We start from the raw sequence: 72,089 nt of genomic DNA on the forward strand, positions 1-72,089 counted from the left end.
AAGAAATTTTTATGGTATGTTGGTCTTAAGGGCCCACATCAACCTAGCCCATAATCACTCATTTGTGATTTACGCCCCTCCCATAAAAAATGAAAATGCAATATTATTCTACTTTAATCGCCCCTATCTTCAGTTGAGATGTTCAGAACTGCACCATATTTCATGTGTATGATTAACTTGACATCCTCTGGGGGTATGCTAAGTTTCGTAGAATTTCATCCATGGGGGGGTATAAAATAAATTCATTTATGTGCACATTTAGTGACTGTACACTCATCGGCCTGTAGATGGTGGTGTTGAGCGAAGGGTTGCTGGTTTAGGATGATACTGTCACACACACTGACATCCACACACACAGACACACACCCATACACACACATACAAATCCACATGCACAGACACACACACACAAACACACACGCGCACACACATGTACGCACGCACACATACACGCACAGACACACACACAGACACACACATACACAAACACACACACAGACATGCACATACTACTTTTTTTAGGTATATACATAAACACGCAATACAGCCAAATTGCTCCACGTCATTTATTTTTGTGGAAAGCCAGTGCAGGCCTGAGCGGCGGTCATATTTTGTACCGCCCTGCGGTACATCTAGTCTATATTATTATCTGAATTATTCTATCTATGTATGCTTTAAAATAAAATAAAAAATATGTTGTGAAACCCCCTATCCCACTGCCTTGAATAATGTTTGATTATTCAGTCATTACAGTGAAATTTGTATTTTTGACCATATGCTTCAAACAGAGATAAGTTTCTTTTACCTTTCTCAAATGGATCTATGAGTCTAAAATCTAACTTAAATAACTTTTCCCTCATGTGATCTGTCATTCCCTCATTGCCCTCACTTTCAAGTTTACCATCCAGATTCTGATAGTAGGCAGACAAATGAGCACAGAGCCAAAGTACTCTTTAATCAATTATTATTTAGTTTTATAATAATGTTCAAATAGATAGTTATGGTGTTGACAAGTAGTAGAAATAATTTCCTGTAGATTTGATATCACTAGCAAATTTACATGCGAGTAAACATGTATATGTGCCATATAGATCATGTTACAAATTAACTTTGCACTTTGGACTTTCTGTGGGTTGCTCACTACATATAATGCTTAAGTTGTTTGCTCATTTTCAGGAGTAATATGCCAAGATAAAGATATCGGCACCGAACAAAGAAGAAGCATATGCCAGTCAATTTAACTGTAAGTAATCTACAATTTATGGATTAAAACAACAGGCTTTTTTAGCAAAATTTTATTCATTCAAAATAAATGTGAAATTTCCATTATTTTAGGGATCATCTTTAGTTTTCTACAGTTTCAAGAATTCATTCAACATTTTTCAAATAGTTTCCCTTATGAAAAAATATACTTCTTTTTTTTTTCTTTTTTTTTTTATGAAGTACAGTATACATTTTATGAAGTATACTTAAAGGGATAGCTCGGCCAAAAATGATATTAAACCCATGATTTACTCACCCTCAAGCCGTTCGAGATGCATATGTCAATCATTTTTCAGACGAACACATTTTCAGTTACTTTAGAAAATGTCTTAGATCTTTCAGTGGTTATAATGTCAAGTTATGGGGTCCACTCCTTCAAGTCCCAAAAATGTGCATGCATCCTTCACAAAAGTAATCCATCCGGCTCCAGGGGGATAAACGAAGGCCTTCTGAGGGTACGTCCTACGTCATACGCTGGCATCCATCTGCCGTGAACGCGCGTCGACCGTTTCCGGAAGTCAGTTATTTTCATTTATAAAGTTTTAAATATGTATATTTTTACAACAAAACCGCATGGATTACCCTCAGAAGGCCTTCGTTTATCCCCCTGGAGCCGGATGGATTACTTTTGTCAAATACTACATCCGGATGGGATTTGGAACAATGATCAAAACATCCAGTCCATCAACACCCCCACAGCTTCACAGTCGTTACCCCTTCCTGGGTTGACATTTCATTCGGTAATGTTAGGGAGTTTTGATTTAAATGCTGTTGTTTTACATTTGCATAAGCAATCTTCCATCACTTGATTCTGTTTCTCATTCCCCTGTGTTTCGATCCGGAGATTCTGTACTCTTTCAGAAGATGCATAATAGCGCCCCCTATTGAAAACATGGATATCTGTAAAATTCAGCTTGTGGCGGAGAAATAGTAAAGTAGATTTGAAATAAATTTATAAATTTACACTGGCAGTGGACTAGCCTACACAACAATTCAGATACTCAGAATTAGGAAATATCTGTTGCGCTGTGTCAATGATGCTTTGGGAACGCCCCCGCGCGATTGCGTCTGAAGCACGTGTCAACTAGTCCAATGGCGAGAGTGAACGTCACAGGCGGGTGACGTCACGACCAGGAAAGGATAAAAGCACATCTGGAATGAACAGCGTTAGCTTCTGTGCCTCAGCAAGTGCTCTGTGTTCATACTGTCTGTGTTTTGGAGATTTCTGTAAGAACTGGATTTGTGCTGGAACAGGTGGATTTGTATCCGCACTGGTGTTTCGCAAGAACACATATGACTCAGTTGAACCAGAGTTTGAAGTTTACTGATGATTCAGTTTAAATGGTAACAGTGAGTGGTCTGAAATATCAAATAATAAAAATAAATATTAGATATACAAATAAATCAATAACATTCACATGTAACCGCACTGGGTAGTACATTAACATTAGCTCAAATGATCTATAGGGAATTTTAATAATTAATCATGAATATGAGTAATATATTGCATATTACAGTTACATTAAAATTATCGAAGTTGAAAATAGATCAATTGTATATGGATAATCAATCACAACGAATTATAATTCCTCATTCATATATCAATGGTCTTATTTCAGATCGATTATATGAGATAACCCTTAATGGAATTTAATGTAATTATCAAACAGTTGTTTGTCCAGCAAACGCCGTAAGATTAAGTTATCAACTTCTCAATAAAGTTATCACTTCTTATAATTTTTAGGAAAAATAGTTTCTGGCCATGAAACCATTCTCCTGTCCTTATAAAATTTAGGTTACTGAAAAGTAACAAATCAGCTTTGTAGCTTATGATCGAACATTTCATTGACTTTGTAACATGAGCAGACACACAGAATCAATTGAGGATATATTGGATCTTAATATTGGCAAAACTAAGGAATACATACTACGATTCACACAGAATATATGTATACACCTTAAACAAACAAAACGAAAAACATTACGAACACGATTAACAGAGGGTGAGATAATTAGAGAGATCAGATGATGAGAGAGGTGAGAGAGAATGAGGGAGAGGGAGAGAGGATGAGTGAGCGAAAGTGAAAGCAACGTGTGCAATCAGAGAGAGATCACAGTTAGGCAAAAATCACAGACAAGGTAACCTTTGAGAGAGACAACAAGGAATCAGATTACATTAAAAGTTCAATAAACTTATCTTGCAAAATGGTTATCTTTGTTGCTGAAGAACGCAGAGTCGTGCGTGTGTCCTTAGCAGCGTGCGTGTGTTTCCTTAAGGAAGCGGGGCTTGCGCTCTCGTCTCTTCCGGTGAGCGCAGCCGCGGGATGTTCAAGTCTCTTTAAAGTTGAAGTTGCCGGCTGTTCATTTCACTGAACGTAGGAGTTACCAAAGAAACAATTCAGAATTCATCTCCCTCGTGGAGGGAGAGGCGAATATGAAAATAAAACTTGGTAAAGAAAAGAAAAGTTGGGAGTGGAGGTGCGCGTCCGAAGACGCGGCCGAAGCCAGTCCGAAGTTGGTGTTTTCCCGAAGTTTGACCGAAGAGGAAGAGGAGCTGAGCGCGGTCGCGGGAATTTCAAAAGAGTCTTTTTCTTTGAGTTGGAGTTGCCGGCTACGTTCGCTTCACTGCACGTAGGTAGAGTCCGAAGACGAAAATAAAGAAAAGACTTCAAGAAAAGAAAAGAGAAATGGAGAACGCTCCCTAAAAGGGAGCCATGGATCTTCTCTCACTGAACGATGAGGGTTCGTAAAAAGTGCTCTCAGAGAAACTTCGGTGTCAGTCTCTTATGGAGAAGATGGGTTCACGCCTACTCTGCGTACGCAGACCAATCATCTTAGAGCATCTCGGGCGGGAAAATTTTTCCTTTGTCCTGTTAGACACGCCCACTTGAATGAGTCATGAAGAGATGGGATTTGAGCCGTTCGGCTCCAGAAATATGAAAAGTGTAAAACAATGTACATTACTGCATTCTGCTATCGGAATTCGACTCCGTTAGATTGCAAGAATTACAGAGATATGAAACATGTCATGTGAAGATTATAGGAATGCAAAGTTAAATAAGATATGCATGTTATAAGCATTTAAAGTTTTGATTAACACACGATAAAATTGCAGATACACAAATTTGATATGGGAAAATCAAATCCATGTTTATACATTTCTTAAGTGGTTATACATATAGAAAATGTAGGATTAACACTTTAATTCTGCTCCTCTCCTAGAATCTCAGTTGCTTGACATTCCATTAGGGCAATAAAAACAAAGTGGGGGGAAGGCAATTGCCAGAGAATGTTGGTGACATTCTTAAACTAAAACACTTTTGATTCAAGATTGCACATTAGAAAACTATACCTCTATTATAAAGCAAAAACTAATCACACATACATATCGGAGTGTACATACATTTAAAGGATATTTCTATCCTAAGTTACACACAAAGAATGTTTTGTGTGTGTGTGTGTGTGTGTGTGTGGCGGCGCGCGTGTGTGTGTAATGTCATCTCTTTGGTGCATCTCTTTGAGGCTCACCACAGGCACGTTAGTTTTAGGTCCTGGAGTATCTCTGAGAGGACTCAGCATCGTAAATGATGTCAAAAGGCAACCTAAACCCAGACCTGGTGGCTCCATGCCAGTAATTTAGATGCTCGAGAGTCAGGAGGTTAAAAGCTTTAGTAAGCTTAGCAAAGAATGTGTTTGGAAGAAATGTGCTTAGAAAACACAGAGAGTCCGAATTTGTTAATTCAGACCAAACGAACGAATGATTCAATAGCCCAGTCATTACACACACATGCAATAATCCAGGTTACATTATTAAAGTTGTTGCAGTACTTAGTTTGTCCACAAGATGGCATTGAGAGCTCAGACATGGCATTTGATATGAAAGATGCCATTTTAACGTGTCCTTATAGGCAGTAATGGCAGATAAAGAAACTACACATAATGTAATATACACAAATATAAGTGAATAACGACATAAATCACCATCCAGAGATATTACTCACACTATAATGATACTTAAGCATTAATTATACATATCGTAAATGGTGAACTTTGGTGGTTAGGTGCTAACGCGGATTGCTGCGATGGAAACCCAATGAGCTTGTGATATATCAATAAAGTACACACATATGCTTTCAAACATCGAAAAGGTCACAGCATAATAAGAAATAAACAACTTACATTCTGGTCATTAACTCGCTCAAATAAGTCTACTACTAAAAGAAAAAGGTGATATAAATTCTGCACAGGAGCATTCATAGTTCGTCTCTTGCTGACTTGAGGCACTGGCTGGCGTCATTCGGTAAATTGAAATGGGCGATTGGATGAATCCTCCTTAACAGTCTGTCTTGTTTATTGTTGTCTGTCCTGATATAGTACAGCTCAATATAAGAAAATAATGACGAACAAACAATCATTCAAGTTGTGTACTTCTCCCTGCCCTAGTTTCCTTACAGGTGGGGATACACACAAAGCTGCCGCTTTGCACGCTCCGTTCTCGCCTGTCACTCTTCAAGGAGGCTGCTGCCATGAGGCCCAGTAGCTTTTGAAACATTTTTAGGGGAAGTTGTCCCCGAATCTGAAAGACGCCGCTAGCCTTTGAATTTTCAGCGAGCACTCTGGCGAAATCCAGGCCTGCATGTGGGCTGAGTTGAAGACTGCCCCAAGGAACGAGATGCGTTGGCTGAGGGACAGTGAACTCTTGCTTAGATTGATCCTGAACCCCAGACTTACCAAATAGCTGAGGAGCAAGGATCTATGCGCGCATAGCACCTCCTTTGATTGGGCTAAGAGCAGAGAATTGTTGAGGTAATTCAGGATTTGCACTCCCATCTGTCTCAGGGGGGAGAGGGCTGCATCCACACATTTTGTAAAAGTGCATGGAGCTATGGACAGTCCAAACAGTAGGACTTTATATTGGGAAGCTGTTCCGGGGGTTGTCAAGCATGGGTCTGAGAAACAATTGAATTTCATGAGCATCAGCTCCCCACCACAGCATGGTGACCTGTCTTTAGTGTTGGCCTGTTTTAATTTTAGTTTTAGTTTAGTCTTTGTGTCAAGCTGTCATTTTAGTTTTTATTAGTTTTAGTTTACATTCATACTCTTTTTAGTCTAGTCAAGTTTCAGTCGACTAAAAGTCTGAGCATTTTAGTCTTATTTTAGTCAGAATTATCCATGACTATTTTCATCTAGTTTTAGTCGACTAAAACTGATGACATTTTAGTCTAGTTTTAGTTGATGAAAGCTGATGACATTTATTCAAAAAATTGTATTTTAGTCTCTTTTTAGTAATGCAATTATATTTAACCCAGTCAATATAGTGTAAGTACCTAGTAGTATAGACGAAACCAATATTTTCTTTTAGCCAAACCCATTCAAACTTAACTTATTCAGACTTAACTTTGTTTGTTGTCGTTTACGCTAACTCACCGCAGTCTAAATATCTAAATAATGCTGCAAATGGGGCTTGAGGAAGTGACGTTGCCTGCGTCTACGCACTGCGACCTGATGCAGCCCTGAAGTGAGACACAGGAAACAGAAATACTGCAAAATAATAATAATAACTTGACTAAATATTATAAATATTATAAAATAACGTTATAACATTTTGTCTCGTCTCGTTTTGGTCAATGAAAATGAAGAGACATTTTAGCATAGTTTTTATTTGTAAACCACATTTAGTCTCGTTTTTATTCGTCAACAAAATTGCATTATACATTTAATTATAGTCATCGTCATATGACCAGCATTTACGCTGCGTCACGTGATAAAGGTTTGTTGACGAGGATATTTAGTCATAATTTTCGTTGACGAAAGCAACACTACCTGTCTCTCACGATTCTCCAGCCTCTCGTCACCCAAGCCGTGGCATGGGCAGCCTTCGGGTGTGTCCAATTGGGTTTTGGAGACAATCAGATGAGGCTACTCTCCAGTTCACTTGCTCAGCGCTCACGTCCTCCGAGCCGAAGTACAAGCTCTGCTTACGAAGGGTTCTGTAAGTTCCCACATTCCACGGTGAGCCAGGCTTTTACAGCCGCAACTTCCTTGTTCCAAAGAAGGATAGCAGCCTCAAGCCCATCCTCGATTTGAGATTTTGTTAAGACAGCCGTTCAGAATGTTAACTTTGAAATAAATCCTCTTGCAGGTTTGACCCAGGGATTGTTTTTATCAGTGGATCTCAAGGACGCATACTTTCATTTCCAGATCACAGACCGTTCTTGAGATTCACGTTTGAGGGGGTGGCTTACCAAGCCTGGCTTCGTGTAGCAAGGGGCTGGCCGCCACACTGGGGGGAGGGACCAATGTTCATGGGAGGTGGTCTGGCCTTGGCGGTACTCTCGCTTAGTAGGCTAATCTGTTTATTTAATTTGTATCTTTTTTCTATTGTATTTGTCCTATTCTTTGTCATTTTAGACTGTTGCTTCTTTAACAGTGAAACTGCTCTGAAAGACCAGATTAAGGGGTTGGGTGTCCTTTTGGGGTTTTTATGAACGCATTGAAAGGGCCACCCTTACAAAGTGTTGCTTAGGGCCCCCAGAAGTCTAGGACCGGCACTTTGGGTGGAGCTTGAGCACCACCAAACTGGCCATCATACGGCTGATTGCCTGGGCCGAAGTCTTAGTAGGGCGCAGAGCAAGGTATTTTGCGCTGCGCAGCTCCTTGAAAGCAGCAAGGTATGGAATGGACTCATTCATAGTGCAGGGGAGTTTGGCTTGAAACACTTGAAGGACCGCCATTGTGTGGAGAGTGGATCCAGCTTGACTGGCCGCAGAGTAGGCTCTCGCCAGAAGGCAGATGTGGCCCTGCATGGCTTAGAGGGATGAACAGCCTTGGATTTTCATCCCAGAGCCGTGGGCGGGCAGAGTTGTGGTGACGGCCCCCTCCAGGGGGAAGCTTTTGCCGCCGCCACCAATGGTGTGGGTGATGCGCAGCACAACTGGTAAGTTCATCATGAACAAAAGGGGTAGGTCTCTGGCAGAGAGTTCATTGATGGTGTCCCGGCTGCAGGAACCATTCATCGAGATGACTGTGGGCAGGCACCCAGGGGATTCCCTCGCTGTAGGGAGAATGAGGCACGTAGGATATGGGCCAGCGTGAGCTCACTCAGTCCCATCCGCTCAGCCCTGCGACTCCGTTGTTTCTTCCTCTCAGGGAGAGAATGGTGGAGAACAGGGAAGCCCTGTATGTGACATACTCGTGGCACAGAGTTTTGAAACAAACGCTGGCAAAAATATGCTCTTTTAGAGTGAAATCTTCTCAATTAGTCTCACAGGATAGCCGCTGGGGAGAAGCACCATTCTCAGCTGTCGAGCTGTCAGCGCCATTAATCCGTTTTTTTTCCACGGCGAGCAGGAAGGCTTCTTTTTTATTTTCTTCTTCTGAGTCAGTGAGATGATCTTTGCGCTGAAGGAGAAAAATTCTGATGAAAATTGCTTTCAGTATGACTTAAGCAGTCGGCCCCAACCGTTTCGACAGGCTGAAAAGCCATTTGTCTGTGCATGTGAACCCATCATTCTTCAGTATTTGGAGAAAAGCAGAGTTTTCCCAATACGCGTCAATAGTAGTCACACTGCGAGTAAACTGTATCGGAAGGGAACTCTTTCTGCCTCAGCTGTTTTTGTTTATTAGACAAGATTGACACTACAACACAGAATGTGTTTTTGCTCTTTAAAAAAATAGATGCTTCACATTGTAGGTACTATAGTACAGCGGTTACTAGGCTATAATGCAAAAGTAACTGCAGAATCTAAGCACTGTTGAATGGAAAAGAAGGCAGGGTCTCGAGCGTGAGACACGGAGACAGTCATCATGTTGACATTAAAAAAAAAAAATTGAAGTCGGCATAAAACAGCAGTTGCAAAAGTATTTTCTTCCCTATTGTGATGTATATCCGATTGAAATGGCTTCTCAAACAAGAAAAAATGTAGGCCGGCAGGGCTTAATATTGACTCTTTTGCTCACCAGCCTCTGTGGCTAGTGGTTTTTAAAATTTACTAGGCACTCAGCATTTTCACTTTTGTTGTTGTTAAATTGCTTTATTAGGTGTGTGACAATACACTTAGCTCACAAGATGATACTTATGATACTTAAGATACTTAAGATGATAAGTTATTTTTTTAGAAATCTTCAATGACAAAATATATGACTGGAAAAATATTATGTATATGACTGAAAGTCAAAATGCAAAGCAATGCAGGTGCATTTTGAAATTTTTAACTAATCGAGGGCTGTTGCTAAAGATTATTTTGATAATAAGAATACAGCCAAATCCCAAACGAGAAACCAACTGTAATTTCTCAGTCTCTTCCTCTACAGGACAAGAGACTCAGAAAAAGTAATACCCCCAAGTAATACAACAAGCTGTTGTTAAAACAACTTACCGGTTTGAGCAGCTCACGGTACACAGGGAATTTAAACTCCAGGACATTAAAACAATCCAATACAACACACGTTGCAACAATACGCCACAGGATTCCTTAGTCCACACTAGAGAAAGATGAGCCAAATGAGTAGATAAAACCCCAGTCGATACAAACATTTAGTAGTACAGCCGTGACCCGCAGCTCCTTACCATACAAACACTCCCGCACCACGCTGTAAATAGATGACGTCACCCATGACTGTGAGACACACATTCCTAAGACACCTACAGCTGCCTTTATAGGTCAAATAAAACAAGTGAAATAAGGCACGCCCCTATCAATCTGTAAAGGGAATTACTACCATCGGCTACAATAATAATTGGTTCAAATAAAGTATCCAAAGCAAGTAATCATTTGGTTTTATTGAGCAACACTGTTAAACTACATAATATACCTTATATAAACATAATCATCTTATGTAAATTGTGTATTATAACAAGAGCCTGTAGAGGGTGCCTGTAGAGGGTGATTGTTGTTCTTACACTACAGCATGATCAAATACTTGTTTAGCTTTGACCAAACATTTAATTCAAATGTCCACTTAATCTTTACAATAGAAATGCTACAGCCAGTGTAATTTCTTGAACAAGAACATGTGGACATCAAAACATGCAAACTCTTATTTTAAAACTTTTATTTTCAGTAAACTTTTATTTTGAAATCATGAAGAACAACAATTTGCATATTTAAAAACATTGATGTATTCTCCTGTGGTGTTGGTTTATAAATTATTTACATTACAAATCTGGTGAAATGGCGCACATTGTGTTTCCAGGTGAAAGTTATAAGCAACCCACTCTCACAGGATATGCAGAGATGGAGTTTGTTAAATGAACTGCTGAGACATGCTCTACTCATTTAAATGATAACAGTGCAACACTTTGAAACACAAAGCGCGTTAGACTTTGTATGCGTTCCCAAATGTACGTTATTGGAAACCCAAACAAACAGCACATGCAGAAACTGAGTTTGTGTGGAGCAGCATTTGCTGTGAACTGAGCCGCTCTGTAACACTGGAAGAAACATGTAGGGCCCTATCTTGCACCCAGCGCAACTGACTTTGTTCACCGACGCATGTATCATTCCTATTCTGCACCCGATGCACAACGGACTTTTCCCTCCACAGACGCACGTCGGTAAATTAGGGAATGAACTTGCGCTCACGGGGGCGGTTCAGCGAAAAGAGCAGGCATGTTACGGCGCAAACGTTCCCTGGTGCTATTTTGCAGTTCCAGAAAACAATTCTGGCGTGTTATTCAGATACTATTTTAAGGGTGCATGCTTGGCCATAATGTAGAGTGTGCACAACCCTTAAAATTGTATTTTTTGTATTTTTTGACTGCCTACAACAAACACTGATCCCTAAGCCTACCCGTCACTGTAATCCTAACCAACGAAATTAGCTGCAGGGTGGGATTTCTGGTGAAGAGGTTTGGGAACAAAATCACGCTACTCAGACAGCAGTGCAACCCGAAAAACAGATTGAACCCTAAAGCATATAAACATAAAGATAAGTTTAAAAAAAAAAAAAAAACGAGAGAGAGCATTTACATGTGTTTGTATACAAAGTTCTGGCATGAAACTCTAGGTGGTGCAGGCTAATAGGTCCTTTTACTCACCTGTTCATAATCACATCGTTATCTGTAGGGTGCAGCTGATTGGTTCCTGCCGTATCAGTAGCCAATGAGCTCACTGCTCAACCTTCAAATACTTGGGTAGCATTTGTTCTAGCAGTGCAGCGTGCTTTCAGAAACCCTCCACCTTCCCCAGCTCCACCTGTATAGATGTGCTACAGGTTATTAATGTACCCTATATTATACAGCAGCAGCTTGTCTTACTTGCTCACAGCAGCGTGTCGTGTATGTATTGGCAGTAGCAAGTCTCGTACTTGCTCTGCCGCAGCAGCAGCAATAACCTACAGCAGCAGCAGCAGCAGCAGCAGCAGCAGCAACATAGTAGATCTATTCCGCCAAGACCAAACATACAACATTGTCATACCCATTACCATGCCAATCACTCCGAGAGTTGTCATGAAAGGATATATGGATGTAATTGACATGTTAAAGGGTTAGTTCCCCAAAAAATTATTACATTAATTACTCACCCTCATGTTGTTCAAAACCCGTAAGGCTTTCATTTATCTTCGGAATACAAATGAAGATCTTTTTTAAGAAAAGAGCTGAGGGCTTTCTAAGTGATCGAAAAACTAATCCATATAAATTGAGCGGCTTAGTCCAAGATTTTCTGCAGAGACTCAATTGCTTCATATGATGAACAGATTAGGCTTTTATTCACATATAAACATTCATCAACTCACACTTCAGTTGTGGTAAACGAAAGCTCAACCATGTTCGTTTGACGCGCAAGAACCAATGAGGTTCATTCTTGTGTCCTACGCATAACGTTTGAGCTGAAGAAAAACAAAAATCTAATGGGTTTGGAATGACATGAGTCATTGAGTCAGTGAATAATGACATAATTTTCATTTTTGGGTGAGCTATCCTTTTAACTGTTGATTTTTTGCTATAAGGTGAAATGCTTAGAATTTATGTAAACCAGTGCTTTAGTGGAGATGACAGATCACGTTGTCACAATGAAAAAGAGAGAACATTGAACAACACAATTATCCATTGATGAAGTTAAAAAATAAGTTTGGTTTTATTTATTTATTTAATTGTGAGTGTTAAATTGACGAACCAAGAGCCAGCTATACTGAGATATTTGGTTTCACTTGACAAGGCTTCATGAATATATTCATCTTTCAGCCCCATTATTTGTGAGATAACAAGCAAATGAATTAGTGGCAAGCAGGGCGGGGCCGAGAGCCATGAGAGAACGGCCGGCGGCGTGATTGATAATAAGCATCACCTGCGCCACACCGGCCTCGTATCTCTCACGGAGGAGCTACAGAAGCATAAAAGGAGGAGCGACGACAGTGAATCTGCTATGGGGAATCCACGGTGCCATCCAGCATTGCTGAGCAGAGTCTTCCGCCATAGACGCTTGAGGCTGTCAGCTAAAGTGAGTTGCCGGGGGGACGGGCGAACTTGTTGCCGGCTGTCTGGGTTGTGGAGGAGCAGGGAATGGGGGACTACTGCTGACTGCCTGAACCCAAAGGAGCCATCGGCGTCCACCAGACGGTGGAGGATTGTCAAGCCATCCACCGAGGGCTATCCAGCTCCACCGCCAGGCATCGTGGAGGAGTTCACCCAGCTGGTGGGAGACCGAATGGCTGTGTGTTTTGGGAACGGACCTATTTTTTGTCCCTCTCGTCTCTCTTCCTTCTCTCGTCTTTGTCACTCCTCTTGCTTCTGTCTCCTTCTCTGGCCATGACTGGCCCCTCGTGAGTACCCTCGGCCTGCGAGGGGCGATGGGGGTATGTGGCGAGCAGGGAAGGACCGAGAGCCATGAGAGAACGGCTTATCTCTCACTGAGGAGCTACGGAAGCATAAAAGGAGGAGCGACGACAGTGAAGGAAGAGAGAGGACCAGTCCTGAATTTACGTTGTGTTTTGTTTATGTGAGTGCAGCAGTCGTCTGTGAAGGGCTGCCGCATTAACGTTTGTTTTGTCATTTGTTTTATATGGAATTAATTAAAGTATGTGAAACATTTGCCGGTTACTGTCTCCTTCTTCCTTTATCAACATACTTCGTTACAGAATTTAACTATAAATGTAATTCACGCTTTTCAAAAACGTAATAAAGGCTTGGCGTTAACTACATCTGTTCATCACAGAATTCATGAATGAGTTTTTTTAAGAGTAACCACCTGAATTATTTTGCCTGGTTTGCCTGACAAGGCATTTCTATAACGAGGTGACACAAATAAACCTGGCTACTACTCTAAATCTGTTTCATTTATTTATTTTGTTATGTCAGTACTGCCAGCCCGTTCTCATCCTAGGGCGTCATATATTGACGCTCTTGACATTTCGTCTACATCAAACGCACATGGCACCCTTTAGCGTCAATATGAGACACAGATAGAAATGGGCCAGAAGGCGCCTCCTAGCGGTCTAACCCTAACCCTACACTAGACCTAAACCTACCCATAACCGAACAAAGCTCTGTGCGTCTCATATTGACGCTAAAGGGTGCCATGTGCGTTCGATGTAGACGAAATGTCAAAAGCGTCAGTATTATGACGCCCAAGGATGAGAATGCGTTGGTACTGCACAGTGTCGGCAACATTATTATTACAAGAAGTAACTACACAAATAATATTATCTAAAATTACGTTATCCAATTATTTTATCATTTACAGGTAAGATGACTCCATTTTCTAAGAACATGGATTCTGTCTCTCTCTGGATAACATTCGTAATTCTTTTTGGTTCTCTCTGTGATGGTGGCAAAATCTTGGTGGTACCTGTGGAGGGAAGTCACTGGGTGAACATGGATATCCTCATCAAGGCTTTACATGGTCAAGGGCACAGCATTGATGTAATACGCACCTATAATAGCTGGTTCGTAAAGGAGAATTCAACTTATTACAACTCTATAACCATACCAAACACCAAAGGAATGGATGAAGAATTTGTTGAAGACATGCTCTCCAAACTAATCGACCATGAAAAAGGAAAAAGGTACTGGCTGAGCGCTGTACGTCTGAGTTTGGATATGGTTAGTAACATGTATGAAATGCATAAAATGATATGTCAGCTTATAACAAACATGTTTGAAAGTGAGGAAATTATGAAGGTACTTCATGAAAAACAGTATGATCTGATGCTTACGGATCCGGCATGGGGTGCAGGCATTCTCCTGGCTCATGAACTCAAGTTACCCATGGTATATAATGTGAGATGGACCACTACTGGTGAGGGACACTTTAACATCGCTCCCTCACCAATGTCTTACATCCCTATCACAGGATCTGGAAACACTGACAAGATGAGCTTCTTTCAACGAGTAAAAAATGTTTTCCACTATTTCCTAATGGCCTTTCAGTACAGCTATTTTAATTTGCCACAGTACCAAGCACTTTGTGACAAATATTTCCATCCACCTGTGAATTTTTATGAACTTCTCCAGGGGGCTGATATATGGCTTATGAGGGTTGATTTTGTTTTTGAATTTCCACGTCCAACAATGCCAAATATTATCTACATTGGAGGCTTTCAGTGTAAACCAGCAAAGGCCCTTCCACATGATCTGGAAGACTTCATGCAAAGTTTTGGAGAGCATGGAGTCATCATCATGTCTTTAGGGGCATTTATCAGTGCCCTACCAGATGATTTAACAGCAGAAATAGCTACTGCTTTTGCTCGGCTCCCACAAAAGGTGATTTGGAGATACACTGGAAAGAGACCATCTACTTTGGGGAACAACACATTACTGGTTGACTGGATGCCACAGAACGATCTTCTAGGGCATCCAAAGACTAAAGTTTTTATTGCACATGGCGGAACCAATGGGGTTCAAGAATCTTTGTACCATGGTATTCCAGTGGTTGGAATTCCATTCTTTTTTGACCAGTACGACAATCTTGTTCGTTTGCAAGAAAGGGGAGGAGCCAAGATCGTTTCCATCGCAACTTTAGATAAAAACACACTGCATGCAGCCATACAGGAAGTAATCATTGAACCATCTTACAGACTGAGTATGCAGAGACTCTTTTATCTGCACAGAGACAAACCAGTTAAACCTTTGGACAGTGCCCTCTTCTGGATTGAGTTTGTAATGAGACACAAAGGTGCTGCTCACCTACGTACAGAGTCCTATAAACTGCCTTGGTACTCCTATTACTCAGTAGATGTTGCAGTTACATTGTTTGCAGTTGTTTTGATATTCACTCTCTTCCTATTTTTAACCAGTAGATTTGTGTGTGGCAAGTGTTGCAGCAGAAAAAGGAAAACTGAGTGACATATTTGCATATTAAAGGGTCATGAAGACATAAACCAAATTTCCTGTAATTTTAAGTGAGTTATGAGTGTTGAACATCATAGAAGTTAATTACTATCTGTTAGTTTTGCATGTAGGAGAAAAGATAAAGATGTGTTCTGGCGACTGGCGTGTTTATTGAACCAATCAGATAAGAGTAAATCGAGAGTCAGCGAGAAGCTCATTTGATTGGCTACATGAAGAAGGTGGACCCGCCCTCCTCTTCGCGCTTGCAAAACTCAGCGAGAGAATCGTGCCAAAACTGTAAACGCAGCTAAGATGCAACTGTACAAATTATTTCGGAAACTTTTTTGCCCCATGTACACAAAGTAATTTGCAACAGTTTATTTTTTTATGCGATCAATCTGTTTTGCAGTTCCAGACTCTGAGAGTTTCTGCATTGCATAAGTTCTCTATAAGATCCTGAGTCTTTGACACAAACACAATTCATCCACCTTGTGAGTGTAACCGGTATTTACGGCCCTTTAACCGATCAAAAAGCTTATAAAAACCCTGCAAAATAAGCATCAAAAGTTATCAAAGATGCAACAGCGTATTCATATATCTTCTATGCAGAGAACAAATGTGAATGGCTGTGCATTATTTGTGCATTAAATTACAGCTGTCACAGGATATGTATGTATTTGCGTAATTTACAGTGAGCATACAAAACCTTGTGTGTTTTGTGTTGCATGTAATGGTAATTTGCATTGTGCACTTGTGGGAAGATTTGATGCTTTTAATGAGATCGAAATAAAACTGTCTGAATCAGAAGCCGTTGCTGTGTTGTCTGTCTCTCCTCCACTTCACAGCTCAACCATTTCCACTCTGTCAAAACTATGATGAAAACTGACTGCTGCTGAAACCAAGTAGGAAGAGCTGCAGACCGGAGCTCTCCAAATCTCCCAAACTGGGCAGAACCTCCAAAAGGGGGCGGGCTCTCCACGTGCAAAGACTTTTGCCATTGGATCTGGCCTCAGCCAATTGACTTACGTTTCAAAATAGTTAAAAAAAGTTTGTAAATGAACCATTATTTCTAGTTTATCTAAACAAAAAGTTATAAAACATGGTATATAAATACTAATTCCTGTATAAATAGATATTCTAAAATGCTTTAGTTTTGCTTTTATAAATTGAATGTGCATATTACAGATAACTTAATTTTCCTAAGGTGATTTGTGATAGTCCCATCTGTAATATTATACAGCAGATTTTTTTGTGTGTGTGTGTTATATAGTATGGCAAGTTTACAGATGCAGAAAAGTTCCAGATACTCATTTTCACAATACTTGTCAAATAAATAAATGAACTCATTTTATTTCACTTGTAGTGATTGCAAATTGAAAAATGACTTCCAATAATCCTGAAAAAAGGTTAAAGGGATAGTTAACACAAAAATAAAAATTCTGTTCCCTTTTGTCAGTCATAACGTACATAGTAGTTAGAGAGCAGTTTCCTGAAAGAGCATACATGGTTTGACACTGCGTCTTTTTCAAGATGTCATTCAAATCGTGTGTATCTGGATGCGGTCGTTTCCTGTCTTCATTTGACGGCCATGATCACTGTTTCACATGCCTGGGCTTAAGCGTGTTAAGACTGCGTTCGTGGTTGGTTTATGTTCTCTCATGAGAGCATGACCATGTCGGAACGTTGTTCGTCTCCCCTTTCTCGTAAAGGCTTGAGCCGCTCAGCGTGCCGTCGAGCTGCCGGCTGACAGCATGGGTTGTCACGGCAACCCTGCGCGGGTCGTTTGGCACTCTAGATGCGCCATCGAGACTCAAGTGTCTCAAACGAGGTGGAGTCCCTTTGCCTATTCCCTGATCTAGTTCCTCTTCTGGTGACCACCAGAAAAGGGCTACTTTGGCTAATAGCACTGGTGATCTGAGGATTACTGTGAGCGTTCCCCGACGAGACCACCTCCTCGGGCCCCTCTCTCCTCTAGCGCATCGCATACATGTTGAGACTGCGTTCGTGGGTGGTTTATGCTCTCAAGAGAGCATGACCACGTCGACACATTGTTCATCTTGCCTTTCTCATGAGGGCTTGAGCGCTCAGCGTGCCATCGAGTTTGACGGCCACGTTCTCTGTCTCGCATGCCTGGCAGCTTCCGGATGGGATTACTGGTCCTTCTCATGAGGGACCAAGCATTTCATTCGGGGCTCCAGGGGAGGATCAGATGCCGATCGCTGCATCGGAGAGAGGGCTGTTACGCTCTGGAAATGAAGATGATGCTGAGTTCCCACTATAATGGTGTGTGTGCTCATGCTGAATCAGATTCAGACTTGACGGCCACACTTTCCTGGGCTACTCTGGGGGGCGCTGTGCAGTGTGTAATCGCCTTGCCCCGCCCCGTGCCTGCTCGGATGTGTGTGAAAAACTTTGGCAGTATGGAAGCATATTGGTGCCAATATGGCAAGCCAAACATGCCAAAATCTGCAGAAAAAGTTTTTCCTCTCACTACCCTTGGTGGTGGGGCGGCTGTGCTAATTGCAGACCGCCTCTTCCCTGCATGTGATGGCCACCCTACAAGTCTGTGGAAGGCCAAAACACTAAATGCACAAGGGTAGTTCTCAGTCGGGGTTGAGTTGCGCATAGTGACTGACTGTGGTTTAAGTCAGAGCGCTGGCCCTCGGTCAGATGAACTGTCTCCTGTCTCAGCAGCCCTGAGACTGTCGACCCAGAGTAAGCTGCTCTTTCCTGGTGGAGGGCCAGGTGGAGAATCTTTTTTTTAATCAAATTCTGTTCCACCGCAAACAACATCTCAGTCAAGTCAAGTCAAGTCATCTTTATTTATATAGCGCTTTTTACAATACAGATTGTATCAAAGCAGCTTCACAGTGATAACATGAAAATAAAGTTTGTTTCTAGAAGAAAATTGCATCATCATCCACCTTAAGTAAGGCAGATCAATAATATTGTTGAATATTAAATGTCCCCAACTAAGCAAGCCAAAAGCCAAGGCAACAGTGGCAAGGACCCAAAACTCCATCAGGTGACAGAATGGAGAAAAAACCTTGGGAGAACCCAGGCTCAGTTGGGGGCCAGTTCTCTGGCCAACGAGCGAACAGTGTATGATTATGATCCAGCCAGCATTACAGGTCAGAAGTCAGATTAGATCAGAACATTCAGTATGTTTATCCTGTTCCATTTGGTTGGAATTCGGAGTCATCACGCCGGTATGGAGACGAGTTTGTTGAGGATCAGTGCTGATGGCTGTCGTGTCGATGAGGCCTTCACAGGGCTGATGTGACTGGCACTTCAGGATGCGTCATAGATGTGTCCAGGCGCAGGTCCTTCATCAGATCTGGATACGGCCTGTATCCGGCGGACTGCGGTAAACCTCAGATAAACAGAGAGACTAATATTAGCATAGACACCATACTTATGATGTAACAAGTACATCAGGATTTATGGGGAGTGTTCCCGGTTCCAGCTGACCTAAACTATGCACCCTAACATTGAATTATACATAACATATACATATAAAATTGAGTCAGCAGTACCCAAATTCTCAGTAAGAGCAGCTTCTCTATCTCTGGGTCTCAAGAGGGCATAAATGGCAGTGAGGGATGCTTCCATGCCTTGCCACTCCCATCCCCCTCTATCGCCAGCAGGCAGCAATGTGTATTTCGGGGATGCCACCAGGCCTTCCCACGCACCCTCTGCCCAGCTGGTCGCACCCTCTGACCAGCTGGTCCCTCCAGACGATATGAAGACAGGGCTTGACAACCCCTACTTCATTGTACCCAAGAAGGACACTTGGTGGGTGAAGAAGGCAGAAGAGATACAGCGCATGGCAGACTGCAACAACTCGCAAGGCTTCTATGATGCCATCAAAACTCTCTACGGCCCCAGGAAGAGAGTGATTGCTCCAGTTCGTTCAGCTGATGGCTCGACTCTCCTCAAGGACCGCCATGAGATCCTTACCCACTGGGCAAACCATTTTGAGACTCTCCTCAACCTCAATAACCCTGTTGACATTTCTATCCTGGATAACATCCCCGACTTATCACTAGTCACACACCTCAACAATCCCCCTCAGTTCCTGGAGACACGCCAAGCCATTGCGAGTCTTAAAAACAATAAAAGTGCTGGACCTGATGGCATTCCGGCAGAGGTCTGGAGTACATACCTCCTTGCCGCCTGCACCTCCTCATCTGTCACATCTGGGAATGTGAGACCCTCCCACAAGACTGGAAGGATGCCGATATTGTGGTCATATATAAACAAAAAGGGGATAGAGCCGTGTGCGGCAACAGCCGTGGAATCTCCCTCCTCTCAATCGCAGGGAAAGTTCTGGCTAAAATCATGCTCAATAGGCTAGTTAAGTACATCTCAGAAGCTGCACTTCCGGAAACGCAATGTGGCTTCCGGAAGACTAGATCCACCACTGACATGATTTTTGTCTTAAGGCAGTTGCTAGAAAAAAGCAGAGAGCAGCGCACAGACCTCTACATAGCCTTCATTGACCTCAGTAATGCATTTGACACTATCAACCGTGAGATGCTCTGGAAACAACTTTCCAAACTTGGGGTACCACCCAAGTTCCTCACCATTCTACAGCAGCTGCACAATGGGATGCAAGCCAGAGTCACCACAGGAGAACTTCAGTCAGAGTTCTTTAATGTAAATGTTGGGGTGAAGCAGGGCTGTGTCTTGGCTCCAGTCCTTTTCAACCTCCTTCTCTCTGCCGTCACTCACCTTTTTCATTGTGCTTTAGGACACAAGGATGGTGTTCTTCTTGAATACCGCCTTGATGGAAGCCTCTTTAACATCCGGAGGTTGCAGGCCTACACAAAGACCAAATCCTGCTGCATAGCTGAATTACAATATGCTGATGACTGCGCGATTCTAGCATATAGTCCTGAATCCATGCAGCATGCCCTCAACACAATAACCAGTCTCTACCAATCCTTTGGTCTTCAGGTTAACATTAAAAAAACTGAGGTTATTTCCCAAATCTTCTCTCAAACCTCTTCACCCCCCAGCTTCCATATAAACGGCATTACACTTAAAAATGTAGATCAGTTCGCTTACCTTGGTTCAACTCTGTCCTCTTGCTGCGCCCTTGATATGGAAATACATATATGTATCAAAAAAGCCTCTTCATCATTCGGTCGCCTTCGTAGTAGGGTTTTTGAAAACCGAAATCTGAGGGTCAGCACCAAGGTTGCTGTCTATAATGCTGTGTGTGTCTCCACCCTGCTTTATGGGGCGGAAACATGTACTCCGTACAGCCGACACATCCCTCTCTTGCAATCCTTCCACATCCGCTGCCATCCGCTGCCTCTCCTGGATGGACCGAGTCCAACATGCGGAAATCCTACAGAGTACCAATTCTATCTGCATGGAAGCCGCTGTGGCTAAGAAACACCTACGATGGATAGGGCATACCATCCGTATGCCGGACCACCGCTTGCCTCGCCAAGTCCTCTATGGCCAACTACAAGGCGCCAAACGAGCAGCTGGTGGACAAAAGAAGCGCTATAAGGACTACACCAAGGGACTTTTAAAGCATTCCAACATCAACCCCATGCAGCTTGAAGCTCTGGCACAGGACAGATCAGCCTGGCAGGTTACCTGTGCCCGAGTAGTTTCACAAATCCACAACAAAGACCAACAGCGGAGAGCCGAGAGACGCAGACAAAGACACCAGAGGGCAGCTGGGGCTCCTCTGTCCTTTGGTTTCCCCTGCTCCACCTGCGGACGAGTGTGCGGCTCAAGGATCGGCCTCAACGCCCACGAGAAGTGGCACCAACGGCAATGTCGTTGATCCCCTCCCTAACCACGAAGCAAGCGTCATCATCGGAAACGATGGACAGCTATGAAGTCAGCCCAGTGGCCAGTAGCACGAAGGACCCGTTCTTATTGTCGGCTTGCAACGCAACTCCCGCCCTGTTGGGCCGGATAAGTGCGTCTATTTGCTCCAGTAGTGTTCCCGAGAAATGACTAACCCTGTGGAGTTCCTCCGTCACCCCTGCGGCAGTCAGACGTTGCGAAGCGTCTGACGCCAAGCCTACACTCGTATGCATTGTGGAACCTGTGCTAGGCTGGGTGTCCATATGTAGCGGTCCCTGCGTCGACCCCATATGTGTATTCATCTACGATCAGCGTACGTAATAGTGACTGACGAAGGGGAACGTCTCGAGTATGTATGGTAACCCTCGTTCCCCGAGGACGGAATGGAGATGGACGTCCCCTCGCCACAGTTGCTGAGCTTCCGCTGTACGGCTGAGTCACAAGTCCGGCTCCTCAGTATTACTAACAGTATTTATATCGTTTTTACCTCTTGTAACACAGCCACGTCCAAGTGATCTGAGAGCGCGAGCGCATCCTAGTGTGTGACGCGTGCGCAGACTGGTGCATAGATATATACACTAGATGTCGTCTTGGCTACGGCAGTTCATTGGAACGAATGTCTTTAATGCGACATCTAATGTATATATATCTATGCACCAGTCTGCACACACGTCACACAGCAGGATGCGCGCGCCCTCAGATCACTAAATACCGTTCGTTTTCTCACACAAACCGCTTGTTTCGTGTCTTAGGCCATCAATGTGTACTTACGATGGGGAATTGTTTAATTTGGAAGATGGGGAATTGTTTTAATTAGGACTCTGTGCATGCTCTTTGAGGGGGTGACCATAGACCTGCATGATATGACTGTCAGACAAGAACGGTTTGACCTAAAAATATCAAAATTGAAACTACTGCGGAAAAAAGACACCTACATCTTGGATGCCCTTGAGGTACGCTAAAACATACCCAGTGTTGGGGTAGTTACTCAAAAAATGTAATTAGTTATTAGTTACTAGTTACTTCTGAAAATTGTAATGAGATTACTTTACTAGTTACTGCATTTGAAAAGTAACTTCACTACTTATTACTTTACTTTCCCATTTCTTAATTTACCCTGTAGATACGGACAAAAATCATAGCCCTATCATCACTTAGCCTGTCCGCATAGTGTTTATAAATGTAGCCTATACAAAATGGCATGTAAAACCATATGAAAGAACAATATCCATGTCTGCAGAAAGAAATATGCCTCACTGTAAAATCCACAAACAACTCGATAAAGGACAAATGTCCGCGGTGGTAGACACATAATCAGGGCTGGACTGGGACAAAAAAAATCGGCCCTGGCATTTTGGCCATAATAATAATAGCACGCTAATAGACATATATTGTAAAACAAATGCACTGAAAAATAAAGGAAACTTTCACAATTAGTTTTGTACTAATTTCTATACTTGAAAGAGATATAAGCACATGATCTTTTATTTTTGCGGAAAACATGGTTTACAAACGCGTCTCATTACATTTATAGTAAATTACGGCAATCAACTATGCAGATGTGGGAATAATGCGTTACTGGGTTAACGGTTCCCACACTCATGACATAGCCTGAGTGTTTTGAAAGTAACTGTTAGTTCTGCTTACCGCAGGCTCTACACTTTTTAACTAATGCATTACACCAGCGCAGCCAATTAAGTGGGTGAAGGGATGGGCCGCCGATGTACGAGTTTTATGGTCCGTTAAGACAAAAAAAACAGAAAAAGAAAAAAAGTATGAGATGTCGGCCCAAAAGGCACGTGCTGGCTGCTAATTTCACTGGGAATCTCCCGGTAGTCCCGATGGCCAGTACTTGCTGCCTGGGCATAGAGTGCATTCCACGCGAATATTTTTGTCCTTTCGAGCAATAAACTGAAAGTAATGTGTCTCCATTTCCCGCTACCCTTCGCACCAGCAGCTACGTCACTCAAATCGATCTCTATGACAACGGTGCAAGCACACACAGAATGATGAATGAAGACCCTGAGTCAGATGTGCAGTCAGTAGCTGTGTTTACATGGACACTTATAATCAGAGTGACGGCTCAACCGGACAAAAAACCTTCATGTAAACACCTTAATCAATCCGATTGAGCTCGATCCGAATGAAATTTCGATCGGATTGAAAGGGGTGGTTTATATCTTTTGTAATCCGATCGAGAGAACATGTAAACACTTAATCGTATTGAAAACCGAAACTGAAAGGACTGCGCATGTGCAATGACGTTAAATAGCGTAATGACGTTCTTCCTGTTGAATAAAGTGTCATATTAATAAGTTTCCCGTCATTCTAAAATTCTCATTTCACTCGTCTGTGAAGTGAAGCAGGACAACGTCCCACCAGTGCTTGTTTTGGATTCTCATCCATAGACGTCTGGTTTTGGCCGCGGGGAGGGGCATTTTTACTGCGTGATAAATAAGCAGCACGGCAAAACGGTTAATATGCTCTAAATTATGACCAGAGACGAATTAATATTACGTCTGCTGTTTAAAACAAATAAAGAACCAATAGAGGAGAATATGTATGCGTGAAAAGCGGGAAACTCTGTATATTCCTGCAGTGTGCGCATGTCAAAACATCAGATCCGATTTGAAACTTGTGACATATAAACGCGCACATCAACCCGATTACTTTATTTATCATTCATGTAAACACCTTGTTCGGATTCATCAATTATATTGATTTCATTCCGATTGTGTCCATGTAAACGTAGCTATTTGAAGAAAATTTTACTGAAGATAGTTTGCAGTTTCATTATGCAGAAGTCAGTTTCAAGATTCACAAGGAGTTACACTATAGAGAACAATATCAATTATACTCTGACACATCACTTACTATACGTCATCACGTCAGGTTGAATGATTCTGATTGGCTAAGAAATAGATACACATAGTACATTTCCACACATGGACTGATAGGCAGAAGCATCTCTTCATCAATGATAAGGCTGACACCCAGACCCTGAGTTTGGTATGAGGTGACCCCCTGTGTCACAGAACTGTGTTATCTAGGCACCAGCTTGTTGGAACAACAAGTCATTCCACCTTGGAGCCTTCAATATGAACTATTTTTCCTGGTTTGCCTGACAAGGCATTCGGATAACGAGGTGACACAAATAAACTTAGCTACTACTCCAAATCTATTTCATTTATTTATTTTGTTTTGTCAGTACTGCACAGTGTCGGCAACATTATTAACTGAAGTAACTAAACAAATAATGTTATCTGATTTTATGTCATCTCATTATTTTATTATTTACAGGCAAAATGACACCATTTTCTAAGAACATGGTTTCTGTCTCTCTCTGGATAACAGTCGTAGTCCTTTTTGGTTCTCTCTGTGATGGGGGCAAAATCTTGGTGGTGCCTTTGGAAGGAAGTCACTGGGTGAACATGGACATCCTCATCAAGGCTTTACATGGTCAAGGGCACAGCATTGATGTAATACGGACCTATAATAGCTGGTTCGTAAAGGAGAATTCAACTTATTACAACTCTATAACCATACCAAACACCAAAGGAATGGATGAAGAATTTGTAGAAGACATGATCTCCAAAACAATAGACCATGAAAGAGGAAAGAGCCACTGGCTGAGCACTGTACAGCTGTTTTTGGATATGGTTAGTGACATGTATGAAATGCATAAAATGATATGTCAGCTTATAACAAACATGTTTGAAAGTGAGGAAATTATGAAGGCACTTCAAGAAAAACAGTACAATCTGATGCTTACTGATCCAGTATGGGGTGCAGGCATTTTCTTGGCTCATAAACTCAAGTTGCCCATGGTATATAATGTGAGATGGACCACTACTGGTGAGGGACACTTTAACATCGCTCCCTCACCAATGTCTTACATCCCTATCACAGGATCTGGAAACACTGACAAGATGAACTTCTTTCAACGAGTAAAAAATGTTTTCCACTATTTCCTAATGGCCTTTCAGTACAGCTATTTTAATTTGCCACAGTACCAAGCACTTTGTGACAAATATTTCAATCCACCTGTGAATTTTTATGAACTTCTCCAGGGGGCTGATATATGGCTTATGAGGGTTGATTTTGTTTTTGAATTTCCACGTCCAACAATGCCAAATATTATCTACATTGGAGGCTTTCAGTGTAAACCAGCAAAGGCCCTTCCACATGATCTGGAAGACTTCATGCAAAGTTCTGGAGAGCATGGAGTTATCATCATGTCTTTAGGGTCATTTATCAGTGCCCTACCAGATGATTTAACAGCAGAAATAGCTACTGCTTTTGCTCGGCTCCCACAAAAGGTGATTTGGAGATACACTGGAAAGAGACCATCTACTTTGGGGAACAACACATTACTGGTTGACTGGATGCCACAGAACGATCTTCTAGGGCATCCAAAGACTAAAGTTTTTATTGCACATGGCGGAACCAATGGGGTTCAAGAATCTTTGTACCATGGTATTCCAGTGGTTGGAATTCCATTCTTTTTTGACCAGTACGACAATCTTGTTCGTTTGCAAGAAAGGGGAGGAGCCAAGATCGTTTCCATCGCAACTTTAGATAAAAACACACTGCATGCAGCCATACAGGAAGTAATCATTGAACCATCTTACAGACTGAGTATGCAGAGACTCTCTTATCTGCACAGAGACAAACCAGTTAAACCTTTGGACAGTGCCCTCTTCTGGATTGAGTTTGTAATGAGACATAAAGGTGCTGCTCACCTCCGTACAGAGTCCTACAAACTGCCTTGGTACTCCTATTACTCAGTAGATGTTGCAGTTACATTGTTTGCAGTTGTTCTGATATTCACTCTATCTATATTTTTAACAGTTCGATATCTGTGTGTCAAGTGCTGCAGCAGAAAAAGGAAAACTGAGTAACACATTTGCATAATAGTATAGACAGGGTTTTTTTCTTAAATGTCTGTCCCATGACTTTGATTATTACTTATGTAATGAACTGCACCCTGAAATTTAGAGAAAAAGAGAATCAAACTACAGGAATTAATGATGACTTTATGTCTGGCTGGAAAACATAAGGATATTTCAAAAGGCAAGCCAAAAGTCTCTAGTAAGCAGGTCTGGTAACACTAATGCAAAATAAAATAAAAATGTAAAGGTTTTTCCAAAGTTTTTAATCTGAATCTCAGATGACAATTTGTATGACTCACTTTTAATTTCAATGGGTTGTACAGAATAATAAAATGTTACTTTCCCTGTCTATGTGTAGTTTTGATTTTTCTAAAATGCATTCATGTATCTGTATTTGCCGTAATCTTTTTCTTTTCTTTTTTTTTTACAGAAAAATATTTCTCAATATCAGATAACATGTACTATACTGTAAAAAAAAAATTGGTATGGGGCAGTTATATTTCCTAATTAATGCCATTACTCTGACCTATATGACTAATTCGGTTTCAAACATTTTACAGGGTTAGCTCAAACATATTTTAAATATATTGTGCAGTGAATAAACCCAATTTATTCCACATCTGTAAAATTATTATACATGTAGTTTCTTTCTGTTATAATTAGTATTAAGTATAATTTATATACTTGAGGCACTGTAATTAGCACTTTTTAATCTAAAATGTCAATATTGGGAAAAAAGTTCATGTCCATGTTGTTTGTAAACTATTTACCTGTACAAAACTTAGACCTGCTGATTTTTAAAATCTTAACCTGACCAGTAGTTTAGTAACTGATTTTAATTAATAATGCTGTGCTATGTGCTATTTCAACAAGGGTCTTGACAATCATTTACAAACTTTGTTAGAAATTGATGAGGTTTAAAAGAATAATTATCAGCTGGACTTGAATTGTACATTAAACATAAAGTGATGACCAAAATTTCTTATTGAAGTAAATAAAAACAAAACAAAAATCAAATTTACAGTTATTTTTTTTATTGTTTCTAAATATCCCCTATTGATTCTTTCAACAGACAGTAATTCAAAATGCATTGTTGTTGACACAAACTATAGCGCTGTATTAGCACACATGGTAATCTGTCAGTCACTGAGACAAACACGAGTCAATCATTTTTAATCTTTAGTACATTGATTTCATGTCTATGTTAAATAAAATAAAACAAAACATTCAGAAGTCATAAGAAACATCAAGACACCACAGAGGTTAGGTTTAGGGGTAGGTTCTGGGTTAGTTATTACCCAGTTATTGTAATTACTAAAATAAGTAGATAGTATGTATATGGGGAACAGGACTGTAAAATAAAGTGCTACCCATTATATTATAGATGTCACACATGTGTTTCATATTGCCGTTGTATGCTGCCTGCCCTGCTTCAGCTGCCAGTCTACTCAAATAGTCTTTCTTATCCTTCTTGATACTCCTCTTCACTGCTTTGTTTTCTTTTGTATAATGGCTTTTTCTGCTCTAATCCTACTGCTATTGACTGCTGCTTTCTTCTTCCTATTCCTATGTAATGAACTTCTGAGCATTACATGCAATAATTAGCTTTGTTATTTTTAGGTGTGAACTTATTAACTAACACCACATTAAACTTTTCCCTCAACACAGCCTCTATTTCACAGTCAGGAATTTCCTTCATGTCCACAAAGTCAGAGTCCTCCTCCGGGTTGTAGGTGATCTCACTGTAAGTCCAGCCAATCAGAGCTCTGAAGCCTGTGGGCGTCTGAAGGGAGCAAATGGACTTCAGCACAAACCGAGAATCTGGACTGGTCTGCAGGCAATCCAGCGTCTCCACGAAATGCTCTTTATTACGGGGTGTTAACGGGAAGCAATACATTGTTTTGGTCAGGCGATGGTCAAGGAGGCTGGAATTAGCATAGACCTTATCTTTGACCACTGGCTTTCTTGATGTCTTCTCAAGAACCCAACTCATCCCATTGTTTAGGAGGCGGAACACGCCGGGAGGTTGTGGCTGATCTTTACCTGAGACCATCTCTAAGGGATACCACAGTTGGCATGACACTCCATAGCTCACATCAGTAATGTAAGGCTTCCCATCAATCTCCACCAGATTGATGAGATGAGAGTCCACGGGGTGGAAATCATTTTTGAACTTGTTGAACACCTTGGAGCCTAGTGTGGTGTATTTGTAACCCATCTCCTTTAGGACCCATGAGAACAAGAGGTTGTTTTCACAACACCAGCCTCCCCGATTGCTCTTGACTAATTTATCATAGATGATGTGCAGGTCTGTCGTATTCTTCTCTCCGCAGTGGATGCTGAGGTTCTCAAATGGAATTTTCATAACATGCAGCTTGTGGATGGTGCGTAAAGTGTCCAGGTCAGGTTTGTCATATTGACCAGTAAACCCGATCCTGTTGAAGTACCCTCTCAGATCCATTAGAGTCCTTTAAGAAACAATGCAAAAACAGTTTTAAAGCTGAAATATGTTTTCCTCATCTTATTAAATACTATTCAATGTGTAGTGACAACTATAAGTACACCATTTGTGGGTTAATTTTCCTGAAAAGTATAAACGCTGTGTCTGGTGCTATCAAAATATTACTCTACTCTTACCCAACACAGCAAACAATTCGGTGAGCTTGGGGCAGGACTATCATATTGTCCAAACAATTGCAGATGGGGGAGTGTTTGGGTCCTTAGTCTCAATTGAGATGACTAAGTATTGCACAAAAGACTGCATCCAAAATCGCATACTTCCCTACTATATACTATTGGTGAAAAACAGTATATGAAAATAGAATTATGTCGGAATTCACAGTACTCATAAAATAGCAGGCAAAATGTACTCATGATGACTTACTGGCCCACCCATAAACCTAGTCTCCAGTGGGTTAAAGCAAATCAAGTAAAACGTTTGAAAATCATCATCATGTTTCGTAATGTTCTAGTATAAAGAAGACCCAGTTGATCGTGGGATCCGACTTGTTGTGACATTCATGCTGAGCAGCGTGTCTCGCAACTGAGATGTTTTGTTCGTATCTAATGTTGTTCTGTTAAATATTAACTCTAATACATTTCAAATGCATCCACTTATAACAAAATAAATAAATAAAAATGTGCGTGACATTTTAAAAATAATTTGCTTTTTGCTCACATATATTGCTTGTCTACTAAGAGAAGTGAAAATTCTCAGCTCTTGACAGAATTTATTTGGTTCATTCTCAGGCTCCTTTTCTCTGTTTATTCTCATTTACATTCAAGGCGAGGTGTTTGTCATGTCAAATGAGCTTATTGTGTTTGCAGCTCTGTTTTGTGAAGTGGGTTGCTCTGCTTTAATAGAATTTGCCCATTCTGCAGTGTTAGTTTAAGAAAAATGTAGGGACTTGAATTTTAATGTTATAGGGCACACAGCAGAAAACAATTAAACATTTTTTTTTTTTTTTTAGTATGTTTCAATATTTCTACTGGAAAAACAAATAGAATATATGTTTTTACAAGATAACTGCATAACAATTTGTATGACAATATTATGTTTTGTACCTAAACAACAACATTTCCTACATTCTTTAGTCACTAAAATTAAATCTGTTCTGATATGTGAACTGCAGGTGATATTTCATAAAAAGTTACTTAAATACAACATAAATTGCAACCAAAAATAGGAGGTGAGAATGGAGTTGTGAAAAACAGAAAGATTTAAGAAAATGTGGGAGCATGGAAGCTACAAAAAGAAGATACAATGAGATAAAACAGTAAGAAAAACAAAGTCTCATTTGTTAACATTAGTTAATGTATTAACTAACATGAACTAACAGCGAACAATATATCTTTACATTTAGTAATTTTTAATGTTTGTTCACAGATAATTAACTAATGTTAACAAATACAACTTTTGATTTTAAAAATGTATTCGGAAATGTTGAAATTAATATTAACTAAGATTAATAAATGCAGTAGAAGTCTCGTTCATTCTTAGTTAATGTTAAAAGTAATATACCGGTAGCTTACTTGTGTTAACAAATGAAACATTGTAAAGTGTTACTGAAAAAAAGTTTAGGAGTGCATGGTAACACATCAACAGAAACATGAACAAACAATAAAAGATCTGTCTAAATTCTTATTATTTTAGTAATAATTAAAATAAAAATCTTACCCTTTGATGAAGCCAGTGATTGAATGTCTCACAGTGTAGAGTCAGAGGTTTAAATAAATGTGTGGGTGGGTCCAAGAGGCGTGGGAACGGAGCGAGGCCAGAGATTGTCTTATTATTGGGAGATGAGAGGGTCTGTATCTCTTACCATTGGAGAAAGCGTAACAGCTAACTTGGATCACGTGAGGCACCTCATCCTATCGTGTAATGGCAGTGACGTCAGTGCCCGCAGTTCAAAGTTTTATGCCAGTCAGTTACAGTCAGTTACAGTTTTACATTAATCAGTTTCTTGTGGATTAGCGCATTGGTCTTGTGAATAAATGTTCTATATTTGGTATTATATCGCTAGTAAATGTACAGCAGGACTACAATGTTTGTGGAATGTGCTTTACTGCGGAAAAAAAAGAGTGTGAATATCTCTATTAGCTGCAAAGTACTAGTCACTGCAAACTTTTTTACCATCATTCATTATTATTCAGCATTATATCATCATCATTAGGCACACAGCAGTTATACACTATATTTAAATTATTTATTTTCTTTTTATTCATTAAAATGTAAAATATCAGCGTCATATGCATGCAGTTATAAGTCATTACAATTCAAGTCTTATCCATCCATCCATCCAATCCATCCATCTTCTTCCGCTTATCCGGGGCCGGGTCGCGGGGGCAGCAGTCTAAGCAGGGATGCCCACACTTCCCTCTCCCTTGACACTTCCTCCAGCTCTTCCGAGGCGTTCCCAGGCCAGCCGGGAGACATAGTCCCTCCAGCATGTCCTATGTCTTCCCCGGGGTCTCCTCCCGGTGGGACATGCCCGGAACACCTTCCTGGGAAGGCGTCCAGGAGGCATCCGGAAAAGATGCCCGAGCCACCTCAGCTGGCCCCTCTCGATGTGGAGGAGCAGCGGCTCTACTCTGAGCTCCTCCCGAGTGACCGAGCTTCTCACCCTATCTCTAAGGGATCGCCCAGCCACCCTGCGGAGAAAGCTCATTTCGGCCGCCTGTATCCGGGATCTTGTCCTTTCGGTCATGACCCACAGCTCATGACCATAGGTGAGAGTAGGAACGTAGATTAATCGGTAAATCGAGAGCTTCGCCTTGCGGCTCAGCTCCTTCTTCACCACGACAGACCGGTACATCGACCGCATTACTGCAGAAGCTGCACCGATCCGTCTGTCAATCTCCCGTTCCATCCTTCCCTCACTCGTGAACAAGACCCCAAGATACTTGAACTCCTCCACTTGAGGAGTCAAGTCTTATCATAACTGGTAAAACCTGAAAGCAAAAGAAAAAAACATCTGTGTTTTTTAATTTCTTTTGACAATATACAATTTCACTCAATATTGCTATTAAATACTATGGTAATGGCGTAAATTAGTCCTACCTGTCGCGACATTCCCTTCTCTGCCTTCTCTAATAAAATAACCTTTTTATCATAGTAAAATCTACATATCGTTCACAACAAAAGGATTGTTTAGCGTAAAACATGTTGAAGATTAGAAGACAGGCAGTCGATTCATTAAATGATAAGCTATTTCCTTACAAAAGCGGTTTATTTAGTGTAGCGCCTCTTCCTCGATTGAGATCCATTTAAAAACAAGTAATAAAAACTCAGTGAGTGTTTTTGCGCAATTTTCTGACGTCATGGGATCACAACACTAACGCCGCCTTCACACTGGCAGTTGAAATCATAGATATGATATCTATGGTTGAAATCAGCTCCGATACGGCAGCGAAACGACCGGAAGTCATTCATTTCCTATGGAGATTCGCAGACCGCATGCGAATGGGTCCGAACCAGGTGCGAACGAGTGCGGTGCGAAACAAATCGTGTCCGTTGGCCATCCGGATGCGTTCAAAAAATTGAACTCTTGCGAAAGGCTACGGACGGTTTCTATCCGAAAATCCCAACGGAAGTTAGCGTTGCTATGGTACTGATAAACAAACCTGGATTCTTAACTTTTAATAAAATAAATAATGATTTTATAACGATTAGTTGTCATGTCATTTTTTTATTTTCATGATGTTTTAACGTTATTAGGGCAGTTAATACAATTAAATAATTAAATATTTAAATATACTCGCTTCCGAGGCTTCCGACCACTGATCTATATAATGACACATATATATATATAATGTCATTCTATATAGATCAGTGCTTCCGACGCTTTTCACCGTTGTGTACGACGTCCGCTGGGGGCATATTGCGTATTACGGAGCTGATTTCAACTGCCAGTGTGAAGGCGGCGTAAGAGATAGTAAATCTTTTCCTGGATTTTTTTTGTGCGTTCCCGAGATTAGACCTTCCTTAACATAATGCCGAAAACCCGAAGTCTCTAGGTGGTCTGGTTGAGGAGTAGATAGAAGTACAAGTTTGGTGCGCACAGACAGAACAGAAATCATGAGTTAACAATCACAATTTTGTCCGGTGGAAAATTGCGCTAAAAATGGCCTCTGTTCTCCTGCGTACTGACACCGCCGCAGCGTTAGCATTAGCCGTTACGCTTTTTTGACTAAAGGATGCAGGCTTATCTTCTAGTGGCTTTGGAGAGAGGACCAGGTTTGGACTATTTACATTGTGCTTTTTTATGTTTGTATGGCAGTTGTCTGTGAGGGGCTGCCGCTTTACATTTGTTTTCTGTTTGTTTATTTTGATATTAAAGTATGTTGATTGTTCGGTGGTTCCCGCCTCCTTCTTCCCTGAATCACTAACCTTGCTACAAAATTAATTATTAAAGGCAGAAGCTGAGCAAAATTCATCTAAATAAGTCCATTCAGCATAGTTTCAAAATATACAATTATGTGAGTGTGTGTTAATAAAGAAGATATTTTTTTACTGTTGGCATGGATGATCTGGCAATAGGGAGGACCGGGAATTTTCTCAGTAAGCCATTTTTTGTTGCATACAGTGCAACCAGTATGCAACTGGATTCTCACTTCTCTTCATCTGCTTAAAACGTAACAAAATCAAAGCCATTAATCTAAACAAGTTGTGTTCCAAATTTGAGCTTGATATCTCAAAAAAATTAGCTTACATAATATTTGGTTTGGGCGCAGTACCAAACTTTCTCCATTTGATCCCAGCAAAGGTCCACTGATACACAGCGGTTGGTTTTATGATTTGCAGTACAGTATAATTTCTCTCTCTCATATATTTCATGCACACACACACTACACACAATTCTTTAGTACATACATACAAACCACACTCTGACATCCATATACCAACACACCCACACAATAATAGCTGCATAATTGGCTCTATAATTCACAGATGCAGAAAACAGGAAAAAAGCGAGTATTTGCTTTATAGGCCAAACCTGAGAAAATGGTGCCATCTTGTAAAATTTTTTTTTATAATAATTCTGAAGCCTTGCCAACAGAATGAAAGCCTATAAACAAAGTCAGCATAATTGTATAGTTAAATGGCCCTGGGATTAAAATATAAATTTAAATGGGTTTCAATGGGGACATTTTTGTCCTTAAAGGGTTAGTTCACCCAAAAATGAAAATTTTGTCCGTAATTACTCACCCTCAAGAGAGACTTTTCGTAAGACTTTCGTTCATCTTCAGAACACAAATTAATATATTTTTGATGAAATCTGAGAGCTGTCTCACTCCTTCATAGGCTTCTAGGCAATTTCTTTCTGCCAGTCCAGAAAAGTTAGTAAAAATATTGTTAAAATGGTGCAAGTGACTACAGTGGTTCAACCTTAAGTTTATCAAGCGACGAGAATACTTTTTGTGTGCAAAAAACAGAACAATAATAACGACTTTATTCAACTATTCATTTTCTTCTGTGTGGGCCTCTGATGTGAGTTCACGAGAGCGCCACGAAGCATGCACGAGAACTGAGAAGATGGCGCTCACGATCATTTGATGGGAACATGTGAAAGGTAAGCCATTCATTTTGCCCTTTAAGGCCCTAAGTGTAACTATTTTGCATCCAATAAAAAAAATTCAAATTAATTCCAATATTCCAAAAAAAAAAAAAAAACATTTGCCCAAATTTATGTAGTTGACAATAATAGGCAAAATGATATAAAATAAAATAAAAATAAAAAAACCTGAAAAAGACAAAAATTTCCTTTAAGGGTAAGGGCTAGGCTATTTAACAAGGGTACAATTGCCACAAGCTTTTAGCTAACATCACATCCCAGAAAAAAAAACGAAAACAAATTTACAAAAAATGTAGCAGATGATATTAGGGGGAGGGGCATTCTCATACCAGAGAGCATTTAATTGGACCAAAAAAAAAAAAAAAAAAGTACACGCCCTTGAGTTCAAGATGAGTAATCTATATTTTTTGTTCATTTTCTCAGAAGGAAACAATTATAAATTGTCACAATGCACAACTTTTTTTATTGTAAATTTTATTGTAATGAAATCAGCATAACAATAAATGTGATGCAGCATGTTACAGCATAAATGACAGCGCTCAAAGTTGCATAGATGTTTTGAAGACTACAATAATAAATATAACAATAATGCGAAAACTTTATCCAAGCAAAAGATTTTGTAATTTTATACATTCATGTGTTTTAGCTGGTGCTTCCAGCATAGCTGGGAACAATGATATTGGCCCATTTATAGATGACAGGGATAAAAAGGAGGGCAGAGCCAAGCAGTGATACTAAGAGAAATGCCCACAGGAAAACCCGGTCCAGGACCCGAGCCACAAACTTCCAGTCCTGAACAACCTAAAAAGAGGCATTACATTAGAATTCATTAGAACTCAAAACTCACAAAAAAAAAAAAAAAATCACATCATGCCTGGGAGTCTAAAGTGAGACTCTAACCTCTCTGACTTCATTCTCCTTCACCACATGAAGCGTGATGTAGTGTATAGATTCTAAGGCTGCCCGCAGACTGTGTTCTGCATTGAGCAGAGTGGTATCATGGCCTAAACTCTTCTCATACCCCAGCCCTCCTCTTCCAGTCCTGTCTGCTCTCTGCCTCGCTGCGGTGGTGGCGTAGCGGTCCACATGGCTGCGCATGCACAGCAGTTTAGGCAGGTGGTGCAGAAAGATACGGCGGACCCAGGGCGCCATGCTGTGATGAGTAGATGAGGAGCGATGATGGATGTTAATGGCAAAGACGGTGATGACAATGGAAAGGGTCACAAAGATCATAGTGAAAACCAAATATTCTCCAATGAGAGGAATCACCTGGGACAGAAAACAACATAGCAGAAAACGTAAGTCATTTGACAATTGCAGAGCTATTTAAAAATGAGAATGAAAGAATTTAAAGTAAACATAAAAATCATTGGAAATGATCTCAATATGTGTTTAAAAAACAAAATATATATTTTTTAATAATATAAAATTTTATGTATGGTAATTTAATACCATAAAGCAGTTTTTTTTTTTTTTTTTACTCCAGTCCTGGGGACCCACCTAACGTTTTAGATATTTTAATCCTTCCATCGTGTCACTTTGACCCGAAAAATTGTGGTTGAGTGTTTATTGGAGGGGTCCAAGACTTAAGGACTTTTGTCGCACTTGAACCACGAACACACACAAAAAATGACTGGATTCGGATTAGGAGTTTATGTTGTTGTAATAAAAAAAAAGTAGTAACAAATCCTTCCCTTCGAGGGTCAATTCAACCCCCCTAGGAATAAATGGAATGCGAAGAATGCTTCAGTAATAGCATACATAGAAAAACCTATAATGTCTACAGTACATGTGTATCTGAATGCAAACTTAAGAGATAAACTCAAGAACTGACTTTAGGACCCAGCAGAACAACTAATTTGCTCCATATATTGCTATGAGGTCATCTAATGGCAAGAGTCATGAAATATCATGTTATATAGAGTTCGTCAGAGACACCCAAATTGACCCTATGTAAGATTTTTGAGCTAATTTGAGCTGGTTTATGCATGTATTAAATAATTATTTTGAATTTAGTTTGAAATAATGTGAGGAATGTGCTTAAATATATTATTAATTGATAAAATCTAGTAATTTAAAGGTACATAAAAAAAAAATATATATCCAACAAAAATTGCATTAAAAAATAGAAAGACAAAAATGAAATAATAAAAGCTTTCTGTTAAAAAATAAATAGCTTTGAATTCTTACAAAGACTACCACCTTTGAGGAGGAAGGAATGATCTCTTCTATCACCAGAAGGAAGACAGTAAGGGAGACGAGGACAGACGTGCAGAGGGAGATTTTCTCTCCTCCATTAGATGGGAGATAAAACACCAGCACGGTCAGGAAAGACAATCCAATGCAGGGAATGATGAGGAAGAGTGTGTAGAAAAGTGGAAGACGTCGGATAATAAAGGAGTAGGTGATGGATGGATAGAAAAATCTCCCATCGCTTCTCAAACCCCGGCTACCTGTGGCCGTCACAATCTCCCATTCACCGTTGTCAAAATAGTCACGTTTGTCCACTTGTACATCCTCAAGGAGAATGTCCACCTTAAAAAACGAATGTTATGCAGTTGTTATATAAATATCCAAATGTTAAACACAGAAACTATCATATGGCGTCAGAAGACATGGAATATAGAACACGAGTCATATTAGCTTTTTTTAATAGTAACTATGAACTGACAATAGATAGGTAAATAAAAAAATAAAAGGTTTTTAAAAAGTAAATGATTTTCAGAATTCATTTTTGGGCTAACTATTCCCTTCAACAAGCAAACACTAGTTTTAATGCCTCTAATATAAAAACATACCTGGGAACCATCGTAGGTCCAGGAGCCAAACTTCATGGAGCAGTTTTGAAGGTCAAAGGGGAAAAATGTCACATCGATGGTGCAGGCAGATTTATAGTTGGCAGGAGGGGTCCAGGAGATTGTGCCATCATATCTCACCACTGCTTTTGTCACTGTGGCCTCGAAATTACCATCTGCACTGCAGGTGAGAATCATTCAGTAATGAGATACAGAATCCAAATTTAGTGATAATTAAGTCATTTGAGAGTTAAAAAAAAAAAAAAAAAACATTTCAGTTGGAAACATTAATATTGACCTATAGAACTTATGGGGTCGAAAGCATTTTCCATTCTCCATTTACACCGGGGTCCATAAACTCACAATGTAACAGTTCCGTTCGATTTTCAGAAATCAGAAGAACTTTACACATAAGATCAAGCTTTAAATTAAATATGATTTTAACAAATTCCACAGTCTTGTACCAAACCCCTTCCGTTTTCTTCAGATTAAAAAAAAATAAATAAATAAATAAATTAGACCCTACTCGCATACGTTATGTATTGTTACGTCCTGTGGATGTATTATGTTATATGTGCGTGATCTGGGGAGTGTAATACTTCATTATTGGACGTGTTGTGTGCTTGCTCTTTTCGCTCCCTCTCTCTCGCAGGCTGCTAATGGAGTTCTAGCTGAGAGTGTACAGGTGTAAAGTAAGTCCACTAAAGGTGAGCTTGTTGAGAACCCAAGTGCAGTTTATTCACAAAAACGTGATGAAACAGAAAACAAAAGCATGGAGTGGCGTGGCATGGCCTCAAACATGAACATGACGCTTACCAAACAGTGGATACAAGAAACAATACTTAAAGACACATGGCAAACATGAGGGCTTAAATACACAAGACTACTGACTAGACAAGGGACACCTGGCTTGGCAGGCATGATGTGAAGCTCAGGTTTGGCAGGCATGACCTGAAGAAGCTCAGGTTCGGCAAGCATGACGTGAAGCTCAGGTTTGGCAGGCATGACCTGAAGAAGCTCAGGTTCGGCAAGCATGACGTGAAGAGGCTCAGGCTCGGCAAGCATGACGTGAAGAGGCTCAGGCTTACTGGATATTGCGGGTTTGCAGGGTTCCTCATCCGCAAAACCCACAGTAAATGAAGAACCGCTCAACAGAAGGGCATAGTCAGTGAATTGGGCCAGGGAAAAATTAATTTTTGCCCCCTGGCAATTGAGACTGAACTGGTTCGTTTAGCCCCATTCGAAAGATGTCCTTAAGGGCAATGTCCTTAATCCACTTGGTAGGATATTTCCAGAAATTCAAAAATATAGTCCTCAATAGTCCTGTTACCTTGATGTAGGCATAGGAGGGCAACTGCTGGGTTCATTTTAGGTCAAGTATTCTGTAAAGTTAGTCCACTGAAGGCGAGCTTGTTTACGGACGGACGGACGGACGGACGGACGGACGGACGGACGGACGGACGGACGGACGGACGGACGGACGGACGGACGGACGGACGGACGGACGGACATATGCTTACCAAACAGGAAACAATACTTAACAAAGACACATGGCAAACATGAGGGCTTAAATACACAAGACTAATGACTAGACAAGGGACACCTGTGAACAATGAAACAACTAACCAATGACAACACAGAACACATTGCAGGATCACATGACTAGAACAGGGATAACATGACAGACATGAAACAAGAACATGAAACAAAACCAAAACGTGACAACAGGTATATGAATTAGTGAATTCTCTTTTGTGTAAACGTGTACGACCAGAGTGCGGTCCTCCCTTTTTCACTTTTGTTATTGATTTGTAACTGCCACAGTGAGCATGGGGAACGCTGAGTGTGCTCTTCCCTTATGTGAATATTGTTATTTTCTTCTACTCTTAGTTTTATGTGAATACTTTTTTTAATTATGAATTCGGAAGCTGTAGGAAGAGGGTGCCATTTTCTTTGAATATGAAATTTGCCAATGTTTATGTTAGACAGGGAGTGAGATAAGACTGTGTTGTTTATTTACTTGCTTTCTTTTTGTTACCTTTGAGTTTGATTTAAATAAAGTCAAGTGCTATTTGTTTAATTTTGGGTTATTACCCAGTCAGTCTCATTACCACAGTAAGTACATAGTATGTTTATGTGAAACAGGACGCTTCCATGTAAAATAAAGTGCTTCCAATTTTGTTGTTCTGCTTTTTTTCTGGATCAGGGGATTGAAGTAACTGTACATCTTTTTCATTATATTTATTTATTTTGATTATTTCCAATAATTGTTACATCCTCTCCTACCCCTAGACAAAATGGGGAGGATTATAACTGTATGAAATTCACTAAAGTCACAGTATAAACATTCAAAATATGTTTGTATTGAAATATAAAATATCACAAAAAATATTATTAGACTTTTTATGTTATTTATGGCTCTAACAGAAATGTTAAACATACTGTTCAGTCCCTCTCTGGTTTCCTTTCAGACTCATACACGTACTTGTCATAGAGCACGATGTCAGGTCTCCAGATGGAGTCTGAGGGAACTCTAATGGAAGTGATGCCCAGGTAATGATCCGGATTCCATCGGAGCTTCATGTCTGTCCACTCCTGAATGCAGAGAGACAATGATTTATCTGCAAAGCTGATCACCAAATAAAACCGTAAAGAAAGCAATTGGACACATTGGCCATATATTGAATCTATCAAAAAGTTAACTACTATCAAAATGCAGACAATATGAAGGCAAAATAAAGAAAATTAATCAGATAAACCTCATTGGGTTCTTAAGTCCTGCTTTACCTGTTTTATCCACACATTGGTCGTCATCAGCTGGTTCTTCTCATCCTAACCAACAAAAAATCTGATATTATATCTGTGTTATTCTATGTGCCTTCATGTTCTGCTGAGATTGATTTTTATGTTCTTTATGTCCCAGATACCCCAATGTTGTACATGACAGATTTTATGGATTATTTACTAACCCCAGTAAATCTAACTCTTTTTGCTACTGACTCCAAACAGAACATAAAGATTAACAATAAATAAATTCCTGAACTATTTTAATGATAGAGAATTGCCTAATGTATATATTTTAAAATTTAATCTTTACATTTTGCCAAAAGGAGGAGAATGCTATTTCAGAAGGACTAATTCTCACCACATCCACCAGCTGGGAGATTGCCAGGCCAAATTTCACCTGCACCGTTCCATTTAGATCCTCCACTGGTCTCACCCATTTCTGGTAGTTGCTGAAGAGATGTTTAAACAACTTGTCTTCTGTCTTGGCATAGGAAGACAGCACAGGAGGCCCTTAAAGAAAACAACAACTTCATGTTAATCTCTCTTCCGTTCAATCAGGAGGTACTGGGACACTAAACAACAGTAATTAGATGGCAACAGTCTCAGATTCAAAGACCACACAGGCTTTTAGAAGGTGTGACAATTTGGTTGACACTTTGTCAATGAACATATTGATCTCGCAATGAACATCTCACATAGGCTTTATAACAAGCTTGCACCTGCACCTTTTAGTGTCATAATACAAATTCAGTCCATTTTTTACTGGGATTATGGGATATCAGTGAATATCAGAGCTTGAGCCTTTCAAAGCTGCCTTAAAAATGACTTGCAGTGTATACTTGATGAACTCGAATGAAGCTCATTTGGCATTGTTATTGGATCTCCAGCAGCTGCTGCTATCATGCCTATATCCTGATCAGATTTGCCTCTCAAGGCCTCCAAAGTCTTAGTCACTAAGGGAAACATGGTTTGCTAAACATGTGTTCTTGTCTGTGAGGGCAGATAGAGTTATGAATGGAGATTTATGAATCTCTGAATGTGAAACTGGTTTAGATGATCTGGATTGTGTTACCATCACCTAGTGAGCTGTCTCCTGCTTTAGGAAGTTGTATCCAAAGGAAGCATCCTAACTAAAATGGAAGTTTACATGGGACTGATTTAAAATGTTTTAAATTTGCAGTAATTCTGTGCATCAGACAAATGCCCTTCATGTGCCTAATTGAAGTACATTTGATGCCAAACTAGTTTGCCATGCATGTTGATAAACTAATAACACCATATTCATATCTACGTTTAATCTGCTGGCTTTTTTCACATATAGTATAAAGTATAAGTATACTACACTCACCGGGCTGTTTTAAATCTAAACCATATATAATATTTGGTAGCCAGCTGGAATTCATTTTTTTGCACGTTTAAAGCTGGATGTAATATTAGACCGATAAATCATCTAGCCTCACTGAGACTCAAGGGAATGTTTTGACCCAGAAGCCATAAAACACTGCAAGTGTCTCATTTCTGTCTAAAATGAGGTTGTTGACCATGGTGCTGCATTTATCATGAAAAAAAAAAAAAAAAAATGTGGTAAGACCCAAATACCTTATATTGATTGATGCATATCTGTGCAGATTATTCAGCTCCATATTTAGATGTTGATTGGATTTTACAATTGTATCTCAGCCCCAAAGCTCAGTTTCTGTCCTTATAAATCTGTCATTTCACAGACAACCACATTCCAGTTTCAGCTTGTTTTGCCATTGATCAATATTTGTGGTTCTGGTCTCCCTTGATCAATATAAGACTAATTAAAAAATGCATTAATCCTCAGGTTACACTGTTACAGCTGACTCATAAAGTGATAATCAGTGTGGGTGAACATGTGGACCATGACTTATTAAAACACTCTGAATCACTGCAGGCAGAATCTGATCTCTGCTCTAAACTCTATGTACATCTTCAAAGAACATAGTTGTGTTTTTTACTATTTTATCTTAGAATAAAATATTTTTGCAACACATTCATGAACTGAATTGACCATTACTAATTAAAATGCAAAAAAAAAAAAAAAAAAAAAAAATGACAGTGACAAATGCAATTGCAATGCTCAATTAATCGTGTATGCACTACAAGCATAATAGGCAAAAAATTGAAGACCGGAAGTGCGTCTTTTAGTAGGGATACGGCTCTTCCGGTTAGCTTTTTACAATGGCGGAGTCCGATAGATACTGCTGGACCAAATCTCTCCACAACCTGCCTGAAGTCACATATGACGATGTGGTTCGGATGGTAAATGAAAACTCTCAAGTGGAAAAGCGTGAAAGCTGAGGCATGGCTGTCTACGTCCTAACGCAGAGCAACTCGGTGCACTACAACAACAGCGGCGGGCCGTTCGCCAGTAAGGTAAACGTTTCTATGGTAACAGCGAGTTGGACCAATCAGCAGACGTTGCTGCTACGCTTAGGATTGTGGGTAGTGTAGTTTTTTTTTCATAAGATCGCGGATAAAACATGTTTTTCTTAAAACAAGGTTGATTTCATACGAACTTGTAGACATTATGGCTGATAATCTAAATCCTTATTGAGAAATGCTGTTGACCGGAAGTTCTGAATCCCTACTCCGCGTTCCGGAAGCAGGAAGTGTGACATAGGCCTATTAAGCAAGGCTTTAGGTCGTGCCTGCCCAATACGTCGATCGCGATCGACTGGTCGATCGCAGAGCCAATGACGGTAGCTCACAGAACTCAGCAAAAAAAAAAAAAATGCGCCTTTTCAGAAAAGCAATCCACCCTATCATGTCATTATATTACCATGTGCCCGCTGATTGACGTGTAGACAGGCCAGTCTGCTGGTTGCTAAAAAGTTTTTTTACACTACGTTACCATAACAACCATAAACTCTAGCGAGCTGATCTCGACAGTCGACATGTCACAAGTTAAGCTTGGTGACAGGACATGAATTATATGGACTTGATACACATGCACACATCACTATCTGATTGTGCCAGCATTTACCATCTTTTAAGATCAGAATGATGTTGTAATGTGTTTCCCCCATTTGGAATGAATCTGATATACATTTTGTTTTCTGTTTAACTCAATGATTAATTTTCTTTAATAACTTCACAACCAGGTATAATTGCAATCAGAATTACCTTTTATTTCTTGAAAGAATTACCCCCAAAACTTTGTTTTGGCTGTTGGCCTACTGGTCTCATCCCATGCTGCACCATCAAACAGTCTGTTTGATTCAAACATGTTTTTGTAGCATTAGCATTGCCTAATTGGACTGAACCATTGGTAATTTTGTATGGGGGTGGGGGAATATCTGGTAAACAATTTTTCCCTTTTCATTTCCTTTTTTTTTTTTTTTGGTTTAGTGTGTTGGTGGTTAAGTACCCATGGGTTTACACAGTGTTATTTGTGAATATGTTTAGTGTTTTATTATTTTTATTTTTTTGGTGTATAATGTGTTGTATGTGTATTCCCTGCTTGTTCATTTGGAATAGGCTGAGGGTGGAGTTAGCCCTTATAAATAGGGAACTATAGAGACTATCAGGCAGTCTTGGTCTGTTTAACCCTCAGAGGTCGGAGATCACGCCGGCGTGATCTGCTCGCTTTTTTCCTTATGAGTTGAATTGAGACCCGAAATACTCTTTTGACTTTGATTTTACAAAACAAGTTTCATACATCAATCGATTCTGTTAAATGTGTATTATTTTTGTGTATACTCACAATAAAAACAAAGTGCTGTGCTTTTTGCCAAATAAAGAAAAATAAACACGAATCGAGTTCTGCCTTCTCTCTGCCAGTGTAGTCCATTCTGAAACGCGTCCGAAAATGAACAATAACTCAGCGAATACTCAGTCAAACAGGCATACAGTCACACAGGCATGAAGCTTGAATTCTCTTCTTTTTAATGAAGTAATTTCTATAAAAAACAAATATTCTCATCTTGTGAAATCTGTATTAAAAGAGAGCGATTCCAGTCGAGCTAATTACATCTGATTCAGATGTAATGTGACCCCGCCCACGGAGAGCGCGCGCTATTCAAACGCAAATGGCTGAGGCAATCCACGCAATCCTGTGAACGCCCCCATATCAGCTCGAGAAAAAAACACAAGTTTATTCAGATCATTACTTGTTTACACCATCTTGCAGCTGTGAGGAATAATAATGGAAAATGTCCCCCAGAAGTGCGGGTATATCGAGGAGCGAGCTGAGGAATACTAGTAAGTTTTTTCCTTCTCACGTGAATTTCTTCACGTGGGTTTCTGTTTATGAATGAATGAACGGCAGAGATGCGCGCTGTTTACCACAGCTGGCAAAGACAGTTTAAATTTAAATCGCGTGTGTGAATTAATGATGATGTTTCAGCAAACTGTATTGCTATACTGAGATGAGTAAAAATCGACTGAAATATTTTGAAATAAAATGTAGGCTATTTGTAGAAGCAACGTATTAAACTGCAAATTAACAATATGCCCTAATATTTCATGAAAACAACGTTACAGTCAGGCGAAATATGAAAGTAATGAATACATAGATAAAATGTAGGCCTATAATCATTTTTTTTTACAAAGAAAGAGTACACTTGAAATATTGTTGAAATTGTAATATTGTTGTAATTGTAACCTTTTTAATAAAATGGCAAAACATATTTACAAGATAGATGTACACAAAATCTTAAATGGTCAATATAAGTCTTCTTCTAAATTGTGGCTCAGTCAGTGTCACACCTGAATGAATGGCTAATTATGCAGAGTCATTATGCAGAGTGGGTGGGACATTGTTGTAAACAACTCCTCGTTCACGCCTCCTCGCATATTGGCTTTCCAAGCAAAACCTGTTTTACATCAATTTAAATCAATGTATGGTTTTATGTGAACGATAAAGCAAGACAATTTTCACATAATTTTGAAGAAAAAACACTAGGCGAGGACATCCATTATTCAAAAGTCTTATTGAAACATATTTACTATGTGTTTTGTGGCCTTATTTCAGAAATTTTAGTTTTTAGTTTTTTCAATAACCATGCATAAACATTATTCTCTCAAAAATGAAAACATGTACATACACGTGGCTCACATATTATGGTAGCCCTGTTTGTGCTTTATAGAGTGAATTTACACCTTTGCCATTAATATGTTTATAAGCAACTGAAAAAAGCACAAATGTCAGGGCATGTCAGAACATCTCAAGGGCCCCAAAAACAGCTCAGACCCCAGAGGGTTAAGGCTGGAGGTGTGATGCTGTTGCGAATTGGACCGAATTATTTGGTGTAGCCTTTTTGCACATTGTTGCAGTTTTTGTTTTGTCTTGTTTGTACCTTTCAATGTAAATTTTTTTTTTTCTCTCATTATAATAAACCACCGTTTGGAGATCCACTGAACCTCTGCCTGCTTGTTCAAATTATTCTCCCTGACCACTTGGCTATCTCTTACAGTTGGTGTCAGAAGTGGGATAACCCTGGTCATAAACAAGCTGGATTATTTTTGCTCATTGAGATGCCACCAAAGCTGAGGGGTCAGCCTGAGGAGGGCAATGAGCAAGATCTGGGACAAGGTGCAAGTGGAGGTTCGTCTGCTGCTGAAGTTACTTCATCTGGAGGAGAAGCAGCCATCACCAGTCTTTCTAAGATGTTCCAGAGCTTTATGGAATATCAGCGAGATCGTGATGACAGGCAAGAGAGAGAAACGGCCCGTCGGGAACAACAATACAAGGTCCTCCAGCATCAGGTCAGCCAGATACAGCTTGACTTTGAACACACCAGGGCTGGTGTGTCTACTTCGGGTAAATCAGCTCGAGTAATGGACCAAGAGCTACGTATGACAAGGCTGGAAGACAACGACGACATTGAGCAGTACCTCACAACCTTTGAACGACTCGCAGAAGTCGTAAAATGGCCAAAGGAGGACTGGGCTATACGCCTTATCCCGCTGTTGACTGGTAAAGCACGGGGTGCTTTTGTCTCTATGGATCCAATATTGACGCAGGATTATAATGCGGTCCAACAGGCAATCTTGTCAAAATATGAAATCAACTCTGAAACCTATAGACTGAGATTCCGAGGGCGTGAGACTCCAGTAGAGGAAACTCCTAGAGAACTTTATGTACGCCTCAAGGATCTGTTCTGCAAATGGGTAGAGTTTGACAGCTGTGACAAGGAGGACATTATGGAGACTTTGGTGTTAGAGCAATACTTGCGAGTGCTCTACCCGGAAATAAGGACTTGGGTCAAAGAAAGGAATCCCTTCACTGCTAAAGAAGCTGCTACACATGTGGAGGCCTACATTGCAGCACGAAAAGGCCCTGGCAACTATCGATATGCAGGCATGATACATCCTGGCAGGGGTAAGTCTGAAGGAACTGGGGCTGGTTTAAACTCTTATACCACTAGTCCAGCCAAGATCCCGAAGCCCATCCACAATAAGACTTATACTGCTAAGGCCCCACAAGGAGGACAACATTCTGACAGGATCGATGTTGTGTGTTTTAATTGTGGAGAACGTGGTCATACTAGCCCTTTTTGCCCCTTGAAAAAGCCCAAAACCACCAGTCTTTGTTGGGTGCCCCGTCCTAATCATTCCCCCACCCATGCCCACAACCCAGAGCCCACTATAACCGTCTTGCTTAATGGTAAACCACTCACTGCCCTAATAGACACAGGTTGCTCCCGTACGCTGGTACAGTCTCAGTACATCCCTAGAGATATGTGGAATGAGGAGGAAACCGTCTCCATTGTCTGTGTACATGGAGATAAAACAGAGTTACCCACAGCAGATGTATATATTGAAATACACAACCAGCCTTATCTGATGGGTATGGGGGTAGCCACCAATCTCCCCTTCCCCATTTTGTTGGGTACTGATGTCCCTATTTTGTCAGATCTAGTGCAGAGCAGCACTTGGTGTGGGGTAGTTACAAGGGCCCAAACCCAGCATAAAAGGCAGGAGACAGAGATTAATGTTTTGAATGAGATGCCTTTTTCAACTGCTGACATAGAGGCAGAGCTTAAGCCCACTGATGAAGAGAGGTTAGCGAGGCGTAGGGAGGAGGTGAAGGGACTTATTGACAACGCTGACCATGTTGATCTAGATTTAGGGGAACCTGAACTAACCGAGTCTGATGTAATTATACCCAACAACTTAGCTGAGTTACAAAAGGAAGACCCCTCTCTGGTGGAGTTCTTTAAGCAAACTGAAAAGGGTTGTCTCTTGCATGGCCTGGGAGAAACATATGTTCTCAAGGCGGGCCTTCTCTATAGGAAGAGTAGGGAGGAAGGAACTCAGTTGGTTGTACCTAAAGCATACAGGAAGGAGGTGCTTGAGCTCGGACATACGATTCCCTGGTCTGGTCATTTAGGTTTCATGAAGACCCTTATGAGAGTTTCTAAGAGGTTTTACTGGCCTAAGATGTATACTGAAGTGAAAGAGTAATGTAAGTCTTGCCCCGAGTGTCAGCTCACAACTAGTTATAAACCTCCCTATGCACCGCTGCACCCATTACCTGTCATTGATATGCCTTTTGAGCGTATTGGAGTAGATGTGATAGGTCCACTAGAAAGGAGCCAGTCAGGGAACAGGTTCATTCTTGTTATCTGTGACTATGCCACTAGGTATCCCGAGGCTTATCCTCTCAGAGAAGTCACTGCTAAGCAGGTAGCAACTGCACTTCTCAGATTCTTCACTCAAGTAGGCATACCTAAGGAGGTCCTAACAGATCAAGGACCAAATTTCATGAGTCGCACCCTACACCAGGTTTATCAACTCTTAGGAATTAAGAGAGTAAGAACTACCCCTTATCATCCTCAGACAGATGGCTTGGTTGAAAGGTTCAACAAAACTCTAAAAAATATGCTGAAAAAGTTTGTTTCAGAGACTGGAAAAGATTGGGACAAGTGGTTGCCATACCTGTTGTTTGCGTATCGGGAGGTACCCCAAGCATCAACAGGATTCTCTCCCTTTGAACTCCTCTATGCTCACCCAGTCAGAGGTCCTCTTGATGTTTTAAGAGAGTCCTGGGAAGCATCAGCAAAGCCAGGTCAAATAAACATTATTTCTTATGTCCTAAAGATGAGAGAACAGTTGGAGAAAACTACAGTTATGGCTCGAAAAAACCTTCTTCAGAACCAAGCACGTCAAAAGGAATGGTATGATCAAACAGCCAGAACCCGCAGCTTTGAAGAAGGAGATGAAGTGTTGTTACTTCTGCCTACTTCAGAAAACAAGCTACTGGCCAAGTGGCAGGGCCCTTACCGGGTCCAACGGAAGGTAGGCCCAGTCACTTATGAAGTTTACATTCCATCGAGAAGTAAGCCATTGCAGACATTTCATGTTAATCTACTGAAAAGATGGCATGTGCGACCTCCATCCTCTGTTTCTCCAACTAGCACCAGTAAATCAAGCCCAGAGAAAACCTTGTTCATTCGAGCAGTGGAGGACGAAGAGGAGGTAGAGGAACAATACTTCCCTCTTCCTCGCCAATCTGCTCAACTAGATTTGGGCCAACTGTCCGAACATGGGAAAAAGCAATTACTGGACCTGATACCACCGGGTCTATTCAAAGAGACACCTGGTCTGACCAAAATGGTATCACACCACATTACCCTGCACAATGCTAAACCCATTCGCCAACCTGTTTACAGAATACCAGAACGACTCTTGCCTGTCTTTAAAGAGGAGTTAGAATCCATGCAGAATCTGGGGGTCATAGAGCCATCTGCCAGTGAGTGGAGTAGTCCAGTCATCTTGGTGCCCAAGAAGGATAGCAGCCTTTGTTTCTGCTTGGACTTTCGGAAGGTAAACAGTGTCAGTAAATTTGACTCCTATCCCATGCCCAGGGTAGATGATCTTGTGGAACGACTGGGACGAGCTAAGTACATCAGCACCCTAGACCTGTGTAAAGGCTATTGGCAGGTTCCGTTGACCCCAGAGAGTCAGGAAGTGACAGCCTTCCGAACACCATTTGGGCACTTCCATTTCCGGGTATTGCCTTTTGGCATCCATGGGGCACCATCCACCTTTCAACGAATGATGGATCAGCTCCTACGAGGTACAGAAGGATATGGAGCGGCTTATCTAGATGACATTGTCGTCTATAGCAAGTCATGGGAAGAACATCTGCTTCATCTGAAAGATGTTCTAGGGAGGATTAAAAGTGCAGGACTCACCCTTCGCCCTGACAAGTGTTTTTTGGCCAAGCAAGAAACACAATATCTGGGATTCGTTCTGGGTCATGGAATGATTCGGCCTCAAGTCAGCAAAATTGAGGCTATTAAGTCTGCTGGAAGACCACAGACGAAGAAACAAGTGCGGTCCTTCCTTGGACTCAGTGGATGGTATAGACGGTTTATACCAAACTTTTCTGCACAAGCTGCTGCACTGACCAGTCTCACCAAAAAGGACAAACCAAACAAGGTGGTGTGGACTGATGAATGTGAACTTGCCTTTCAGGGCTTAAAAGACACTCTATGCAAGGAGCCAATACTGCAGAGTCCTGATTTTGAACAGGAGTTTACTGTGCAAACCGATGCTTCTGAGCACGGCATTGGAGCCGTTTTGTTACAGGGGCAGTCAGGGCAATTAAGACCGGTGGCTTATATTAGTAGGAAGCTCCTTCCCCGTGAGTCTAGGTACTCTACGGTAGAGAAGGAGTGTTTGGCTATTAAATGGGCCCTGGACTCCCTACGTTATTATTTGCTGGGCCGAAAATTTAGACTGGAAACTGATCATCGGGCCCTGTCCTGGTTGGGGCAAATGAGAGACACTAATTCCAGGATTACAAGGTGGTTTTTAGCTATTCAACCATTTGATTTTGAAGTCCTTTATAGATCAGGCACCCAAAACTGTATTGCGGACTATCTTTCACGGACACCTCACGAGGTGTCTGGAGAAGGGGGGGAAAATGTCACAAGTTAAGCTTGGTGACAGGACATGAATTACATGGACTTGATACACATGCACACATCACTATCTGATTGTGCCGGCATTTACCATCTTTTAAGATCAGAATGATGTTGTAATGTGTTTCCCCCATTTGGAATGAATCTGATATACATTTTGTTTTCTGTTTAACTCAATGATTAGTTTTCTTTAATAACTTCACAACCAGGTATAATTGCAATCAGAATTACCTTTTATTTCTTGAAAGAATTACCCCCAAAACTTTGTTTTGGCTGTTGGCCTACTGGTCTCATCCCATGCTGCACCATCAAACAGTCCGTTTGATTCAACATGTTTTTGTAGCATTAGCATTGCCTAATTGGACTGAACCATTGGTAATTTTGTATGGGGGTGGGGGAATATCTGGTAAACAATTTTTCCCTTTTCATTTCCTTTTTTTTTTTTTGGTTTAGTGTGTTGGTGGTTAAGTACCCATGGGTTTACACAGTGTTATTTGTGAATATGTTTAGTGTTTTATTATTTTTATTTTTTTGGTGTATAATGTGTTGTATGTGTATTCCCTCCTTGTTCATTTGGAATAGGCTGAGGGTGGAGTTAGCCCTTATAAATAGGGAACTATAGAGACTATCAGGCAGTCTTTGTCTGTTTAAGGCTGGAGGTGTGATGCTGTTGCGAATTGGACCGAATTATTTGGTGTAGCCTTTTTGCACATTGTTTCAGTTTTTGTTTTGTCTTGTTTGTACCTTTCAATGTAAATATTTTTTTTTTCTCTCATTATAATAAACCACCGTTTGGAGATCCACTGAACCTCTGCCTGCTTGTTCAAATTATTCTCCCTGACCACTGGGCTATCTCTTACAGACACTACAGAAAAGCACCATTGCTTTCATTTTACCGTTGCTTTTCGTTTTCGCTATTGCTCGATTATCTGTATAGACAAACAAAAATTATACCACAATGAATAAGGGAGTGAAAGAAATCAAAAAAGCAAAGACTTACCATTTTCACCAGGAATGGGAAGATGACTTCTTATTCACGATGTCATACTCAAAGTGTGTCTGTCTGATCTGTCAATCCAGCATTGCACTTCCAAAGAAGGGGAATGTAGAGAGACAATTTAGAATGATTCATCGAACCTTTGATACAGACTTTCCTCCAAGCAGTGAATTGAGAAAGAGAAAGGTGAGGGAGTTGAAGTCTCAGCTTCTTGGACAGCAGTCTCTTTTCACTCGGCCAACAGCGAAAGCGAAGGCCGCAACAGAGTCATCGTTCCGGGTGAGTCGGACGATCGTTAGGCACAAAAAGTCTTTCCAGGATGGAGTTATGGTGAAGGAAGCCTTCACTGAGGCAGCGGATTCTTTGTTTAAAGACTTTACGAACAAAACAGAAATAATGTCTGCAGTCAAAGCTGTTCAGTTGACAAGAAATACAGTGACCAGGCGATGCGAAATGATGGGCGACAACTTATTGCAGCAGCTTGCTAAGGACATTGACTGTTGCGAGTGCTTCTCGCTACAGATGGACGAGTCTACGGACATCACAGACAAAGCCCAATTGTGCACTTTTATTCGAATGGTCTTCCAAGACATGACTGCAAAAGAGGAACTTTTAGCAGTTCTGCATATGAACGCACACACACGAGGGGATGACATCTTTGAGATATTCAAAAACTTTATCGACAAGAATAAGATTCCAGTGTGCAAACTGGTGTCAATCACCACCGACGGTGCGCCTTCCATGATCGGCCGCTCTAATGGATTTGTTGCCAAATGCCGAGAGGATGAAGCGTTTCCTGACTTTTTAAGTTACCATTGTATCATACACCAACAAGCGTTGTGTGCAAAAATGTTGAACATGAAAGAGATCATGGACGTAGCAAACAAAGTAGCCTGCTCTATCCGTGCTAGATCTCTTCAAAGACGACTGTTCCGTTTGCATCTTGAGGAGGCTGGCAGCGACCACTTGGACCTACTGCTTCACACGGAGGTAAGGTGGTTGAGTAGGGGGAAATTCCTGCAACGATTCCGCGATCTACTTCCCGAGGTAAAGCAGTTCCTACGTGACAAAAAACATGCGGAATACACGCAACTTAATGATGATCGTTGGCTGCTTGATTTGGCGTTTTTAACTGATCTGGCGAACTTGCTCAATGAGCTGAACGTGGAATTACAGGGCAAAGAGAAAACCGTGATCAATATGATAAGCTCAGTGAACGCCTTCAAGGGAAAACTTAAACTGCTTTCTTCAAAGATCCAACGCCATGATCTGGGGAACTTTAAAAACCTTGCATCTGAGCTGAATAATCAAGGGAAGGACTTAACGGAGATTGACAGTGCATGTTATGCAGAACAGATTGACACCGTCCTGTCAGACTTTGACAGGAGATTTCAAGACTTCGCTCTACTCGAGCCAGTTGCCACGTTTATGTGCTTCCCTTTTCGGGAGAATGCTGAGGTCGATGTCCTCGCTTCCGAAATCGCAACAATGTTTCAGCTCAGTTCTGCTGAAGTTGAGGATGAGATCTTGACACTGCAAGCAGATATTAACTTGAAGTCTAGGGCCCATGAACAATTCTGGAGTTTACTCACAGAAGAAAAGTATCCCAACATGAGAAAATGTGCAACATCACTGACTGCAATGTTTGGGTCTACTTACTTGTGCGAATCGACCTTTTCACATATGAAATTTATCAAATCCAAATACCGCTCCACCCTGACCGACGATCATTTGGAGGCCTGTCTTAGACTGGCTATCAGTAGTTATTGCCCGGACTATGCATCCCTAGTGGACTCCATCCAATGCAAGTCATCATCTGAATAAGGTACTGACCACTGATGTGAACATGTCATGTGTATGCAAGAAAATTACTACATGCAACTTATGTACATAAAGTTAATTCACTGCCTGAAAGTTTCAATGTTTGAACAGTGAATTGTAGTGTGATATAGTGTGTAATGTAGGCCAAATGCCACTGTATATGTAGGCTATGTATGTTAAAAGAAAATCCTAGTGTTAAAAAAAGTTACATTTCAATGTGAGTGTGTGTGTGTGCGTGCGTGCGTGTGTGTGTGTGTGTGTGTGTGCTACCTGAATGGGTAAAGTTACATTTCAATGTGTAGATTTTGATGTAAATGCACTGGATTGTATGAGAAATGTAATGTAAGTGCCACTGTGTATGAAATCACATGCATGTTGATTAGTAGCTTCTATTGTGGACTGTTACTGTTATTACTGTATTTTTAGTATTGGTAAAGAAATACAACTCAATCATACATTACTAATGATTTAAGTGTGAAACATTAAAGCAAAATAGCAGGCAATATGACATTGTGTGTTCGTTTTGGTACATTAAAAAAAGACACGTAATGTGAGTAGTAGATCATTCTGACCCAGCCACTTAAAAGGTAGATCACCATTCAGAAAAGCATGGGCACCCCTGCTTTAGGTGGTCAGTTCTACAATCTAAGTGGTAACTGAATTATATTATTAAATATGACTAAATAAACATGACTACATTAGGTTACACAAACAAACGTAATTTAAGGGTCAGATACCTTCCTATATTTTCACTTTCTACAGTGGTTTTACTAAAGCTATATGAGCCCTGCAGCCTAATATAACATCTCTGACGTGCACTGTGTGTGCATTAAAATCATCAGTTTGTCCTTCAGTTCACAAATAACTTTTTTCTCAGCTGCTGTCAGTTAATTTGCATACCATAACATTTTGAAATCAACTAAATCCAAAAGTTGGATTATCTGTGGCCTTTGTGACTTCTTATTTAACATGCCACATTCTTTACAGTTTTATGGCACCTGATATTTTATACTATAAACATAACAGTCTTCATCTCTGTCTGGTCCTGATTGTCAAGCCCCTCACTGACTAACACAGAGCAGGAGACAATCCATTTTGGAGTGTAATCTTATCAGTGACACTGAGAACCTCTATCACAGAGAGGGTCACAGAGCGAGAGAGCTGTCGTAAATAATAATTGGATGAAGAGATGTGATGTGATGGACAAGCGACTGAATAACAGGTCACATTTTATCCCAAAATAATATTATATTATATTATATTATATTATATTATATTATATTATATTATATTATATTATATTATATTATATTATATTATATTATATTATATTATATTATTAAAGTTGCTCTGGAATTATCAATTCTGGCCAATCAAGCCATCCAGAGATCACGGTCATCCATGGCATCACTTTATATCGGCAAATGAAATTAGATCAACTTTCGGTCCATCGAGGTCGTACTGTTATGATGAGGCAAGGACGAAGCAGAGAGAGAATCCACATGCAGCAGTCATTTATTTAAACAAACAGGTAATCCAGAGCAAATAACAGAACAACGGAACTAAGAACTAATCATTATGTAATGATTCATGTCTGTGTTCTTCTGTCTTGTCCCGTGTTTAGCAGTTCCCCGTTATGTTGATTAGTCTCCCCAAGTGTTTTTTATTTACCACGCCCCCTTGTTATCTTGTTTAGCTTGTTTGCATTTGTATTTAAACCTCTGTGCTTCAGTTGTTGTTTGTCGGTCATTGTAGCTGTTTCCTGTTCCTTGTTCCTGTCCTTAGTTCCGTTGTTCTGTTATTTGCCCTGGATGACCTGTTTGTTTAAATAAATGACTGCTGATGAGTCCAGGCAGAGAATGATGGGAGATGTAGTCTGTGAGTGAACATGAAAGTCTGGTGCGGAGTGCCCTCTGGTGGCTCTCAAGGGCACTCCAGCTGGTGACCGTTACACAGACGTCCACGATTAAAAACATGACCAACTGATAGCTACTTTATAGTAGAATTTAAAGTTGTAAAAGAAAGAGACACTGACTCTGTTTTTCATGTTTAATTCTGTAAAGCGTACTTTAAAGTGGGTTATTCGAAGTATACGGATTTCTCAAAACACTTAACATAAATTTCTCTAAATTTCTGTTTTTTAAATTTTTTATGTCTTTACATCAGTTTCAGGAAACTACGAGGGTGAGTAAATGATGACCATTTTATTTGTTTAGTGAACTATCCCTTTAATTAAAGCTAAGGTATAGGCAATGTTTTTCATAAAAAAATGTTAAACTGGTTGAAAGTCTCTTCACATTCTGATAGCACTCAATAATAAAAGTGGTCTAAATATTTTAAAATGTACATATATCTTCTGTGGAAGTCTCAGGACCAAAAAATGTATATGCAATAATAGGATGACCTACCTGCTGTAAATGTAAATGCATACCTCCGAGCACTCTGCTCGCAACACTATTAACATCGAAATGATTTCTAATTCTGTTCATTATTATTGTAATGTTATGTGCTTTGAGATACGAGGTAATTTAACGCCATCTCTCGTGATGCTTTGCAGACTCTGCTGTGTGAGTTCATGGGTTTTAAAGGAGGCGTGGCTTTAGAGATGCTCTGAAGGGAGGGTGGGATCTCATGCTTTTAAAGCTAGCTTGCTATTGCTAGCCTCTGCGAAATTGCCTACACTAGATTTACTGAACAGTAGTGTTCCGAGATATCAACACACTTTAAACACTTTTTTTATTATAAATAAAAAGTAAGGCCTATGTTTTCTTCTCTTAATGGTCCTAAGATAATATTATATAAAAAAATATTTTAGAAAAGATTGTCTATATTTTATAAATAAATTATAGTTTCTTTCTTTAAATTTTGGGTTGAATAATGGGCATGACAGACTTTGTGAGATTTCATCCAGGCACAGATGGCATGAAGGTGGGGCATTGAGCCAAGGTCAGAGACACTTACCTAAAGAGGAGCAGAGGACCGCACAGCAGACTAGCAGGAGGAGAGCTCTAATAATGCTGTGAGCTGTTACCATGATACCATCAGGAGGAGCAGCAAAGCCACAGAGAAGACCTGCAAGCAGACATAAGCATGCATGCACTTTTTTACACACAAATACAGTCTGATCTGTTACTGAAGACTCACAAGCCTGTTAGCAATTAAACATATATGTGATATGCAGTGGAGACATTGCACATGCACCTGAATGCTGCATATTTTGCATCTTTCATGTGTGTGCAATTGATCACATAAAATGTTCTGCATCATGCACATGTGAACAGACCTTTACACAAGCACACAAAGCATGTACCTATCCACCTGTCTGTTGAGATTACACTCGCATTCACCAGTCTGCAAACACCCAGTGTCTCTTTCTCTCTGTTTCTCTCCCTTTCTCTTTCTTTGTCAATTTATTTTCCTTACCTGAATATGGACTGGAAGAGAGCGGAATCCTTTAGAATTTTTCTTTTCCATTTGGTTGTCGTGTGTCCATGCCAACCAGCATGTGTGTGGCTGCTTACTCACATACAAGCAGTCATGGTCTCCTCCAACTCCTCCTCCTCCTCTTCCTCTTCCTCCTTCTCTTCCTCCTCCTCCTCCTCCTCCTCCTCCTCCTCCTCCTACTCCAGAAAGGCAGCCCCACCCCCTCACCCCCTTGCAATTTCCCGCACAGGAAAAAACAGCCAATCACAGCCATGGATCCCTCATTATCTTGTAAAGTCTGCCCCCTCCTGTTCAAAAATATGCACACATGTTTATGAGAGTACAACAGAGGTCCTTCCATTCTTTTTAGGCTAATGAGCTTTTTGTGTATAGAGAGACAGCAAAGAACTTCTATTACATAATGTGTAAAATTGACAGGCTTGTTGCTTGCACTATAAATAACACACATGCATAGTACCATATTAAAGTAATGAAAATGAACCCCTATTTACTTTCATACTGGACATTCCCGGTCATAATGTGAACGATTCATGTTATTCCAAAAATGTTTTAGTAATCTTTAATCAAAAAAAATATAATAACTTGCTCGTAATTTTCTGCTAATCTCACCTAGACCTTAAATTGGGTTGTGAACTATTAATTTAAGTTGATTTAATATATTCACATATGATACTCAGTGGTGTATCGACATTTATAAATGACGCAGAGAAAACTGCATTTAAAACACAATAAAAAAAAAAATAATAATTAAAAAAAATAGCATTATCATATGGCATCCCCTTCAGTCAATAAAATTAAAATCTGTGCCATGTTTTTATTTTTATTTTTATTTATCCTTTATTTTACCAGGTGATGTCCCATTGAGATAGTCAAATCTCTTTTACAAAGGAACCCTGGCTTGACAATGTCAAGCCCATGTGCTTGACATTTTTTGCAACAAGGAAGTGAAGGAGACACTGGCCCATATTAGGTCACATGCTGTCAAGGCTCCATTGAGAGTTAACAATATAATTGTATATCAAAATGTGTGTGTTTTTTTTGTTTTTTTTTTTGTCATTTTTATTGCACATTTTGTTAAATCAATAACTCAAAGACCAAAATCTGTGTGTTATGCATAAATGACAAATTCCTTTTAGGATATGTATATTTTTCGTGTAGCTGGCACTATTGTTCAGTAATGGCAGGCAGTATAAAAGCCTTTTTGCCTGTGTTTTTGTGGTGTGCACTGAAAAAGAAAAGTCTTGTTGATTTTCACTTGTGCTACAATAGTTGATTTGGAATTCCAAGAAAGAAACAATGTTAAAGGTTTTTTTTTTATTTTATTTTTTATGTTATTTGAAACACTCACACCAGGGGCATTTCAGAAGCGGAGCGACTGGATGCGCGAGACCACGTGATTTTGCCTGTCAGACGTGTTTTTCTAACCCTAACCCTAACCCTAACCCTAACTCAAACCCTAACCCTAACCCTAACCCTAACCCTAACCCTAACCAAGGATATTGGTGTGTAATACGTTTGGGAGTTTGCACAGGGTGTTTATTTTGAATTTGACAATGTTTTTTTTTTACTTTTATTTTGTATTCCCGGTGCGACTTGGACACTTCGCGTCCGTCAAAAATAGACTACCGGTAGGCGCCTATATTTAGCAAAGCGGCCCGGAGAGCCGCTTCTGGGAAGCTTCTGAAACGCGCCGCGTTGTGGCCGGTGTAAACACAAGCATTGACTAGAATGGGCGTGATCAGCTCCGGTAACTGTGTCGCAGCCGTAATGCGCCGCAGACGTGTGCGGTGTAAATGGGTCAGGGTTTCAGTACTTCCAAGGCAGCAAAGTTGCATCTGAATTAGTTTCAAGTTTTTTACATTTTCACATGTGATTTCCAAAATAAATATAGTAGCACAAGATGAAATGGAATGTTAATAAAGCTTTTTAAGTTTTTTTTTTTTTTTTTAACCAAGTCCTTTTCACTACTTTTCAGATAGTGACAATGCATTTGAATGTGTGTGAAGTTTCAGACAATTTGCCAAAAAAAAAATTACCCTAATAGGACAAAGTCAGTTATAAATGACAGCACCCTAAAAAAGGTCAAAGGTCAGATGTAGAAAACAAATTTTGGAATATGATTTTAGCCATAGATATATGTATAATATAGTCATAATAATGTCATTTATTTATTTTTTCTAGCTGTGATTTCATAATTATTTAATTATTCATTTAATATTCATTATTCCATCTTAATGTACTGTACATTCATATAAAATCTAATGAAAGATTTATTAAAGCATTACAATCACACTATTTGTTCACATTATAATTCGAAATTAGGCCATAGCTAAATTGTGTGGCCATAACAAACTTGCATTTTATCTTCTTGCGGCAGTTTGCACAAGATTTAGACTTGATATAAAGTAATTACATGGTTGAACAGAGTTCATGGATAATAACTGCTGTCACTGGGCAAACACATTTGTGCTGTTTTCTTTTTGTTGTTTGATGTTCAGTGGATCAAAGTTACAGAAGGTCCTTTTGTAAATTTCCACTGCTTGTTATAGAGAGCTGTGGTTAGAATTATTATACAGATAAACAATGGTAAGCGTGTGATACAGAGCTTTGCTCTATTTCTAGTTTTGCCTCTCGTGAAGCGGAATTTGCTGAGGCGTATGATGTGAAGGTGGTTATGTCAGTTGAGGTGTGTGTGTGTGTGTGTGTGTGTGTGTGTGTGTGTGTGTGTGTGTGTGTGTGTGTGTGTGTGTGTGTGTGTGTGTGTGTGTGTGTGTGTGTGTGTGTGTGTGTGTGTGTGTGTGTGTGTGTGTGTGTATTTGAGTGTGGTTATACATATGCTGCACATACATGCTCTTGAAACTTAGTTAAAAACCTGTAATACACACAAAATCTGTTTGCTTTGACTCAAAGGGTCAATGTCTGTTGATTGAATTTATCTCAGTTTAAATGGCCAGTTTTGAGTGTGTCATAACGGTCTTTCTCAGAGACATTTAACTAATTCAACTAATTTTCCATCAGGTATAATTTTAAACACACCGCTGAAGTGGCAGAGAACAACGTTTACACTTTATTTTAGGGTGACATACTTACATTGCACTTACTCAGATAAGTACTGAGTAATATTAATTACTTTTATATTAATGTAATATAAAAGTAATTACATTAATATAAAAGTAATTAATATTACTCAGTACTTATATTAATGTAATATTAATGTACTTACTCTATTTATTTAAACATATATATTTTTTTACTTTAAACTGAGTTACATGTTAGGGTTTGGTTTAGGGTTAGTTCTAATTATGCATAATTTAGTAAGTACATTTAGTGTCTAACTACGTCACCTTAAAATATAGTCTTACCAAACTTTTCTCTTTGACATTTCTTTGGTATGGCATTGTACTTTGTACTCGTATAAGAAATAGAAAAGACATTCATCTCCCTGTGATAATCTATGTATGTAAGTACTCAGTAAACAAATCCTTGTGTGTGTGTGTGTGTGTGTGTGTGTGTGTGTGTGTGTGTGTGTGTGTGTGTGTGTGTGTGTGTGTGTGTGTGTGTGTGTGTGTGTGTATGTGTGTGTGTGTGTGTGTGTGTGTGTGTGTGTGTGTGTGTGTGTGTGTGAACACACAAATAAAATTATTTCTGATTTCTAATATTAATAATTTCAGATTAGGGATGACGTGTTTAGGCCAGTTTAATCTATTTTAAACATTTGCATTGAAGTCCAATTAATCTGATAAGAAAATGAAAGCTTTTGCATAAGTTCTGCTGGGAAGACTCAATTGTTACGTCACTTTACCTTCTCATCTATCCAATCACATTCTAATACTCGTGGTATAAAAGATTGGTAATTACATACGTTTGAGTTCGCAGATGCTGACGCTTCCATTCACCTCCATCCTCCCCACCACCTCCAAGATGGATCCTTCCCTCCATCCTCCCCACCACCACCAGGATGGTCCCTTCCCATATCTCACAGGGGGTCGGCTGCGCCCCTGCCTTTGTCTTCAGGCAGGATATGCAGAGTCCGGACCCTCAGATTGCGAGCTACGGACAGGAACTACGCCTACGCCACAGAACTTTATTGCTTGCTGGGCTGTTAATAAATGTATAATTATCACAGTATTTATTATCCCGAGTCTTTCTGGTAGGACTCAGTGTATCTCATTTGTCACTCATATGCATCTTTGTGAAATAATTTAAAATCTGACATACATAACTGAATTTGGCTCTTCAGAAACAGAAAGAAGACCAGTTTTATATATTTCTACCTATCAAACAAGGTTAGGATACTGCTAACTGCTAAACACAGTTAAATATGTAACATTCTGCTCACCTGATATCTCTATAAACATTTAATAGCCTATGCTTACAAGCATTCCAAAGATATTGATTCATTTATGTTAGTGTAATAGTCATGTATTGCCATTTTAGAATTAGTATGATATAAAGAAAATGTCATTTGAATGATACTTTGCTGATTGTTTGTATGAGCAGATTTCCTTTCACAGATTACATATTTGTTGATATACGTGCAGGACTTCTTTTTATAGCTATTTTTAAAGATAGAAGTAAATAGTTGAAAAGGAACATTTAGGCTGTAAAACAATTTTTTGGAAAAAAAAAATGAAATTTATGAGTATAATCGGCTTTAGGGGAAAAATGTAACTAAAGTTAGTCTGTGCTTTCATCAAATATAAATTCTATAAACTCAAAAATAGTAAAGTTTTTTACTTGTGGATACAAGTTCAAATATCCTACGTTTTGAGTTAGGCTGAGCATTAACATACTAGTGTTGTTGAACTTTCTTAGTTTGTCACTAGGACACTAATAACTCTTGACTTAAATCATAACACAACTTTTACAACAACATATAATCAAAAACATTACATAGCGCTATATATATATATATTCTGAATAACAAATTTGCCCCTGTGCATTGAAACAAAAAAATATTCAAGTGCCTCACCAGTGATCAAAGTGAGCGTGGTCAGTTTGTTAGTTAGACCCTCATAATTAAATGTGACATTGTACTTATTAGCTATTTAATATTTTAAGTATAAAAAATTGTATATATATATTTTTCAACTTTATCAACTTTTTTTAATTCTTTTTTTTAGATTCGATAGTTTAATCAACATTTAAAATACAGTTTTTCAAAAAAAAAAGGAATTTCAATATTTATTTATTTTTACAATGTTTAAAAATGATGAAATACAGTCTGTAGCCTACATGGTGAAATACATTTTCATTCAAAGCATTTTATTATTAGGTATTCATCAGTACATTTGTGAACACACTGTAACAATTGTTTTAATTAATTATTTAAAAACATGTATTCTGAATTTGCATATGTACAGTTTATGTTACATAAACAGTATGTATATTGTATTTTAATTCTGAGAGATTTATAGACTTTAGTAAAGTCATAAAAAAAAATCACAATATTAGTGACAAACAAATAATATAAAAAAGACACCCAATTTATAACATTTACATTTATGCAATTAGCAGACACTTTTATCCAAAGCTATTTACATTGCATTCAAGGAACACATTTGATCAGTTCTTGCTTTCCCTGGGAATCGAACCTATGACCATGCATTGCTATCTCATGCTCTACTGATTGAGCCACAGGAAGGCCATTAAGACTGCTGGAAGACCAGATCATCATACACTTCATCTGTGAAAAATACAAGTAATTTGTGTAATGCAGACATCATTGTAACTGTGCAACACAAAATGGCCAATTTCACACTAGAAATACAAGATGATTTTGTTTGTCGTATATAGCCTAATTACTGTGTTTTCCAGTACTATAATATTGCATTTATAAAACAAAAAAACAAAACAAAAAACAGTTAATTTACAAGAAATCTTTTAGAGTGCATACATACCGATATCAGAGAACTCGTCCCTCACTGCGACATAACTAAGCCATCATGGACATTGATTTACAGCATTTGCATGGAAAGTCAAAGAAATAAGGAACAAATAGATAATAAGACATCAATAATCTGAAAGCTGACATTATACATATGTAATTAATCAGAGACTGGAATATTAAATATAGAACAGTGCAAAACTCATTCGTTCGTTCATTCGTTCATTCATTCATTCATTCTTACTGGCTTACCAGACAACACTTTGTATTTCATCAGTACCAGCTGTATCAGGTTTGGGAATATAAATATAAATTTGTAAGAGAAAAAAACAGAACAGAAGCGAAGAGAACAAAAACTGGAAATTGGAGTTTAACAGTTTTTAGTCCGTTTGTTTAGCTTTGAGGTTATTGGTATGGTAGTGGACACCTAAATGCATGCTTACAAAATTAACTTTTATCAGATAAATATTTAAATTGTACATATTTTAGTATGCATCACTTGTTTCTGTGGAACACAAAATAAGGAGAAAAAAAAAGGTTTTGTCCATACAATGAAAGTCAATGGCATTCAGTATTATTTGGATCCCAGCATTCTTCTGATTCTAATCATCTTTCACATTCCATAGAAGCCATACAGGGGTGGAATAACATGAGGGTGAGTAAATGATGACAGAACTGTCATTCTTGGGCAAACTACCCCTTCAAAATATATACCATTGCCATTTACATTTATGTACAGAAAAATATAAGCAAAACTTTTAAGAATGAATATGGGAAGATTACTAAGCAACACGAGTTAATTAATATTCATGAGCTCAGTTGTTATAGGGACAGCGTACCCATTTACAACCCCTCTCCTCCCCCAATTACTTCTGTCACTACTGGTCCCATCCGAATCTCCTGTTGTTAATAGAAAGTAGTTTAACAAAGCAAGAAGAACCATATAATGAATACCTTCGTAGTACACGTCATTTCCTTTGAGCTCTGTCTCATTCAAGGATCTGTTGAATAGAAATTCATCAAAATGTAATTGAATATTGAATATATTTTAATTGAGAATCTCAAACAGACCTTTCCTTGTGGAATCCAAGGCATCCTATTAGAAACAAAACATTGTGAGTGTCAGGATTTAAACAGAATATTTCAAGAAAGTGAAACGTGTCAATGTTTGCAGTTGAGGAGAAAGTGCCACAGTACCTCTCTTTCGGATTACTGCCCAAATTCCCAGAAACAGACTGAGGAACAGCACTATAGTTGAGCACATTATGACAATTATGATTTTTGTCCTGATTTTGTCATAGTCATTTGTCATAGTTTTTGCCACTGTCAGAGAAATCCCAGAAACACAAAAAAATGTGTAGGTTTGATTAAATGTTACAATATAATACTGTATTTAACTACCCTTGTAAAAGAAAAAGTGTGCTTATTGAATGTGTATTTGTGGTGTACTTAAATATTTGGCAACTCTTTATTGTACAGTGTCATTGTTACATGTTGTTACAATAGTAATAACTACAAATTATGCATAATTACATGTAACTAACCCTAAACCAAAACCTAATCCTAACCCTATAGTAAATACATATAGTTTCTTAATTTTACTCAGTAGTTAAATGTATAATTACAGTGTAACAAAGGCACCTACAAATAAAGTGTATTTTTTAAACTATTCTTGCAGGTAATATGATATTAATGAGATTTGTTTACCCAAAATGAAAATTCTGTCGTCATTTACTCACCTTAATGTCGTTCCGAATCAGTAAGACTTTCATTCATCTTCAGAACACAAATGAAGATATTTTTAATGCAGTCTGAGTGATTTCTTTCCCTCCGTTGACAGCTACACAACTACCAATTTGACGCTTCAAAAAGTTCATAAAGAGATCGTAAAACTAATCCAGATGAATTGAGCAGTTTAGTCCAAATTTTTTGAAGAGACTATCGCTTTATATGCTGAACAGATTTAATTTAGGCTTTTATTAACATATAAACAACCAGATTGACGTGCGAGAACAAATAAGGTTAATTCTCGTGTTTTACACAGCACGTTTGAGCTTCCACAAGAGGTTTGTTCTCGCGTGTCAAGCAGGTTCGGTTGAGCTTCTGTTTATGTTCACTGATCAATGTTTATATGTGAATAAAAGCCTAAATTCAATCTGTTCATCATATAAAGCGATTGAGTCTCTTCAGAAAATTTTGACTAAACCACTCAATTCATGATTAGTTTTACGATCTCTTTTTGAGCTTCTTGAAGCGTCAGAGTGGTAGTTTGTAGATGTCAACGGAGGGACAGAAATCCCTCAGATTGTATCAAAAAGATCTTTATTTGTGTTCTGAAGATGAACGAAAGTCTTGCAGGTTCGGAACGACGAGGAGAGTAATTAATGACATAATTTTCATTTTTGGGTGAACTAACCCTTTAAAACAATAAAGTAACCTTTCATTATGATAAAATCATTATATTTTTTAAATAATCTTTTGTTATGCTTTAAAGAAAGACATTTATTTTCATCTGTTGGCTAACATACTAAATCACATGTAAAGTACTTGGCTATCATTTTAACTGTAAAGGGCTTCTACACCACTCTTTATCGCCTATAATTACCCTCTGATTTTAGGGTTAAGTTATGGGCAGGGTTAGGTTTAGGTGTAGGACTGTTTTTGGACAGGATTGTTGTTCCAGGATCAACAAATGATCCAGGAACATGTCTTACTTGGCAAAGTTACAGCAACATTATGGGTACTATAAATGTTTGTCACTACATTCGGTAGTTCGTACTACTGTACTTAAGTGGGTAAAAAAATAAATAAAATCTGAATTTCAGCTAATTGCATTTCATATAAATTTGAACTATAATACATTTTCATTTATTTTTTAATTAACATGCAATGTAGTCACTGAAAACATCTGTTTGTAACTATTATTTTAAAGTACTGTACATTATTTATGTAATAACAACTCTTTTCAAAGATATGCTAAAGTGTACTTATTTTTCACAAAGGTATATTCTCTCACTAAACTGAGTAAATCATAATAGTAAGAATGCATGGCACCCTGTACAGCCCTATAAACACATTAACCATACAAAAAGTTTGGTTTTGTTCCTCCCCTCCCATGCTTACCAACTATCTGAAGGTTGACTTTATTATTTCGATCGAGTCTCATTCCATGGTAAGGGAGAATGTTTAAAATAGCACAACTGTATGTTCCAGCATCTTCCATCCGGACCTCTCTGAGGGTGAATGTTGTCATGGTCTCTTTTGTGTCCCAAATATTGACTTTAATAGGCTTTTCATTTTTGATGAGAAAAGCCAAAATCATATTCTTGGACAGGTTTTTGTTTATAGGATTGGATGTTGTACAGTTAAACTCAGCATCACTTCCCACTGCCACCTCAGACTTTAGCAAATGTATCTGTGAATTAAATAAAGATTCTGTAGAGAGAAAGGGAACACTTATGGTTAAATGTTTAGCATGGCTTTTAATGCATTCCACACAATTTCAAACATTTCTCTCTCATTAAAGGCAATTTTGTACAACAGTGAGTCTATTGTGGTTAATCTGCACAAGTGTGTTATTCAACATGTCACATCTGTGCACAGGAACCAAACACACTCTTCAAATGTAAGCATAAATGTCTAACATCTTACCGATCACATTTATGAAGATAATAGTATTACCATATCCCATCACTTCGGTTTTATCCAACCGCTCTTCAGAAAACATACAGCTGTAGTTGCCCGAAGAGTCCATTTCTATTCTCTCTATTTTAAAGGTGGTGTCTTGTCGAGTGGTTCCGGTTTTCATATCTATAGCTTTACCATCTTTACACAGATATACATAAACTGTCTTTGCCTCTGACTTTGTAAAACCAAATGTACTGCAAGTAAACTCCAGTCTACCACCTTCTGGTACTTCTCTATTTTCACTGAAAATCTTAGCTTTTTGAAGCTTTTGGCCTGTGAAGGAAATAAGACGTTTGTTCATCCTAATAAAGTACAATATTACATTTACTGCAAAGGTGTTTATTCAGTGCACTATTCAAACATACCTTGACTCTGAAGGAATAGATTCACTGAGATATCTAGGAAATAATAATCATATATTTTCATAAAAAAAAGCACCAGCATTTTTTTAGATTTAATTTATTGAATATTTAAGATTTTGTAATTTCATTACTTACATGCAAGTAGAAACACACCAACCATGGCTGCTGATCAAGATTTCGTTGACTTTTCTTCTTTTACAAAATAACTTGTTATTCTTAGCTTGCAGTCAATACGCTGTTGCAGTGTCACTGCTCTTTGAACAGAATAGGCAGTGCTTGCACTAATCTATAGCAGTCATGCTGTGAAGGCGTTCTAAAGCCGGAAACATTGTCAAATAGCGCTGACAGGTGTATTTTAAATCTATTTTTAAATCTACCTCACACCTGATTTTTCTGATGGATATTCATTATTCCTCAACATACATTTCAAAATACTTTCTTAGCATAAAGTTCACATCCTTCCAACTGCTATTTCTATGAATACAGCGTGTAGCACAGCTGATCCGCACAGATAATTTGTACACTTTAAGAGTGATTATTTCGCACAATAACATAGTTGTGTGATATGTGGATTAAGGGTTGATGCAGAGTAAAATGACAACAAGAAAATTAAACCAAAGTAGTTTGTCAGCACATCATCCTTAACATCCAACACACAAACCACTATGATGATGACACTCCAACTACATTAATTATAGTATTATAGTACTTCAGCTGCTTTCAAAACAATGTAGCTTTCCAGTAATAAGCAACATTTTCCAGCGATGATCAGTGTAGTGCAATCAAACGTTGTTTTATTGTCATATTTGTATAGCAAATTCAACTTTATTGCCGAGCACGCTGAGGTAAACATACACAAACACGTTTCACTATATTAGTAAAAAGGACATTGCATATTTCCATTGATTTCAGGTTAATGATATTTCTTGTTGCCTAACCCTAAACCCAACCAACACAGGAAACTTTCTGCATTTTTACATTAAAAAAAAAATCACTTAAAATGATTTATCAGCTGTTTTCCTAATGTTGACCAAATATGTCCCGACAAGGATTCTGGATATTGCTATCTTTGTGGGGACATTTTGTCATATACACCTAACCACCCAACATGTTGGGTTTACATGTTTTATGGGGACTTTCCATAGACATAATGAGTTTTATACTGTACGAACTGTATATTTTATACTTTATAAATATATTTATAAATATATTTATATATTTATAACCCTACCCCTAAACACAACCCTCACAGAAAACTTTATATTTTGAAACATTATTCGTATGGTTTATAAGCTGTTACCCTAATGGGGACTATAAAAATGTACACACAAGGACAAGAATTCATAGCCATCTTTGTAGGGATATTTTTTCCCCATAAACTAGAGTTTATCAGGACCACACATTCATACACACACACAGCTCTCTTTCTCTCTTTCTCTCTCTCTCTCTCTCTCTCTCTCTCTCTCTCTCTCTCTCTCTCTCTCTCTCTCTCTCTCTAAGAAATAATGTGTTGTTTTAACTGTTCGTGCTTGACTTAAAATATTTAGTTTAGTTAACTTTAGTTTAATTAAGTTGGATATTTAAGTTATCTCAACAAATTTTGCAGCAACATTTTTTTTTACAGCTAGTATAGTCCATATATCACTAAATGTCCTTCTCATACTACAGTACTTGTAAAAATGTGCTTTGATGTGTTTGCTTGCTAACTTGTGGCAGGCCCGTCGCGACAAGGCAGGCAAACCAAGCAATTGCTTGGGGCCCCGAGCTGGCCTTGGGGCCCCAAGTCAACGACTGGTTAAGAATAAAATGCAATGACAAACTGTGTGAGCGCCCCTTTGATAGTCAATGCAGTAAAGTGCAATGACACTGTTATCGGGATCCCCCTCAAGGGGCCCCCCTCAGTAGTCGCTGACAGCAGCCAGCCAATCACGTGATCTCTGCTGCCGGCAAAATACAAAAACTCCTCGGCAGTCATCATGAAGCGGAATTATGCTTCAGGAAGCCAGAAAATAATAAGGAGGAGAAAGGAAGAGGAGGATACGAAAAAACAAGATAGTGGTAAGTAGGGGTGTAACGATACACGTATTCGTAACCGTTCGGTACGCATTTTCAAACCGAACGGTTCGTTGGATCATTTTTCCTGCCGACCAAAATTTAGTTATTTCAAATGTAGGCGCGTTGCGCGTGGCAAGCGCGCTCATAATGTAGAGACGCTGGCGCGACCACAACATTGCCCAACATCAAATGGCAAACGTGTAAGCGGAACGAAGCTGAGCTACTCGTTATTATTGTGCGGTTGACGGACCGTTGTTTATCAGTTTGGACCAGTGCAGCGCGAGCCGATCGTGATCATGCGACACTGTTACTACACAGCGCTATGCGCTAATAAGAGATCCAGTAAAGAAAGCATTTGAATTCGCCACAGAAGTAATAACATCGCTGCGAGATCTAGTGAGAAACATTCACATAGTTTGGCTGGAATAGTAGGCTATAATGCCTTCAAGTAACATTACGTCGGTTTTATTTTGACATTATGAATACAATGCAAATGTTAATCTTAACTAACATAAACATTTGTTTATAACTACTACAATACATAAATACAATTACATTTAATTTTTTCCCAGGAGCTGTTTTGTTTTATATGCTCCTAAGAAGAGTCAATTACAGCTCCAGAATTGCTCAAAGTAAAAAGAAATCATATTTTATGATGCTAGTTTTAATAAAAAAAAGAAGAAAAATAAAAAAATCAAGGAAATTGGCATTTCTTTCTTTTTGCTGTATCGAAAACATACCAAACCGTAACACATGAGTATCGTATTGAACTGAACCGTGAATTTTGTTACACCCCTAAAATAGCTCCACTTGTCTTGTACAAATGGTGTAATTTTGCAGCAGGTAGGCTAGAAAAAATATGTTTATGTTAGCTACCTGTAACCTGCCTGACGGCAAATGCTGCTTGTAACAAACAGTTAGTGCAACTTTTTTTTTCGAACGGATGGAATATGGTTACATATTATAATGTTTTTTTTTTTTGGGGCTGTTTTTTTTTTTTTTATGTCCATTTTGCTTGGGGCCCCCAAATTCCTTCAAACGGCCCTGACTTGTGGAAGTCTATGGTTATAATGCAACTTAGAGGTCAAAAGCAGCAAATGTTCCCTCATTGTGGAGGATGAGTAACATATGTATGTTCGCTTGGACAGTTCTCGTTAATGACCAGATTCCAAAAGGTTTACTGATTCAAGGTGGCTTTCCAGGTCTTTTTGTACCAGTCGACTCTTTTGAGTTAGATCTAGAATAAATCTATCTGTTCAAATTTGAGGTTGTCTCCCAAATAATAAGAATAATAATTTTGTAGCTTGACAAATACATTTCAAAGTAGTGTGACACTGAGGATTGATGCCATTGAACCATTGAGAGTGCTGTAGATGATTATCTTTCTGGATGTGAAAGAAAGAGGTAGGGGGAAAAGTTCCTCATGCTTGCTAAACGGTCCACTTGATTGTTTGATTGTCCATTTTAAGTTGTGAGCCCAACTCTTATTTTCAACTTGGATGGTACAGTAGCTTCACCAGTGCTGTTGCAGTGCATGCAATATTTTATGTACTGAATTGCATTTAGTAAGCAATAATCTATATAAACATTCAGCCTAGGCACTCCAAAGGCAAAACTCACAAACTAAAAGTTTAAAGATTAAAAGTTGCATCTCAAAGCGCTTTACAAGAACATACAAATAAAATACATTCTCTTTTTTTTTTTTTTTACCTAGATCAAAACATATAGCACATAAGTTTAGTACAGATATATAGCACAATAAGTTTAGCACAGATATTTGCCATATTACATGTTTATGCGTGTGCGACGAAAGTCTTACTAGCCAATAATGATTTTATTGCCTTTGTTTGCGTGGAGTATTGCATAGTCTCACTGATCTTTTTGTTCCAGTATACTGGGCTTGGTCGGGGGTTTTGGCATGCTGTGGGTGAGGTTGCAAGCGCTAACATTGCCATGGATTTCCTGAGCGCCACGCGGTCTGATCCAGTGTATCACTGTGACTCTGAGAGGGTAGAAGGAGCCACGCAGATGCTGCGAGAGTTCTGGGTCCAGACAGTGCTGCTGACCCGGACTAAAGAGTATCAGGGGGCTAGACGTAGTCTGGGCCAGCTTTTTCACTCATTACAGGTTGGCTAACACATCTATGTAATAGCCACACTGATTTTGATAAAGGTGAAGTGTACTTCTGCACCACCAATGTCACCAGTTGGAATTGTAAAAATATGTACTGTTTTCAAACAGGTTTAGGATATTCCCACTCCAATCTCATGCCATTGGTGGAGCCAATGTTGTGTCACAGTATTCACACCTTTCAGGGGAAATCTACCTATAATGGTTTCCTAACAGTTATATGGCTGACTCATAATGAAAGATAATCAAAGGGTCAAGATGGCGGCATGTGTGTCAGGTACAGGCAGGACAGGTGTGACATATTAAGATCTGTCCAGGGACAGCAGATGTAAAATAGCCTTTTGGCACACTGTACATTTAATTATGTATTATTAGTGTGCATTGTCCCTGTTAATGTTACGTCAGAAACGAGGATACAAATTGCAAGTGCAAAAACTCTTTATTGAAAGTCAATAAATGATGATGATGATGATGATGATGAAATCCGGGGAATGCAGGCGGTGGGGCAGGGACTTCGATGGTCAGACACGGAGTGATGAATGAAGTGCAGCATGCTGTGATGAGTGAAGATGTGATCCAGACATGTAACGTAATCCAACTAGACGAGGAACAGGAACACAGGAACTCCAAACGGGACACGAGACACAGGAACAGGATCAGACAACAACAGAGACTTCATGCAACGATCTGACAACGGAGATGAGAAAGCAGTGAGCATATATAGGGAATGAGATGAGTGACAGCTGGTGATGATGAGTGATTGCAGCTGGCTACTGATCAATGGTAACGATCCAGATACACCCACTCACACACTCACACACATGTAAACAACAAGGCACGAGACTAGAGAGAGACATTGGATCTATGAACCGTGACAGTACCCCTCCCCCTAAGAACGCCTCCTGGCGTTCCCAGGTCCCCTTACCTGCCGATTGTAATCATCGATAAGGGAGTGATCCAGAATGTCTCTAGCAGGTACCCAACTTCTCTCCTCTGGACCGTAACCTTCCCAGTCCACCAAGTACTGAAATCCGCGTCCCCTCCGCCTTGAGTCCAGCACCTGATTGACCGAATAAGTGGGTTCCCCCATCTACGAGTCGCGGCGGGGGAGGAACCGGGACTGGCGGATTAATACGAGAATGAAATACGGGTTTAATACGGGGTGAACCCTCCTGTACGCTGGAGCTAGGTTGAGGCGGACTGCCACCGGACTAATGATCTTGGTGACAGTAAAGGGGCCAATGAATTTGGGAGCAAGTTTATTAGACACGGAACGGAGAGGAATGTTCTTGGTAGAAAGCCACACTTTTTGACCAGCGACGTATACGGGAGGCCTAGACCGGTGGCGATCGACTTTGGCCTTGGTGCGCAACCCCACCTGGAGTAGAGTCTCGCGGGCTCTAGTCCACGTGCGGTGACACCTCTGGACGAAGGCGTGAGCGGAGGGGACCGCGACTTCGGATTCCAGACTAGGAAAAATTGGTGGCTGGTACCCTACGCTACACTCAAACGGAGATAGGCCCATAGATGACACTGGCAACGTGTTGTGGGCGTACTCCACCATAGAAAGTTGTTGACTCCACGAGGAAGGATTCTTGGAAACTAAACATCGTAACGTTCTTTCCAAATCCTGGTTGGCTCTTTCAGTTTGGCTATTGCTCTGGGGGTGGAACCCTGAGGACAAACTGACAGTCGCCCCCAGAAGCTTACAAAATTCTCGCCAAAATTTGGACACAAACTGGGGTCCCCTGTCAGAAACCACGTCTATCGGGAGGCCATGTAACCGAAAGACGTGGTCAACGACAATCACCGCTGTCCCCTTGGCTGAGGGTAATTTGGGCAAGGGAATGAAATGGGCCGCCTTCAAGAACCGGTTCACCACGGTCAAAACTAC

General features: G+C 39.6%; 4 protein-coding genes across 6 annotated transcripts; 2 read left to right on the forward strand and 2 right to left on the reverse strand.

The window, feature by feature from the left end:
• Positions 1-13,951: 13,951 nt before the first annotated feature.
• LOC308695210 (UDP-glucuronosyltransferase 2A2-like) lies at positions 13,952-16,331 on the forward strand (the record flags this gene model as incomplete). The annotated part of the gene is made up of 1 exon (XM_081373251.1): positions 13,952-16,331. The coding sequence occupies one exon, from the start codon at positions 13,952-13,954 to the stop codon at positions 15,545-15,547; it is 1,596 nt and encodes a 531-aa protein (XP_081229377.1). The 3' UTR covers positions 15,548-16,331.
• Positions 16,332-24,669: 8,338 nt separating this feature from the next.
• Positions 24,670-26,265, forward strand: LOC308694647 (UDP-glucuronosyltransferase 2A2-like; the record flags this gene model as incomplete). The annotated part of the gene is made up of 1 exon (XM_081372292.1): positions 24,670-26,265. The coding sequence occupies one exon, from the start codon at positions 24,670-24,672 to the stop codon at positions 26,263-26,265; it is 1,596 nt and encodes a 531-aa protein (XP_081228418.1).
• Positions 26,266-27,844: 1,579 nt separating this feature from the next.
• On the reverse strand, positions 27,845-28,717 carry LOC308695117 (arylamine N-acetyltransferase, pineal gland isozyme NAT-10; the record flags this gene model as incomplete). The annotated part of the gene is made up of 1 exon (XM_081373100.1): positions 27,845-28,717. One exon carries the CDS (start codon positions 28,715-28,717, stop codon positions 27,845-27,847), a length of 873 nt encoding a protein of 290 aa, XP_081229226.1.
• Positions 28,718-34,798: 6,081 nt separating this feature from the next.
• Positions 34,799-56,185, reverse strand: chrna5 (cholinergic receptor, nicotinic, alpha 5). Of its 3 annotated transcripts, XM_081372006.1 has the most exons (9): positions 56,054-56,185; positions 55,592-55,702; positions 40,272-40,423; positions 39,914-39,958; positions 39,612-39,721; positions 37,130-37,307; positions 36,534-36,866; positions 35,232-35,600; positions 34,799-35,132 (listed from the first exon to the last, which is right to left on the reverse strand). In XM_081372006.1, exons 2-9 carry the CDS (start codon positions 55,662-55,664, stop codon positions 34,974-34,976), a joined length of 1,419 nt encoding a protein of 472 aa, XP_081228132.1. In that variant the 5' UTR covers positions 55,665-55,702; positions 56,054-56,185; the 3' UTR covers positions 34,799-34,973. The 3 variants fall into 3 exon arrangements, with proteins under 3 accessions (XP_081228132.1, XP_081228134.1, XP_081228133.1); XM_081372008.1 differs by lacking the exons at positions 55,592-55,702; positions 56,054-56,185 and adding an exon at positions 43,064-43,142; XM_081372007.1 differs by lacking the exons at positions 55,592-55,702; positions 56,054-56,185 and adding an exon at positions 43,064-43,142 and having other exon boundaries at positions 36,522-36,866.
• Between the last annotated feature and the right edge of the window lie 15,904 nt (positions 56,186-72,089).

The sequence above is a fragment of the Scardinius erythrophthalmus genome (assembly GCF_964197995.2).
Source record: "Scardinius erythrophthalmus genome assembly, chromosome: 8".
Taxonomy (NCBI): domain Eukaryota; kingdom Metazoa; phylum Chordata; class Actinopteri; order Cypriniformes; family Leuciscidae; genus Scardinius; species Scardinius erythrophthalmus.

What these genes read in the sequence shown, in the direction of transcription:
- chrna5 (XM_081372006.1), bottom strand. Translation starts at nt 55,664, where the DNA reads ATGGTAACAGCTCACAGCATTATTAGAGCTCTCCTCCTGCTAGTCTGC. An exon ending in TCTCCCAGCTGGTGGATGTG is followed by an intron (nt 39,959 to 40,271) that starts GTGAGAATTAGT and finishes TTTGTTGGTTAG; the next exon opens with GATGAGAAGAACCAGCTGAT. An exon ending in AGGAGAATGAAGTCAGAGAG is followed by an intron (nt 35,133 to 35,231) that starts GTTAGAGTCTCA and finishes GCCTCTTTTTAG; the next exon opens with GTTGTTCAGGACTGGAAGTT.